The 72089-nt window shown below is 42.5% G+C and overlaps 1 protein-coding gene across 3 annotated transcripts; it reads right to left on the bottom strand.

Moving 5' to 3' along the window:
• Window positions 1–15747: 15747 nt before the first annotated feature.
• Window positions 15748–31497, bottom strand: LOC112252868 (alpha-2,8-sialyltransferase 8F). Of its 3 annotated transcripts, XM_024424543.2 has the most exons (7): window positions 31173–31497; window positions 30701–30781; window positions 28293–28379; window positions 22513–22770; window positions 22195–22278; window positions 16077–16356; window positions 15748–15986 (listed from the first exon to the last, which is right to left on the bottom strand). In XM_024424543.2, the coding sequence occupies exons 1-7, from the start codon at window positions 31262–31264 to the stop codon at window positions 15810–15812; spliced, it is 1059 nt and encodes a 352-aa protein (XP_024280311.1). In that variant the 5' UTR covers window positions 31265–31497; the 3' UTR covers window positions 15748–15809. The 3 variants fall into 3 exon arrangements, with proteins under 3 accessions (XP_024280311.1, XP_024280312.1, XP_024280313.1); XM_024424544.2 differs by lacking the exon at window positions 30701–30781; XM_024424545.2 differs by lacking the exons at window positions 28293–28379; window positions 30701–30781.
• Window positions 31498–72089: the final 40592 nt, after the last annotated feature.

Below are 72089 nucleotides of genomic sequence, written 5' to 3'. Positions count from 1 at the left end.
GTACAGTCACACAGTCTTGGAAATTTGTGTTTGCGCGCGCCAAGAAGACGCACCTGCTAAAATCAGTTTCCTATTGAACATACCTCTTTCCATAAGAAATATTATAGTTTGATTACATTTTAGGGTATCTGAGGAGTAAATAGAAACATATTTTGAGTTTAGGGGTAGATTTTCGGATTCCTTTCTCTGCATGTTGAACGAGTGGATTACTCAAATCGATGGCGCCAACTAAACTGAATTTTTGGGATATAAAAATGATTTTATCTAACACAACGACAGTACATGTTATAGCTGGGACCCTTTGGATGACACATCATAGGAAGATTTTCAAAAAGTAAGTGAATATTTAATCGTTATATGTGAATGTATGAAACCTATGCCGGTAAAAAAAAAACATTTTGATGTGGGGCGCCGTCCTCAAACAATCACATGGCATGTTTTAGCTGTAATAACTACTGTAAATCGGACAGTGCAGCTAGATTAACAAGAATTTAAGCGTTCAACCAATATAAGACACTTATATGTACCTGAATGTTTAATATCCATAATTTTTATGATTATTTTTTAAAATTGCGCCCCCTCCAGATTCACCGGAGGTTGTCCCGCTAGCGGGACGCCTAGCCCAAACAAGCTAGCCTAAATCTCACAGAATGTTCAGGATGTTCCCATAACCTGCTAAAGTATTGTGGCTTTTTTAAATTTCACTTCCAAATGAGTTTTCTCTCTTGACCCGCCATTTGAGAGCAGAGAGCCATTCCAGATAGGGAATTAGAGAGAAATTGTACTTGATTTTTTGTACATTGTACATGAGTTTTTGAAGAAGAGGAGTGTTGAGGTGAGGAGACTTCTCCTTCTCTGGCGGGGAAACTATTGGCAGGCCTCACGCCTCTTTGTGGGCAGTACAATTAAACTGGAATCCAGCTCGCACCATCATAAACAGAAAAGAGACAAAAAAATAAGAGAGAGAGAGTAGGAGAGTATTCAGACGGCTTTACTTTTTCCATATTTTGTTACATTACAGTCTTATTCTAAAATATATTAAATTAAAAACAAATCCTCAGCAATCACGTAGTACCCCATAATGACAAAGCAAAAACGGGATTATTGAAATGTTTGTAAATTTATTTAAAAAAACATTTACATAAGTATTCAGACCCTTTGCAATGAGACTCAATATTGAGCTCAGGTGCATCCTGATTCCATTGATCATCCTTGAGATGTTTCTACAACTTGATTGGACATGATTTGGAAAGGCACACGCCTGTCTATATAAGATCTTACAGTTGTGCATGTCAGAGCAAAAACCAAGCCATGAGGTCGAAGGAATTGTCGGTAGAGCTCCGAGACAGGACTGTGTCAAGGCACAGATCTGTGGAATGTTACCAAAAAATGCCTGCAGCTTTGAAGGTCCCCAAGAACACAGTGGCTCCCATCATTCTTAAATGGAAGATGTTTGGAACCACCAAGCCTTGAGCTGGCCGCCCGGCCAAACTGAGCAATCGGGGGAGAAGGGCCTTGGTCAGGGAGGTGACCAAGAACCCGATGGGCACTCTGACAAAGCTCCAGAGGTCCTCTGTGGAGATGGGAGAACCTTCTAGAAGGACAACCATCTCTGCAGCACTCCACCAATCAAGCGTTTATGGCAGAGTGGCCAGACTGAAGCCCCTCCTCAGTAAAAGGCAAATGACAGCCCACTTGGAGTTTGCCAAAAGGCACCTAAAGGACTCTCTCTCTCTGGTCTGATGAAACCAAGATGGAACTCTTTGGCCTGAATGTCAATTATCACATCTGGAGGAAACCTGGCACCATCCCTACAGTGAAGCATGTTGGTGGCAGCATCATGCTGTGGGGATTTTTCAGTGGCAGGGACTGGGAGACTGGGAGTCAGGAATGAGGCAAAGATGAACGGAGCAAAGTACAGAGTGCTAGGACCTGAGACTGGGGCGAAGATTCACCTACCAACAGGACAATGACCCTAAAGACACAGCCAAGACAATGCAGGAAGGGCTTCGGGACAAGTCTCTGAATGTTCTTGAGTGGTCCAGCCAGAGGCAGGACTTGAACCCGATCAAACATCTCTGTAGAGACCTGAAAATAGCTGTGCAGTGATGCTCCCCATTCAACCTGACACAGCTTGAGAGGGTCTGCAGAGAAGAATGGGAGAAACTCCCCAAATACAGGTGTGCCAAGCTTGTAGCGTCATTTTTTTGTAACTTGGCAAGTCAGTTAAGAACAAATTCTTATTTATAATTACGCCCTAGGAACAGTGGGTTAAATGTCTTGTTCAGGGTCAAAACAACATATTTTTAACTTGTCAGCTCGGGGATTCGATCTAGCAACCTTTCGGTTACTGGCCCAAAGCGCTAACCACTAGGCTAGTGGTCATACCCAAGAAGACTCCATGCTCTAATCGCTGCCAAAGGCTTTTCAACAAAGTACTGAGTAAAGGGTCTGAAAACTTATGTAAATGTGATATTTCAGTTGATTATTTGCAATACAGTTGAAGTCGGAAGTTTACATACACTTAGCCTCTAGTGACTACCCATCCCGCATGCGGGAGCGTAATCATCGCCTGACACTAATTAGCATAACGCAACGGACATAAATATTCCTAGAAAATATTCCTATTCATGAAAATCACAAATGAAATATATTGAGACGCAGCTTAGCCTTTTGTTAATCACCCTGTCATCTCAGATTTTCAAAATATGCTTTACAGCGAAAGCTAGACAAGCATTTGTGTAAGTTTATCGATAGCCTAGCATAGCATTTTGTCCAGCTAGCAGCAGGTAACTTGGTCACGGAAATCAGAAAAGCAATCGTACTGAGTAAAGGGTCTGAAAACTTACGTAAATGTGATATTTCAGGTGATTATTTGCAATACAGTTGAAGTCAGAAGTTTACATACACTTAGGTTGGAGTCCTTAAAACTTGTTTTTCAACCACTCCACAAATTTCTTGTTAACAAACTATAGTTTTGGAAAGTCCGTTAGGACATCTACTTTGTGCATGACACAAGTCATTTTTCCAATTATTTCACTTATAATTCACTGTATCACAATTCCAGTGGCTGTGCCTTTAAACAGCTTGGAAAAGTCCAGAAAATGATGTCATGAATTTAGAAGCTTCTGATAGGCTAATTGACATCATTTGAGTCAATTGGAGGTGTACTTGTGGATGTATTTCAAGACCTACCTTCAAACTCGGTGCCTCTTCACTTGACATCATGGGAAAATCAAAAGAAATCAGCTACAGACCTCCACAAGTCTGGTTCATCATTGGGAGCAATTTCCCAACGACTGAAGGTACCACGTTCATCTGTACAAACAATAGTACGCAAGTATAAACACCATGGGACCACGCTGCCGTCATACCGCTCAGGAGATGAGTTCTGTCTCCTAGAGATGAACCTACTTTGGTGCGCAAAGTCCAAATCAATCCCAGAACAACAGCAAAGGACCTTGTGAAGATGCTGTAGGAAACAGGTACAAAAGTACCTATATCCACAGTAAAACAAGTCCTATATCAACATAGCCTGAAAGGCCACTCAGCAAGGAAGAAGCCACTGCTCCAAAACCGCCATAAAAAAGCCAGACTACAGTTTGCAACTGCACATGGGGACAAAGATCGTACTTTTTGGAGAAATGTTCTCCAGTCTGATCAAACAAAAATAGAATTGTTTGACCATAATGACCATCGTTATGTTTGGAGGAAAAAGGGGGAGGCTTGTAAGCCGAAGAATACCATCCCAAATGTGAAGCACGGGGGTGGCAGCATCATGTTGTGGGGCATGTTGTGGGGGTGCTTTGCTGCAGGAGGGACTGGTGCACTTCACAAAATAGATGGCATCATGAGGACGGAAAATCATGTGGATATATTGAAGCAACATCTCAAGACATCAGTCTGGAAGTTAAAGCTTGGTCACAAATGGGTCTTCCAGATGGACAATGACCCCTTGCATGCTTCCATATTTGTGGCAAAATGGCTTAAGGACAACAAAGTCAAGGTATTGGAGTGGCCATCACAAAGCGCTGACCTCAATCCTATAGACAACGTGTGGGCAGAACTGAAAAGGTGTGTGCGAGCAAGGAGGCCTACGAACCTGACTCAGTTACACCAGCTCTTTCAGGAGGAATGAGCCAAAATTCACCCAACTTATTGTGGGAAGCTTGTGGAAGGCTACCGGAAACGTTTGACCCAAGTTAAAGAATTTAAAGGCAATGCTACCAAATACTAATTGAGTGTATGTAAACTTCTGACCCACTGGGAATGTGATGAAAGAAATAAAAGCTGAAATAAATAATTCTCTCTACTATTGTTCTGACATTTCACATTCTTAAAATTAAGTTGTGATCCGAACTGACCTAAGGCAGGGAATTTTTACTAGGATTAAATGTCAGGAATTGTGAAAAACTGAGTTTAAATGTATTTGGCTAAGGTGCATGTAAACTTCTGACTTCAACTGTAAATTAGCTAACATTTCAAAAAAACTGTTTTTGCTTTGTCATTATGAGGTATTGTGTTTAGATTGATGAGAAAAAAAACACATTTATCAATTTTAGAATAAGGCTGTAACAAAACGTGGAAAAAGTCAACGGGGTTGACTATTTTCTGAAGGCGCTGTTGATTCAAACTGTGGATTCACTACAAGTTAAGGTTCTTGTTTGAAGGCGCCCACTTCCACTATTAAATCTTTGTTGTACTTTATTAAATAATCTACAGTATTGAGTGAAAACTTTTTGAATAATTACAGAAAACTACTGAGTGAATGTGTTGGTTTGATCATACATTCAGAATTGCAGTGATTACGTTGCAGCCTTACAAAAATAATACATGGTGTTCCAGCCACCCTAGTCATAGACTGTTCTCTCTGCTACCTCACGGCATTTACCTCCCTCATCTTTTTTGACGCTTCTGCTACTCGCTGTTTATTATCTATAGTCTACCCCTACCTACATGTACACATTACCTCGACTAACCTGTACCCCCGTACATTGACCCGGTACCGGTACCCCCTGTAAATGGCCACGTTATTGTTATTTTGTTACTCTTTTATTTTTAACTTAAGTTTATTTAGTAAATATTTTTTCTTGACACTTGACATTTTTCTTAAAAGTGCATTGTTGGTTAAGGGCTTGTAAGTGAGCATTTCACGGTAAGGTCTTCACATATTGGATTCGGCGTATGTGACAAATAAAAATGTATTTCATTTGGAAATAATGGCACATGTATATGAGAGCATGTGTGCTGATATACGGAGCGAATGAGTGTGTGTATGATGTGTGTGTGAATTGAGAGTTAGGCTACTCGATCACTCTGAATCCAGCACATATCACTATGTGTGTCGTTGGCCACTCCATTTGTAGGGTGTGTGTGTGTGTGTGTGTGTGTGTGTGTGTGTGTGTGTGTGTGTGTGTGTGTGTGTGTGTGTGTGTGTGTGTGTGTGTGTGTGTGTGTGTGTGTGTGTATGATGTGTGTGTGAATTGAGAGTTAGGCTACTCGATCACTCTGAATCCAGCACATATCACTATGTGTGTCGTTGGCCACTCCATTTGTAGGGTGTGTGTGTGTGTGTGTGTGTGTGTGTGTGTGTGTGTGTGTGTGTGTGTGTGTGTGTGTGTGTGTGTGTGTCTGTGTGTGTGTGTGTGTGTGTGTGTGTGTGTGTGTGTGTGTGTGTGTGTGTGTGTGTGTGTGTGTGTGTGTGTGTGTGTGTGTGTGTGTGTGTGTGTGTGTGTGTGTGTGTGTGTGTGTGTGTGGCGGTGATTGACACGTTGTGGTCTGAAGGCACATGGGTGAGGGGGCTGACTGACGCGAGGATCAGGTAACCATTCATTACAGGAGGGGCACACTCAGCCTCCTGTGTTACACACACACACACACACACACACACACACACAATGACTGCTCCATACAAAAATCCATGCATACACACTTACCCCAAAAACACATATTCATGCAGGGCTGCCCACACACTTATCCTCCCCCTCTATTATGGCCTTTGTGTCTATAGAGACATTTCTATGGAGAGAAAGCAGAAACATGATCTCATAGAGAATCTTGGTCGCAGGGCTTTTAGGAGGAATGGTCTGGGTATTCCTAAATGTGATGCTGGGTATTCCTCAGATGAGTGGAGCAGGGGTTAGTGATGCCTCTCAATGACCCCTGGGTTCCTGCTCCAAATGAGTCAGCACCAGAAATCTCTTCAACCTACTGACTACATTTACATGTGCACAGTATTCTGGGTAGTAGCTCATATCCCGCTTAAGGTCTTATTCTGGAATGGCTGCTTACATGCACCTTTGATATCCCTCTCAGAATATTCATAATGTAAGTTTATATGGGTTAAATGTAATAATAACTGAAATCTAGACACTGACTGTAGGCCTATAACCTCTGACAAGTAGCCTAATATAATATTAATGCCTGTAGAATTATACATTTCTTGCGGTAAAACAAATACACCAAATGTTAATTTTGTCTCAGGAACAGGAGTGGAGAAATATTTATTTATTTAGAGCATTTCTTGATAAAAATGCAAATTCATGTGTAACTTGTTATATTCGACACTGTTAAGCAAGCAGACAGTATTTTCAACCACCCAAGTTATGCACCCACTACAAACTGAAGTCTTATCAGAAACAAGTTTCATCGATTTCTCACCAGTCAAATTGATGACACTTGGACATTTTGCATGGGAACAATCTTTCCATTGCTTTGGAGTTATTATTTTCCTCCCCGACACGGCCCTTACACATCCTCCTAAACATCCTTTACTGGTGACCATGTTCTATCGATTTAAGCCGTTATTCTGGTGAGCACTGCTTTATTTAGTCTTCTAGGGCAACAAGTAATACAAAAAAATTGTGACCAACTTTTTATTTTGTTTTGTCTAAATAAAGGGTGGTTGCAGGAACCAAAAAATTAGATAAGGCATATAAAGATCAGCCCCCATCCACCCGCCCGCACCCCCCCCACCCTGAAGAAAGCATGCCTCCCACCCCTTCCCATCCCACCCAGCAACCGTGGTTGCTTATCAGTCCCCCTCCCACCCATCCATCCCCTGAGTCTCCCCTTAGATTCCCCCCGCCCTTGGGCATCAAGTTATGACAGAAGAGAAGCCACATGTATCTAGCTATAGTTGTCAAACAAATGAGCTACCAAATGTCTAAAATTATAATATGGCCTCCCAAGTGTTATAAATTATAAACATAAATGTATCTAAATTAGGGGTGAAAGTAGTCTAAGCCAGTAGGCTATATAGTCCAGTACGGAGCATCAGCAAAAATACTATCATGGAATTACTATGGTGGATGGAACTGCGTAGGTAGCCTACTTTTTGAAGTAATTTGTTCGAAAATCAGATGAAAACATCACACAGGCTGCACAGACTGCGAAAAACGATAGTAAACGAGATAAGATGTTTCCATGCCACAGTATTCCGTCTAAGATCAGCATATCCCAGGCATCTTATCCATGTTTCTCATAACTGGAATACACACTTTTTTGGGGGTTATTGTAAACTGGACATGATGTTTTATATGCGTCAACTCAAAAAAAAAAAAAAAACATGCTTGAGTATCCAGAATAAAAACGGGATATTGGTGTGCATGTAAATGTGGTAATAAAAATTGACGGAGACATTCGGAAATTGTAGACATGCAAAAGGGAGTTGTCGGTGGAAGTAATGGTAGCAAAGAAACAAATGCTCTTGTCATGATGTTGCATGGTCCTATTCCATTTCCATACACAATCCACAAGGGTAAGTTAAGATAACTATAGGGGCTAACGGTTAGGAAAAATGGGGCAATGATAGAGAGTAATGTCATGAAGAAAGAATAAGAGGGAAGGGGGGGGGGTTGAAGTTGAAAGGAGAAGGGAAAGGTCGTGTGAGTCGAGGGGCGAGGGTGGGAGTGTTCGATTATACAGTGTGTTTGGATGAATATTCATGACAGTTCATCCATAAGCTACTCTACCGACTACCTTCTCCATGAGTAGCGTCTCATTCTCATCTCCTTCCTTAACTCCCCGAGTACTGAGCTTATCTGTCTTACCGTCTTCAAGTCAGTGGTTCAATATTTGCTTAAGAATGTTGGCCTTGGTGTTTACCCACCTTTTTACTCAATTACTGCCGTCACAGCAGTAAGTCTACCTCACCAGGGGCGTCCAATATCTCAGACAATGAATGTACTCTAGAAGAGGAAGAGACGTAGAATGGTAAAAACAAGAAGTATGTGCAGATTTATGTTTGGAAAACAAATAGTTCAGATTGAGAAGTGTTTTTCCTACTCCTTGAAAAGCCACACTCTCTCACCCAACACACAAATGCACACGCGGACCACGCACTCACAGACACACACACACCCCATTAAGCCATGTCACGCGTACCTACACATACTGTACAGTACAGTATGCTGGGAATACCAGCTAAACAAGTCCAATTCCTCTCTCAGTAATAGGGCAGACTGCTGCGAGCTGGTTTAAATATAGCCTCAGACTTAAAAAACTATAATTTCTCTCCAGTGACAGTAGAGGGTCAGGGGGTCTGGTCCCTTTCCCTCTACCTCCCCTCACCCTTCACCCCCCTACCTTCACCCCCCTTCAGCCCAGCGTATACATAGCCGCTCCAGACAAAATGTTTTGGTAAAATTAGAAGTTGAACCACATCCTCTGTGATTGAATTTGGAGCTGGGCCCTGGGTGGCTGCTCAAACAAACTCAGCTTCCCCATTAGAGACAGGCCCCTCTGTGGCGTCACTAAGGTTTACCCTCCCTCCATGCTTCCCTCCATCCCCCTGACCAAACTTGTTTCAAAGACTAAATACTACACGTTTCTACTTTAATCCTTATCCATCTCCATCTAGCATTGGACACCACAGGAAATGGTGGTATGGTTGTTTGATTACGTTGTACTTTAGATTCCCCTGCCTATGTCATGTCTTTGTCTAGTCTGTTTACTATTCTTGGCAAAGCCATATAACGCCCTAGTAAACAGAGTGTCCCAGTACCCTAGTGTTGGCTATGCCCTAATTCCTTATTCACTATACTGAATAGGCTGTCCCAGTACCCTCCCTGTCTGTGTGTCTGTACTCGGTTTACTCTGTTGTCTGAGGTGACTCAGTGTCTGGGCCAGTTATATAACTGCCTGTGGAATAATAATCTCGCTCCTTTCCTTTCTCGGCTATCATCTCCCTTCCTTTCTCTTCTTTTCTCTCGCTTGCCTCCCTCCGCTGTTCTACCACTGTTCTGTGTTTGTCCACCTAACTCCTGCCCCCCTTCACACACACACACACACACACACACACACACACACACACACACACACACACACACACACACACACACACACACACACACACACACACACACACACACGGAGAGAGACACGCACTCACTTTAGGCCTCCTGGCAGAGACATCAGCTCAACTGACACAGAGACCTGAATGGTCTTAAAGGTGCAGTGCACACATTGTTAGACTCTTAACCTGTATTGAAACTGTATTGGGCTGAATGACAGGAATGGTGATGTAACCAAGGAAAAACATGTGCAAGTTATAATGAAGTGCCAGGTCTTCCTGTGATTTTAAAATAACAAAGAGAGATACAGGCCAATGTTGACTGCATCACCTGTAGACCTGGAAACACAGGGTTGGAAAAGGATTGTCTGTGGGAACTTTGGGACGATGATAAATGCTGGGAAGATATGTAAATGTGTCCCTCTGGTCCATGGTGTATCTTGTTTTGACAGTGATTTCCTTGGGAGGTTGCGAAGATAACTACTGCTACCCTGGATATCATGTAAGGTGTGTGTGTGTGTGTGTGTGTGTGTGTGTGTGTGTGTGTGTGTGTGTGTGTGTGTGTGTGTGTGTGTGTGTGTGTGTGTGTGTGTGTGTGTGTGTGTGTGACTAACCTCTGTTCCCAGGGAGACGTAAAGGAAACAGGTCTCACCCCAGAATCTCACCTGTTTTTTCTGCCTTTCCCGACATAGCCTCTATAATCCTGGGAAGACTGTGTAAAGACACAGATACTATGTACGGGTAAAGGAATACAAAACTGCTGTTAAGAAAATAAAATATTTGATTAATATAATGACGATATTTTATATTTTATTTAACTTTTACTTAAGCAGGGAGTCATGATGAGACCAAGGTCTCTTTCGCAGATGAGCCCTGCATAAACACATCAATAAAGAGCAATTACACTATACACATCTACTGAACAAAAATATAAACGCAACATGCAACAATTTCAACTATTTTACTGCGTTACAGTTCATGTAAGGAAATCAGTCAATTGAAATAAATTCATTAGGCCCTAATCTATGGATTTCACATGATTGGGCAGGGGTGAAGCCACCCACTAGGGAGCCAGGCCCAGCCAATCAGAATTTGTTTTTCCCCCCTAAACGGCTTAATTACAGACAGAAATACTCCTCAGATTCATCAGCTGTCCAGGTGGCTGGTCTCGGACGCTACCGCTGGTGAAGAAGACAGATGTGGAGATCCTGAGCTGGCTTGGTTACATGTGGTCTGCGGTTGTGAGGCTGGTTGTACGTACTGCCAAATTCTCTAAACCGACATTGGAGGTGGCTTATGGTAGAGAAAATGGTGGACATTTCTGCAGTTTGCGTGCCAATTGCATGCTCCCTCAAAACTTGAGATATCTGTGGCATTGTGTTGTGTGAAAAAACTGCACATTTTAGAGAAGCTTTTTATTGTCCAAGGCACAAGGTGCACCTGTGTAATGATCATGCTTCTTGATATGACAGACCTGTCAGGTGAGCTGCTCTGACAGTTGATGCTTGAAGTTAATGAGGGAGACATGAGTCTCCAGCTTCAGTGATTTTTACAATTCGTTCCAGTCATTGGCAGCAGAGAACTGGAAGAAAAGGCGGCCAAAGGAGGAATTGGCTTTGGGGGTGACCAGTGAAATATACCTGCTAGAGGGCGTGCTATGGGTGGGTGCTGCTATGGTGATCAGTGAGCTGAGATAAGGCAAAGACTTAAATGACCTGGAGTCATTGGGTTTGGCTACGAATATGAAGCGAGGGCCAGCCAACGAGAGCATACAGGTCGCAGTGGCGGGTGTATATGGGGCTTTGGTGACAGAATGGATGGCACTGTGATAGACTGCATCCAGTTTGCTGAGTAGAGTGTTGGAGGCTATTTTGTAAATTACATCGCCAAAGTCAAGAATCGGTAGGATAGTCAGTTTTACGAGGGTATGTTTGGCAGCATGAGTGAAGGATGTTTGTTTTGCGAAATAGAAAGCCGATTAAATTTAATTTGGGATTGGAGATGCTTAACTTCTTGGATATAGGGGGCGCTCTTTTAATTTATGGATAAAAAAACGTGCCCGTTTTAAGCGCAATATTTTGTCACGAAAAGATGCTCGACTATGCATATAATTGGCAGCTTTGGAAAGAAAACACTCTAAGGTTTCCAAAACTGCAAAGATATTATCTGTGAGTGCCACAGAACTCATGCTACAGGCGAAACCAAGATTATACTTTAACCAGGAAATGGGCAGAATTTTCAAAGCTCTATTTTCTATTGTCTCCTTATATGGCTGTGAATGCGCCGGGAATGAGCCTGCCCTTCCTATCGTTTCTCCAAGGTGTCTGCAGCATTGTGACGTATTTGTAGGCATATCATTGGAAGATTGGCCATAAGAGACTACATTTACCACGGGTCCGCCCGTTGGCCTTTGTGTAAATTGGTGCGTAATCTTCAGCCGCAGGCATTTTCTCCTGGGATTCAGAGGGGAAAGCACACTTCCATGAACGATATATCATCCAAGAGATATGTGAAAAACACCTTGAGGATTGGTTCTAAACAACGTTTGCCATGTTTCAGTCGATATTATGGAGTTAATTTGGAAAAAAGTTCGGCGTTTTGAAGACTTGACGCACCAAACGGAGCAATTTCTCCCAAACAAATCATCTTTCAGGAAAAACGGAGCATTTGCTATCTAACTGAGAGTCTACTCATTGAAAACATCTGAAGTTCTTCAAAGGTAATGATTTTATTTGAATGATTTTCTGGTTTTTGTGAAGAGGTTGCCTGCTAATGCTAATGCTAAATGCTACGCTAGGTGCGCTAGCTGTTACACAAATGCTTACTTTGCAATGGTTGAGAAGCATATTTTGAAAATCTGAGATGACAGTGTTGTTAACAAAAGGCTAAGCTTGAGAGCTAGCATATTCATTTAATTTAATTTGTGATTTTCATGAATAGTTAACGTTGTGTTATGCTAATGAGCTGCGGGGATAATTACACTCCTGGATACAGGTTTTTTTCGTAGCTAAACGTGACACACCAAACGGAGCGATTTCTCCTAAACAAATAATCTTTCAGGAAAAACTGAGCATTTGCTATCTACAGTGTTGTTAACAAAAGGCTAAGCTTGAGAGCTAGCATATTAATTTCATTTCATTTGCGATTTTCATGAATAGTTAACGTTGCGTTATGGTAATGAGCTTGAGGCTGTATTCACGATCCCGGATCTGGGATGGCTCGACGCAACAGGTTAATGTGAGTCTGGAAGGAGAGTTTACAGTCTAACCAGACACCTAGGTATTTGTAGTTGTCCACATATTCTAACCCAGAACCGTCCAGAGTAGTGATGCTTGGCGGGCGGGCAGGTGCAGGCAGCAATCGGTTGAAGAGCATGCATTTAGTTTTACCTGCATTTAAGAGCAGTTGGAGGCCAAGGAAGGAAAGTTGAATGGCATTGAAGCTTGTCTGAAGGTTAGTTAACACAGTGTCCAAAGAAGGGCCAGATGTATACAGAATGATATCGTATGCGTAGAGGTGGATCAGAGAATCACCAGCAGCAAGAGCGACATCATTGATGTATACAGAGAAAAGAGTCGGCCCGAGAATTGAATGGTGTGGCACCGACCTAGAGAGACTGCCAGAGGTCCGGACAACAGGCCCTCTGATTTGACACACTGAACTCTGTCAGAGAAGTAGTTGGTAAACCAGGCGAGGCAGTCATTTGAGAAACCAAGGATATTGAGTCTGCCGATAAGAATGTGGTGAATGACAGAGTCAAAAGCCTTGGCCAGGTCCATGAATACGGCTGCACAGTATTATCTTTTATCGATGGCAGTTATGATATCGTTTAGGACCCTGAGTGTGGCTGAGGTGCACCCATGACCAGCTCTGAAACCAGATTGCATAGCGGAGAAGGTACGATGGGATTCGAAATGGTCGGTGATCTGTTTGTTAACTTGGCTTTCGAAGACCTTAGAAAGGCAGGGTAGGATAGATATAGGTCTGTAACAGTTTGGGTCTAGAGTGTCTCCCCTTTGAAGAGGGGGATGACCGCGGCAGCCTTCCAATCTTTGGGAATCTCAGACGATACGAAAGAGAGGTTGAACAGTCTAGTAATAGGGGTTGCAACATTTGCGGCAGATAATTTTAGAAAGAGAGGGTCCAGATTGTCTAGTCCAGCTGATTTGTAGGGGTCCAGATTTTGCAACACTTTCAGATCATCAGCTATCTGGATTTGGGTGAAGGAGAAATGGGGAGGCTTGGGCAAGTTGCTGTGGGGGGTGCAGGGCTGTAGACCAGGGTAGGGGTAACCAGGTGGAAAGCATGGCCAGCCGTAGAAAAATGCTTATTGAAATTCTCAATTATCGTGGATTTATCGGTGGTGACAGTTTCCTAGCCTCAGTGCAGTGGGCAGATGGGACCAACACTTTACACGTTGTGTTTATATCTTTGTTCAGTGTATATACACTGCTCAAAAAAATAAAGGGAACACTAAAATAACACATCCTAGATCTGAATGAATGAAATACTCTTATTAAATACTTTTTTCTTTACATAGTTGAATGTGCTGACAACAAAATCACACAAAAATTATCAATGGAAATCAAATTTATCAACCCATGGAGGTCTGGATTTGGAGTCACTCTCAAAATTAAAGTGGAAAACCACACTACAGGCTGATCCAACTTTGATGTAATGTCCTTAAAACAAGTCAAAATGAGGCTCAGTAGTGTGTGTGGCCTCCACGTGCCTGTATGACCTCTCTACAACGCCTGGGCATGCTCCTGATGAGGTGGCGGGTGGTCTCCTGAGGGATCTCCTCCCAGACCTGGACTAAAGCATCCGCCAACTCCTGGACAGTCTGTGGTGCAACGTGGCGTTGGTGGATGGAGCGAGACATGATGTCCCAGATGTGCTCAATTGGATTCAGGTCTGGGGAATGTGCGGGCCAGTCCATAGCATCAATGCCTTCCTCTTGTAGGAACTGCTGACACACTCCAGCCACATGAGGTACAGCATTGTCTTGCATTAGGAGGAACCTAGGGCCAACCGCACCAGCATATGGGCTCACAAGGGGTCTGAGGATCTCATCTCGGTACTTAATGGCAGTCAGACTACCTCTGGCGAGCACATGGAGGGCTGTGTGGCCCCCCAAAGAAATGCCACCCCACACCATGGCTGACCCACCGCCAAACCGGTCATGCTGGAGTATGTTGCAGGCAGCAGAACGTTCTCCACGGCGTCTCCAGACTCTGTCACGTCTGTCACATGTGCTCAGTGTGAACCTGCTTTCATCTGTGAAGAGCACAGGGCGCCCGTGGCGAATTTGCCAATCTTGGTGTTCTCTGGCAAATGCCAAACGTCCTGCACGGTGTTGGGCTGTAAGCACAACCCCCACCTGTGGACGTCGGGCCCTCATACCACCCTCATGGAGTCTGTTTCTGACCGTTTGAGCAGACACATGCACATTTGTGGCCTGCTGGAGGTTATTTTGTAGGGCTCTGGCAGTGCTACTCCTTGCACAAAGGCGGAGGTAGCGGTCCTGCTGCTGGGTTGTTGCCCTCCTACGGCCTCCTCCACGTCTCCTGATGTACTGGCCTGTCTCATGGTAGCGCCTCCATGCTCTGGACACTACACTGACAGACACAGCAAACCTTCTTGCCCCAGCTCGCATTGATGTGCCATCCTGGATGAGCTGCACTACCTGAACCACTTGTGTGGGTTGTAGACTCCGTCTCATGCTACCACTAGAGTGAAAGCACCGCCAGCATTCAAAAGTGACCAAAACATCAGCCAGGAAGCATAGGAACTGAGAAGTGGTCTGTGGTCACCACCTGCAGAACCACTCCTTTATTGGGGGTGTCTTGCTAATTGCCTATAATTTCCACCTGTTGTCTATTCCATTTGCACAACAGCATGTGAAATTTATTGTCAATCAGTGTTGCTTCCTAAGTGGACAGTTTGATTTCACAGAAGTGTGATTGACTTGGAGTTACATTGTGTTGTTTAAGTGTTCCCTTTATTTTTTTGAGCACATCAATTACACTGGATTGCCCTATAGGGACCAACTCAACCAACTTTAAGACGTTTTGGAGATCGTTCCACATGAGGCGCAAAAAAACTAAAACTAAAAACTAACTCGGTGGAGATTGAAGGAATCTAGCAGGGTCAGGTTAAAGTCGAGACACATTTTATTAAAATGGTCTGAGGCCGGGGTAAGCCGAATTAAGTTAAAATCCCCTAAAACTACTTATTCAGATGGCAGAAAAGGTTTTAAAAACGTTTAAATAGTACCAAAAGCATGCGCCTGTGCAGTGGGTGGGTGGTGAATCCCTGCAACATATAAATGTGTGTTTTGGCATATGGCCAAAATAAAGTAAAGTAGACAGATAAAGCCAGCCAGGGAACAAGAGAGAGTTAGAGACATTCTGATATTATGAAAATGTTTATTTTTTAAAAATCAACATAAAACACTCAACAATAAAGATGGAGTGTGTGTGTGTGTGCGTGCATGAGTGTTTGAGTGTGTGTGTGTTCAGCAGCGTCCCAGGTGTAGTTGCAGCACTCCCTGTGTGTGTAGCTTCAGTAGCAGTAGGAACTCCTCAGGCATGGAGTGGACGCCTTTATTAGGGCCAACGTTGTCATAGTAATGATGGGGCAAAGGATTGTGGTTTAGATCCAGAGAGAAGGGCCAGAAACCGTAAATATGAACCTGACAGAGAGACAGGTAGAAACTTAGAGACACACAACACAAATATGCACATACACACTCCCTCCCTCCCTCCCTCACTCACACCCTTACCTCTTTGCAGAGTTCCATGGCCACACTAGCCAGCATCAGCCCGGTGCTGAGGCGTCGCTCTTTTAAACCCTGCCCTTTCCACTTCCTGCCCAGATTAAGCATGAAATTGGGGTTGAAGAATACCACCTGATTGGGCCTCAGTGGTCGAAGGGCGTGATAAACATCCAATGACGGTTTAGTACAGATTGTGTAGCTGAATGCCGGCAGGAGCAGGGAGGCGTTCCCATAAGCTGCGACACGATTGACCAACGGTAGAGGGGCCTTCGTCAGGTTGCGGTAACTATGGAAACATGCAATGGTTAGCTAGCTAACTTTACTTCTACTGATGAACAGAAGCTTTGTCTTTTATTAGTTTAAATCTATATTCAACCACAACAGCAGCCACACTCTTGATATTGTACAAATTATTTCTTACTTATAGTTAGGCGGGACTTGTGAAGAAAAAGTCCCGACTTTAAATCTTCTTCATACTTCTTCATACTTCTTATTAATGTGACTTGCGAAAGCAGCCACACACAATATTTTACGAATTACTTTTTACTTTTTATGTTTTTTTGTGTTCTTCTTTTCTTTAGTACGCTACTCCTCTTACACCATTAAAGCTAGAAACGCCATATCAAAATTTAAAAAGTGCAGACTGGTCTGGAATAGTGTGCTTGCATACAACTTTTTGATACTATTTATGATTAAACTTTTATTCAACTTATTCAACTTCATCCACTTTCATGGGATTTCTTCAACATTCTAAAGCTTCCATTGTGACATCATCACTTCCTACATTCCATTCACTATAAATGCAACAATGCAACTTTTCACACAAGTCAGCTACTTTGCTACTTTACTTGGACAAAAAGTTAGTGTGTGAAATCTTTTTTGTAACCATATTAACACCATTTTCAGTAACTTTTTCATAAACAACTGACATTTGTACCACTTTCCCAAAAAGTTAGACAAAAAAGTCTACTTCTCTGATTTTCTCATCTGAAAGCAGAACAGGAATAGCTTCTACCAATCAAGAGGTAGAGCTGTTTTAGTAAACCATCAACTGCTTTCATTAAAGATGCAGTAAGTTATGCCAGAAGCGCTCCAAATTCCAATAATAGTACATCACGTTTTGAAGTTCACTTTACTTGCTATGTCTAGCATCACTATCATCAATCTAGCAAAAGTTTTGTGGCAGTATTTATTTTGTTTCAAAGCACAAACATTTGTTAGCATGTTTCTCTCACTGGCTAGATCCATGGAGGGAGCAGGTCTGCCAAGGCAACTGCAGGGTGGGTGCCTAGTAACAATAAAGTGCAATAAAATGGCGGTGGAAGAAATGGCAGCAGTTTTACGGGCGCCCAACCAATTATTAGCTATTATGTGTTTTTTTGCGCGTTATTTGTAACTTATTTTGTACATAATGTTTCTGCAACAGTACCTTACGACAAAAAAGAGCTTCTGGATATCAGGACAGAAATCACTCACCTCGGATTAGACACAGATTTTTTCTTTAACAAGCAAGACGCACTGGACATTCTCCGAACACCTGACAGGGCCCACATTCCCGTTATTTGCAAGAGGAAACGACGCAGGTACAGAGGACAAAGAGCCGGATGCCTGGTCAGGACCCGGAAAAGGCGAGTGGGAAAGCTGCCATTACCGTCAATACTACTCGCCAACGTGCAATCATTGGACAATAAACTAGACAAGGTACAATCACGAAATCCTACCAACGGGACATCAAAAACTGTAATATCCTATGTTTCACGGAATCGTGGAATTTGCAGGACACACTACTTGCCTAGAGAGTTTTCAACTATACTTTTCATGGCTGTTTAATTTCCACCACAGACAGATGCTGACACTAAGACCGCACTCAGTTAGCTGTATAAGGAAATAAGCAAACAGGAAACCACGCGTCCAGAGGCGGCGCTCCTAGTGACCGGAGACTTTAATGCAGGGAAACTTAAATCAGTTCTACCAAATTTCTATCTACATGTTAAATTCCTACATTTCAAAGGAACTCTCAACTCTGTTAAAAATACTATTGTATTTATCATAGTGGTTCAAGAGCAGTGGGGAAATGTGAGGGCCTTTTAGAGGCCTAAGGATAAATAAAATGTCTCTATATTGTACAATAAAATGTAATCTTAGTTTTCTATTTCATCTTCTCAATAATCTGGATTTCAGATTTCATCTCTTCAGTTTGTGTTGGAAAGAGAAAGATTATTACTCAAGAAAAACATATCCAATCATGGTTATTCTTTGGTGGTCTCTGGGTAAAAAAAGGAACTAGCTCAGCCAGCCATTGAGCACCGCAAAGAGCACAGTGGCTAGGAAAAACTCCCTAAAAAGGCAGGAACCTAGGAATAAACCTAGAGAGGAACCAGGCTCTGAGGGGTGGCCAGTCCTCTTCTGGCTGTGCCAGGGGGAGATTATAAGAGTACATAGCCATTAAGGCCAGATCGTTCTTCAATATTTTCAAACGTTCATAGATGACCAGCAGGGTCAAATAATAATCAGTGGTTGTAGAGGGTGCAACTGGTCAGCACATTCAACTGTATTAGAGCAGAATTCTGGAGTGACAGTGTAATGAACCAATCACATTTTGATTTGCAATGGGTGGGACCGTTTAAAATAAAAGTGATTTGTCCATGGCCTTCTCAAAGACATACACACCTCACTAATGAGAACTCAAGAGCAAAGGAACAGTGGCAGTTTTCCCACGCTTAGTAACACGCTTGTGTTGTGGTCGTGCGACAACGGCGACGGCAGCTGCAGCCGTTGTCATCAACTTCAAGGTGGATGCGGTTGCAAATTTGTTAGCATGACCGTGTTCAAGATGAACTTACAGACTTAGTTTTCAAATGGTCATCATCTGGTGAGTGGCACTGTTTTTTTTATTGCAGCTTGCTTGCTGTAGCTATCTCTGAAAATAAATGAGTCTGAATTGATACATTGATACATTTTCTTTATATCACATATCAACGTGAATAACAATTTGCAATGGGAAGTAATAGCTGGTTTGTCATTTTGGAAATTAAATGGTTGTGTTTTTTTGTACTGTTATGATTGGGGCCTATTGGAGTGAATGGATGGGCTTGCTTATTCTTTAACATTATTGGATGCTGCATGTGTCTGCCGTCTATCTGCCGGGTCTATGTGCTCGACCAAAACTGCACTCTCTTTCAGTGGAGTGCACAGATATTATGGTCGCTGTCCTTTCAGCACCAATAGCCTGTCACTTTTTTTGCGACACTGTTGTTGTCGCTGTTAGTGATAGTGGTGTTAGGCTACCATAGGTTGTGTAAACAGTGTTTTTTTGTGTGTTATTTTTTGCTGTTCGCATTATTTAATGCTGTGTGTCACGTTTGTGTCCGTGCCGGTTTTGTCTCTGTGTGAGCGACTGCCCGAAGTGTGTCCAGCCTGTTTGATTCATTCATAATGTCATCAAAAAGCATTACTCCTCCTTCACTACAACTAGAATGGTCCGACTACAGAAGATGCAACACAGGTTATTGGAAGATTTTTGGTACATAATAATATGCCCCATCAACATTAGTCAACTGTAGAGAAAACCATCAAATTGCTGAAATAAGTCAATGAAATCATTGATGAGAGTCAGATTAACTGATAACTAAAATAGCAGTGCAGATGGCACTCTTTTTCTAGATGCAGAGATGCATTATAGGTAATGAATGTGTAGGGGACTTTTGAGAATGATACAGACTTTGTGGTGCAGCAGAAAGATAAGTGAAACTCAAATCCAGAAGTTGCGAGTTCAGTGATGGGGTCATATTTATTGAAAAGTCATTACTAAGTACTCATGTTAAATGTTATCATATTGCCCATTGTTTTGGTTGTTGATTTGTTTATTTTGTCATATTATAATTGGTGAAATATTTTTGACACAATTTTAGCTGTACTACCTCCTGCTTACCTTAAAACCCCTTTAATGACTTTACATACAATGATTTGGGACATCTGGGACCATCACATGACGTCCTAATGGCTGGTAAAACAAATGTATTGAGAATGTCTTACAAACGTCCTAACATGTTCCTTAATGACGTCCTGGTAACTTACAGGGAACTACACAAAGGTCCCCCAGATAACCATCGCGTGACGTCCTGAGAATGCCCTATAAAACTCTTGACATGGTCCTCCTCAGTGATGTCTTGGTAACTACACAAAAGTTATCCCTTAACGCCAGTGGGGTAACATCTCGCCAAAACCCTAAGAATTCCATTGACTTCTGACTTATAGTTACTTAGCCTTGCTTCACAAGACCATTCCAGATATTCAACTACTTCTACTATTAGGTCGACCACCACACTCACTACTACCATATCAGGGGTCTCCAACTTTTACTAGCATGGGAGCTACTTTTAAAAAATGAAACAACTCGTGACCTACAATTTTTTTTCGATGCTTTCAAAAAGGCACATTCTCCAACTCTTCCCCGGGTCCTTAGTGTACAAGAGAAAGTACACGGGAATGTTCCATTTTAATGTGCCGGTCTAGTGATGGTTCTGTACTGCTGCTGCTCATTTCATGGCAAAGTTAGCAAATTACAAATAATAGATACAAATGACATACTTACTCATGATCTACTTCTGCCAGGTAAGACTACTTGAAGTTAACATTTACTTGAGAAGGTGTTGGGGAAAGTATTTTTGTCAACCTACAAGATGGTTATCACATCAACTGGCTACACATGGAGTGATAGACAAACGTGCGCGCCACACAGACAGACAGGGGCAATGTTGTGTTAGGTTAGGCTTTTTAAGCCAATAGTGTATAACCAGTGGTGGGATAATGTTAAGAGGGAGGGGAAGAGAAAGAAAGAAAAAAGCGTGAGCGTGCTGTATTTCTGATACAGTATATATCCACAGTAAAACAAGTACTATATCGACATAACCTGAAAGGCCGCTCAGCAAGGAAGAAGGCACTGCTCCAAAACCACCATAAAAAAACTACGGTTTTGCAACTGCACATGGGGACAAAGATTGTACTTTTTGGAGAAATGTCCTCTGGTCTGATGAAAGAAAAATAGAACTGTTTGGCCATAATGACCATCTGTTTGGAGGAAAAAGGGGGAGGCTTGCAAGCCGAAGAATACCATCCCAGCCATGAAGCACGGGGGTGGCAGCATCGTGTTGTGGGGGTGCTTTGCTGCAGGAGGGACTGGTGCACTTCACAAAATAGATGGCATCATGGGGATGGAAAATGACGTGAATATATTCAAGCAACATCTCAAGACATCAGTCAGGGAGATGAAGCTTGGTCAAAAAAACACATGTACTTTCAGAATTGTTTGGCAACCTACTCATAGGTGGGCTGCGAGCAACTGGTAGCTCACAATCGCCCTGTTTGAGACCCCTGCAATATATACTACCACTACTTCTACTACTTCTTCTTATATTACTGCTGCTGATACTACTACTACTACTACAGTTTTTTTTACTTTAAACTTCAACACTTCTTAGACTACTATAAAAATAATTTTGGCCAGCTGAAACAACACACAATTTTTCTTCATGGAAGATTACCTTCTAGTTAGCTTTATTATGATCCCAATTGGTCTCTCTTCCTTTCCTTCCTCTCTCTCCCCTCCCTCCCTCTCTCTCTGTCCCCTCCAGGAGAGAACGACAGCTAACTCTCATTGAAGCCACAAAGTTCAATGCTGACCCCAGTAGTGCAGGCATTGTTTTCAGGAAACGGTAACATTTGTGTACATATTTTTTTCAAGACAATCATGGTACCAATAATTGCTTCTATTACACAGATTTTTTTTTTTAAATCGCACACAGAAGAAGTTATAAGGATAATTCAGTGGCTACTGGCAACCTACAGTACCCAGACGACCTTGAACTTGAGATACTCAATGAGAGGGCGCAGCACTGAGCTAGCCTGCAACGTCACTTCCTGGAGTAGCTCAAACTGTGCATGTTATGTTTACATAAGTTTCCCCCCTGAGACGTCATCTTAGACGCTAAAAGCGAAACTCTTGGCTTCAAGTGTGCTATTGAGTCTTCAATTAGGAATGAATGGGGCCATGTGATTGTTGGCTTTGTCCATTCATATAGTGAGTCATTGGTCCCCTTCCTCTCTATCTCTCTCTCTCTCTCACCTTCTGATCTGACTGGGGTTGATGGTCATCAGGTGGGTTTTGTTCCCTACATCCTTACTGTTGGTGACCGGACCCAGGTTAAACCTAGAGAGAGTGAGAGAGAGAGAGAGCGAACGAGAGAGGAGGGAGGTGAGAGAGAGAGTGTAGAGAGAAAGAGAGGGGGAGGGGAGAGGAGGGAAGGAGAGAGAGAGGAGGCAGGGAGAGAAAGGGGGAGAGGGGGAGAGAGAAGTGAAGTGAGGGAGGAGAGAGAAAGAGAGAGATGTTGTTGAGGATGATGGGGGTGGTGATGATGGTGATGGTGATAATGATGAAGGTTACCTGATGATGTAATCAGCACGGTCTATCTCTGCTCCACAGCTGTTGTTCTGCAGGATTCCTCCACTTCCCACCACGGCACAATGACCCAACAAACCATTACTCCAAGGTAAGTCCTTTGGCAGCATGCTGTGTAGTTTCTTGTCGACCGTTTTAAATAGCTTTTGGTTGGTCTCATAGTGGATCTTTTGGCCAGACTTAGTGTTCTGATTGGTCAGGATCATCTCACCTGTAGCATTACAACAGGAACGTAAGATCACCCTGGGATAGGAGAGGAGAGAGGAGGGAGGGAGAGCAGGAGAGGGATAGAGAGCGAGAGAGATGAGATGCTCAAACTCACTAGTGCACATTTTCAATTGGCCATATAAAAACTGTTTAATTTGATCCTGAGTGTAGGTTATTTCCCTGACATCTGGAATCAAGGACTCAAAAGCCCAATCTTTAAGAACGGAGACAAATTTGACCCTAACATCAAAACAGACATTTGTGTGAACAGTAACTTGGGGAAGGTTTTCTGTAGTATTATAAATGTAAGAGTTCTAAACTTCCTTAATAGGCACAATGTCTTGAGTAAAAACCAAATTGGATTTATACCAAAACATCATATGACCGATCATATCTGCACCCTACACACCCAGATAGAGAAACATGTCAACCAAAATAATAACAAAATGTACACTTGCTTCATCGACTTCCAAAAAGCATTTGATTCTATTTGGCCTACAGGACTGTTCTACAAAGTAATTGAAAGTGGTGTAGGGGGTAAAACATATGTCATAATTAAATCAATCGCAATACGTGCAGCATCAACATTGGCAAGAAAATAACAGTATTCTTTAACCAGAGGCGGGACTTTCGCCAGGGTTGCAATCTGAGCCCTGCACTCTTCAATATTTACATCAACGAATTGCCCACTATTCCAGAAAAATCCTCAGCCCCTGGTGTTAGTCTCCACAATTCTAGGGGTAAATGCCTGCTCTTCGCAGATGAGCAGGCATCTTTAAAAGTGCTTTCCTCACCATCTTAAATAATAACGTTTTGGGTCACTGCAAAGTCCGTGGAGAATAAGAGCACCTCCTCCCAGCTGCCCACTGCCTTGAGGCTAGGAAACACTGTCACCACCGATAAATGTACGATAATCGATCATTTCAATAAGCATTTTTCTACGGCTGGCCATGCTTTCCACCTGGCTACCCCTACCCCAGGTAACAGCTCTGCAGCACCTACAGCAACTTGCTCAAGCCCCCTCGCTTCTCCTTCACCCAAATCCAAACAGCTGATGTTCTGAAAGACCTGCAAAATCTGGATCCCTTCAAATCAGCTGGGCTAGACAATCTGGACCATCTCTTTCTAAATTTTTCAGTCTGAATTGTTGCAACCCCTATTACTAGCCTATTCAACCTCTCTTTTGTATCATCTGAGATCACCAAAGGGGAGACACTCTAGACCCAAACTGTTATAGACCTCTATCCATCCTGCCCTGCCTTTCTAAAATCTTCGAAAGCCAAGTTAACAAACAGATCACCGACCATTTAGAATTCAACCGTACCTTCTCCACTATGCAATCTGGTTTCCGAGCTGGTCATGGGTGCACCTCTGCCATGCTCAAGGTCCTAAACGATATCATAACCACCATCGATAAAAGACAGTACTGTGCAGCCATCTTCATCGACCTGGCCAAGGCTTTCGACTCTGTCAATTATCGCATTCTTATCGGCAGACTCAATAGCCTTGGTTTCTGAAATGACTGCTGCGCCTGGTTCACCAACTACTTCTCTGATAGAGTTCAGTGTGTCAAATCAGAGTGCCTGATGTCCGGACCTCTGGCAGTCTCTAAGGGGGTGCTACAGGGTTCAATTCTTGGGCTGACTCTTTTCTCTGTATATATCAATGATGTTGCCCTTGCTGCTGGTGATTCTTTGATCCACCTCTACGCAGACAACACCATTCTATATTCATCTGGCTCTTCTTTGGACACTGTGTTAAAAAACCTCCAAACAAGCTTCAATGCCATACAACACTCCTTCCATGGCCTCCAACTGCTTTTAATGATAGTAAAACTAAATGCATGCTCTTCAACCGATTGCTGCCCGCACCCACCCGTCTGACTAGCATCACTACTCTGGACGGTTCTGACTTAGAATATGTGGAAACCTACAAATACCGAGGAGTCTGGTTAGACTGTTAATTTTCCTTCCAAACTCACATTAAGTATCTCCAATCCGAAATGAAATCTAGAATTGGCTTCCTATTTCGCAACAAAGCCTCCTTCACTCATGCTGCCAAACATACCCTCGTTAAACTGACTATCCTACCGATCCTTGACTTCGGCAATGTAATTTACAAAATAGCCTCCAAACACTCTACTCAGCAAACTGGATGTATTCTATCACAATGCCATCCATTTTGTCACCAAAAAAACCCATATACATTTGTGCATGACACAAGTCATTTTTCCAACAATTGTTTACAGACAGATTATTTCACTTATAATTCACTGTATTCACAATTCCAGTGGGTCAGAATTTTACATATACTAAAACAAATTGTAGACCTCCACAAGTCTGGTTCATCCTTGGGAGCAATTTCCAAATGCCTGAAGGTACCACATTTATCTGTACAAACAATAGTACGCAAGTATAAACACAATGGGACCATGCAGCTGTCATACAGCTCAGGATGGAGACGCGTTCTAGAGATGAACGTACTTTGGTGCGATAAGTGCAAATCAATCCCAGAACAACAGCAAAGGACCTTGTGAAGATGTTGGAGGAAACAGGTACAAAAGTATCTACAGTGGGGAGAACAACTATTTGATACACTGCCGATTTTGCAGGTTTTCCAAATTGCAAAGCATGTAGAGGTCTGTGATTTTTATCAAAGGTACACTTCAACTGTGAGAGACGGAATCTAAAACAAAAATCCAGACAATCACATATGTATGATTTTTAAGGAATTAATTTGCATTTTATTGCATGACATAAGTATTTGATCACCTACCAACCAGGAAGAATTCCGGCTCTCACAGACCTTTTAGCCCTCCTGTTCTCCACTCATTACCTGTATTAACTGCACCTGTTTGAACTTGTTACCTGTATAAAAGACACCTGTCCACACACTCAATCAAACAGACTCCAACCTCTCCACGATGGCCAAGACCAGAGAGCTGTCTAAGGACATCAGGGATACAATTGTAGACCTGCACAAGGCAAGGATGGGCTACAGGACAGTAGGCAAGCAGCTTGGTGAGAAGGCAACAACTGTTGGCGCAATTATTAGAAAATGGAAGAAATTCAAGATGACGGTCAATCACCCTCGGTCTGGGGCTCCATGCAAGATCTCACCTCGTGGGGTTATCAATGATCATGATCACCTCGTGGGGTTATCAACCATCAAGGTGAGGGATCAGCCCAGAACGACACGGCAGGACCTGGTCAATGACCTGAAGAGAGCTGGGACCACAGTCTCAAAGAAAACCATTAGTAACACACTACGCCGTCATGGATTAAAATCCTGCAGCGCATGCAAGGTCTCCCTGCTCAAGCCAGCGCATGTCCAGGCCCGTCTGAAGTTTGCCATTGACCATCTGGATGATCCAGAGGAGGAATGGGAGAAGGTCATGTGGTCTGATGAGACAAAAATAGAGCTTTTTGGTCTAAACTCCACTCGTCGTGTTTGGAGGAAGAAGCAGGATGAGTACAACCCCAAGAACACCATCCCAACCGTGAAGCATGGAGGTGGAAACATCATTCTTTGGGGATGCTTTTCTGCAAAGGGGACAGGACGACTGCACCATATTGAGGGGAGGATGGATGGGGCCATGTATTGCGTGGATGGGACCATGTATCTCGAGATCTTAGCCAACAACCTCCTCCTCCTTTCACTACAGTGGTAATGCTTAATTGTAATTATTTTGCCTCTATGGCTTATTTTTTGCCTTACCTCCCTACTCTTCTACATTTGCACGCACTGTATATAGATATTGTCTATTGTGTTATTGACTGTATGTTTGTTTATGTGTAACTCTGTGTTGTTGTTTTTGTCGCACTGCTTTGCTTTATCTTGGTCAGGTCGCAGTTGTAAATGAAAAATTGTTCTCAACTGGCCTACCTGGTTAAATAAAGGTGAAATTAAAAATAAAAATGACCTACGCCTGCTGTCACCCACGGCACATGGCCTACAGCAGAGCCTGGACCTGCTAGAGCAGTACTGCCAGATCTGGGCCCTGGCAGTAAACCCCAAAAAGATAAAAATTATGATTTTTCAGAGAAGATCCAGATCTCTGGGAATTAGACCAATGTTCTCAATTGCTACAAAATATATAGAGTACTGCACACACTATAATTACTTATGTTTAAAAATAATCTCAACTGGACACCTTAATGATGCAGAGAGAAAGCATGGAGGGCATTCTATGCCAAACTGAAATTTAAATACCTATTCAAATGTGGCTAAAACTAATTGAATGTGTCATTGAACCAATTGCACTTTATGGCAGCGAGGTGTGGGGTCCACCTGCAAAACAAGATTTCACCCAATGGGACAAACACTCCATTGAAACCCTGCATGCCGAGTTCTTGTACATTCTCCTACATGTCCAGAAGAGAACTACAAACAATGCATGCAGGGAAGAAGGCCATTATCCACTAATAATAACAACTCAAAAAAAGAGCAATGAAGTTTTGGAAACATCTAAAATAGAGTAACCCCCCCCCACCATATCATTAACAAGCCCTGCAATACCAATAGCTGAACAAAGAAAAGAGTCCACTCATCCAACTGGTCCTGGGACTGAGTTCACAAACCTGTTCTACTAACACACTGAAGCCTCAGTCCCCTCATCCAGCTGGTCCTGGGACTGAGTTCACAAACCTGTTCTACTAACACACTGAAGACTCAGGACCAGAACATCCGATCAATCAGAACAAACCAAATTACAACACAGTCAAAACAAAACTACATTACTTATTGGGAAAACACGAGTACAAAGCAAAATGGAGTGTTATCTGGCCCTAACTCAACAGTACACTGTGGCAAACTATTTGACCATGGTTACTGATCAAAACCTTAGAAAAACCTTGACAAAGTACAGGCTCAGTGAGCACAGCCTTGCCATTGAGAAGCCACAAGAAAACATGGCTCCCTGTAGACAGGAAAGGCTGTGCAACCACTACAACCACTACACCACAGCAGAACCCGAGACAGAGCTGCATTTCCTGACAAAATGAAACAAATATAAAACAATTAGAGGGTGTAATTTCCCCTTATTCAAGGTTTCAAAGACCTTTCTGATGAGGATAGGCTACTCGTCCTATTGTGGGAGGACGCAGAGAGCTGTGGTTTGGCAGTGCACTACATTGCTGCCTGCCATAAAATGAGGGACAGTGTCCGACAAGACCAACCAACCTACACATGTCCTTTATGCTTATTGTTATTGTTCAACGTATGGTTATTTTGACCTTTGGTTATTGTTGTTACTGTTGTCCCGTTGACAATATTGATTATTATTATTAATTATGTTCATATTTTTAAACGTCCAAAGTAAGCTTTGGCAATATGGTCACTGAATTGAATTGAACTGAGAGAGATATGGAATGAAACAAATAGGTTCTAGAGAATGGATGACAATATGTAAACAGGTACTGAGCAATGTCTATCAGACATTACCGACAAAGCTCAGAGAGAGAGACGTGATCAGACATTATCTTTAGAGCACAAATAGAGAGAGACGTGATCATGCATTGCCTGTAGATCTCAGATAGGCTACAGTGATCAAACATTACCTGTAGAGTTCTCTCTGGGTGATGTTGGGTCTGTGAGGGCAGTTCATCAACTGTCTAACGTCCATTATTAGAGTACTCGTGTTGATACTTTAGAGGGGGAGAGTGAGGAGTGGGGACCGAGAGTGAGGAGGGGGAAGAGAGAGTGAGGGGGAGAAAAAGAAAGAAAGAAAGAAAGAAAGAGAAAAAGAAAGAAAGAAAGAAGAGAAACAAACAAAGTGTGAGCGTGCTGTATTTCTGATATATTTTACGGTTAAAATACACTACCGGTCCAAAGTTTAAGAACACCTACTCATTCAATGTTTTTTCTTTATTTTTCCTATTTTCTACATTGTGGAATGATTGTGAAGACATAAACACTATGAAATAACACATATTTTCACGACTGCTTCCGCTCTACCTCTCTGGCGCTCGAGGGCCAGGCTGCCCTTCATTACACACACCTGTCACCATCATTACACGCAACAGCGCTCATTGGACTCACCTGGACTCCTTTCCTTTGTTGATTTCCCCATCAATAACTGTCTGATACCTCGTTTGTTCCCTGTATCAGCATTAATGTCCTTATGTGTTCATGTCCAGATGCTGTCCTGTCCGGTTCCATGTCCGTTGGTAATTAAATGTTCACTCTTTGTACCTGCTTCTCGTCTGCCAGCGTCAACACTTACAGAATGCTGACAACCACTAAAAGAAGCATCAGGGAGTTTTGGTTTGTGACGTCGGGTCCGGGTGCCATCGCCGAGGGAACCAGGGGTGCCTCAGCTAGCTTGTCGGGCTTCCATGCCTTAGCTGGCTTGAGAGATTGTCTTGCCTCGGTGGGCTCGGCAGGCACCCACCCCACGTCATGCTTCAGGCAGCCCATCAGGCTCCCACGCCTCAGTCGGTTTATCAGGCTCCCACACCTCAGCAGGATCATCGGGCTTTCATGCCTCAGCCGGCTTGTCCAGTGCCTATGCCTCGGCCAGCCTGTCAGGCTCGCCCAGGTGGGACACCGGATGGTGCCCCTAGAGGAGGGGGTACTGTCATGCCTGCTCCCGTTCTCCCTCCCTGGCGCTCAAGGGCGCCAGGCTGCCCTTCAATACACACACCTGTCACCATCATTACGCGCAGGAGCTCAATGGACTCACCTGGACTCCCTTTGTTGATTGCCCCGTCTATAACTGTCTGCTCCACTGTTTGTTCCCTGTATCAGCATTAATGTCGTTATGTGTTCATGTCCAAACGCTGTCCTGTCCTGTTCCATGTCTGTTGATGTCTGTTGCTTTTTCCGTAACGTTAAAAAAAATGTGACACAGCGGTTGCATTAACAACCAGTGTATCTTTTTAACTATATGTAGAACATGTATCTTTAGTCAAAGTTTATGATGAGTATTTCTGTTATCTGGCGTAGCTTTCTATAATTCCTCCGGACATTTTGGAGAATTTTCTGAACATGGCGTCAATGTAAACCGAGATTTATGGATATAAAATGCATATTATTGAACAAAACATAAATGTACTGTGTAACATGTAATATGACTGTCATCTGATGAAGATTTTCAAGAGGTTAGTGAATGTTTTTTTTTTAATCCTGCTTTTGTCAATTTATATTTTGCTGGACAAAATGGCTACGTTCTTTCTTTGTTTTGGTGGTGGTCTAACATAAATATATGCTGTGTTTTCGCCGTAAAACATTTTAAAAATCTGACACGCTGGGTAGATGAACAAGGTGTTTATCTTTCATTTGAGGTATTGGACTTGTTAATGTGTGGAGGTTAAATATTTCTAAGAATATTTTTGCATTCCCTGCGCCAACGTTTCAGCTGAACGGGGGGGTGGGGGGTGAGTTCCCGTAGGGGAACCCCTCGCCTCAACCAACATGGCTAACACAGCATTCTGCAACGATACGCCATCAAATCTGGTTTGGGCTTAGTGGGACTATCATTTTTCAACAGGACAATGACCCAACACACCTCCAGGCTGTGTAAGGGCTATTTTACCAAGAAGGAGAGTGATGGAGTGCTGCATCAGATGACCTGGCATCCACAATCCCCTAACCTCAATCAAATTGAGATGGTTTGGGAGGAGTCGGACCGCAGATTGAAGGAAAAGCAGCCAACAAGACAGGTGAAAAGCCTTCCAGGTGAAGCTGGTTGAGAGAATGCCAAGAGTGTACAAAGCTGTCATCAAGGCAAAGGGTTGCTATTTGAAGAATCTCAAATATAAAATATATTTTGATTTGTTTAACACTTTTTTGGTTACTACATTATTCCGTATGTGTTATTGAACTACAATGTAGAAAATTGTAAAAAAATAAATAAAGAAAAACCCTTGAATGAGTAGTTGTTCTTAAACTGTGGACCAGTAGTGTGTATCAGACAGAGATAATGTTCCTCTTTGTGTGTGTGGTGTGTGTTTGTGTGTTAACTTACGCCTTGGCTGAAGTGAGAGTGAGGAACTTGAGTCTCAGTCTGTTACAGAGAAAAGCTGCATAGTGGTCAAACCCACCACTCCTGACACACACACACACACACACACACACACACAGTTCATATGGTATTTCACAAAACACTTCCACAAATATCCACTGTTGTGTAAATGCCAATTGAAAAGTACCAGTGGCCTACCAAAAGTACCAGTTGAAAAGTACCAGTGGCCTACCAAAAGTACCAGTTGAAAAGTACCAGTGGCCTAGCCTTTGCCCCAAGTCAGAGCAGGTCCACTGAGGCCATGGCTTCAGTGACATTAGAACCGGGCCGTAGAGGTGGAAGCATAAAAGCCTGAGCCTTCTTGGTAAAACACCGTGGTAAGTCCTTACTCAAGAGTGTTCGAAAAAATACCACTTACATTTGAAATTTGGCCCATAGTTAATTTTATTAATCACATAAAACAAAAGAAACATACCTTTTGTGGTAGTATATCCTTATGAGTGTGACAGACAGCAGAGAAGTAGAGCATACCATAATGAATAGAACCAGATATATACTATAACGCATGGTGCCAACTGCCACAATAACCAGTCAACCGTTCATCACCATCAAGTTCCTTCTCACCCCCAAGTTGGTGTTCTACAGAATGAGGTGCTTAATCCTCGTAGATACAGATTTACTATAATGAACAAGACATCTGTCGCCTAATCCATAGATTTTAAATGTATTTTGCATTTAAGGCACAGACACGACCATGAAGTATAACACTATCAGACCAACAGAAAGAGGGAGAGGAGAGGGGCGGGGATTGTGAGCAATAGAGAGGGAGAAGAGAGAGAGAGTGAAAGAGAGAAACAAATTTTCTTTGTGTTTATGAGAACATGCATCAAACATTAACCTGGTCACCTTCATCTTCCTATCTGAAATTCTTGAGTCGGTAATGCCAACAAGCACTCGCAATCCCGCGTCAGAATTAGACGTTCATCCCTGTTTCTCAAACGTCAAATTTCGAAGGTGTTCCAAATGTCAAATTTAAAATTGCTTAAGATTAAGTTTAGGCATTAACTCTGCATTTTTATGGTTAGGTTTAAGTTTGGGTATTCACTCAGAAATCTTAAGGTTTGGCATTAAGTCCGAATGGTTAAGGTTTGGGATAGGCTAAAAACTAAAATCTCAAAAACAACTTTCTATCGCTGGATTCAAACATGCAACCTTTGGCACCAGAGGCTGATCCTTATACCAGTTTCCAAGTCATCTCCTGATGTCCTCAGAAATGGATGGACGTCGAATACTGAGTTGTTACACACACATGCAATACACCTTTACTCCAGGGTAAGTCCTTTGGCAGCATGCCGTGCATTTTCTTGTTTTACATAGCTTTGGATTGGTCTCAGAGTGGATCTTCTTTATGGGGAGGGAGGGAGAGAGAACGAGACAAAGAGGTACGAGAGAATGAATGACAACTAAAGGACTTGCCAACATGTACAGAGCAATAATCAGAAGTTACAAGGAGAGCTCTGAGAGAAAGAGATGACCTGTAAAGCTCAGATAGACAGTGATCAAACATTACCTGTAGAGTTCTCTCTAGCTGATGTTGGGTCTGTGAGGACAGTTCTTCAACTGTCTAACGACCATTATTACACTTTTTTTCAATCGATTTGGTGCAATTTTCACAATTAGGTTGTCAATTTTCACAACTCTTAGAACAAAACCCAAAACAGATCATCAAAATAGCAGTTGTTTCAAAACTCTAAGCACATTTTCAAATGACTAAGTACAACACATAAAACTCAGTTTTTCACCCAACTTAAAAATCAATGTTTCATCTAGAAATGCATGTTTCACAATGCAATACATGTCCATATAAAGTAATTGCCTTTCACATTGCAATGCTCACATTACTTGTTTATGATTTTCTCCTCATTTGTTAAAACACATACTATTACTTAATCCGACTGCTCTTATTTGATCATCCATTTGGTAAACTTATAGATTTTTGACTGGTTAGACTACCACAGATTCTAAGGACTACATAATGAAAAAGCATGTTTGTGAAGTAGAAACACATAAAGTATGATATATGTTGTAATGTACTACTATGGCTATTATCATTTTACTTCACTGTAAAACATTTTTGAAATAGTAGTAATATTAATAATACTATTAACAAGATCATAAATGTACTGTATGTAATGCATCCCCTATACAGTAAACATGAATCCAAAATGAAGTTACTGGGGTCTTTTTGATAGTGTTTCACACTGCTTTTACTAAAATTGCGTTGGCCAATGCAGCACTGTAATACCGTTATATGCTATTTAGAAGGCCAACGCTTTTATACATTTTCAGATGTGACTCCAGTGGAACTCGAACCCACAAATCTGGTGTTGCTAATGCCATGCTTTAACTATCTGAGCAACACAGGGGCAGTACAATTCAATACTGTAAAATACAATACATGAATACAATACTATCCATTGCGGATCAACTGGACCCGTTATAGTGCCTATAAAGCACAGAGGGGGACTGAGGATGCTACCCTGACCTTGCTGAGCATGGTGGCTAGTCACCTTTAACATGCAAAAGTTTTATTTATTGATTTTAGTTCAGCTTTCAATACAACGCAAATACACACACTGCTGAAACGACTACTGGACCTGAATGTCAACGGAGGCCTCTAACGGCTATCGTCCTCTACGTCTGAGGAGGAGTAAGGATCGGACCAAAGCGCAGCGTGGTAAGTGTTCATGAAGGCACTGAACACTGAATCAAAACAATAAACGATGACGTGAATTTACAAAACCGAAACAGTACCGTGTGGCCCAAACACACACACACGGAAACAAACACCCACAAACCAAAAGTGAAACCTAGGCTACCTAAGTATGATTCTCAATCAGAGACGACTAACGACACCTGCCTCTGATTGAGAACCGTACTAGGCCGAACACAAAAATCAACATAGAAAAACAAACATAGACTGCCCACCCCAACTCATGCCCTGACCATACTAAAACAAAGAACAAAATAACAGAACTATGGTCAGTACGTGACAGCTTCGCAGGTTGGATCAAGTACTTTTTAACTGACCTCCCACAAAATGGGGCCCTCTTTGATGAACTGACCCTGAACACAGGCTTCACTGCTGTTGTGAAAAGTGTTTTACAGAGAATGCAGACTGTGTTTTTAAAAAAGCAAGCAACTGTTTTTAATCAGGAAATTAAAGGGGTTTGGGGTCAGCCAGGATGTTCTGGAGAGGATATACAGCAGCCTGGTGGAGAGCATCCTCACGTTCAGTATGACAGTCTGGTGTGGTAATCTGAGCATGAGGAGCAAAAGCAAACTGACCAAAACAGTAAACACAGCCGGCAAAGTAATTGGTCGACCAAAGGCACAGTTAAGCAGTCTTTGTGGAAACCAAAACGAAGGCACTGGCTGCCGTTGGCGACCCCCCCACCCCACCCCCACCCTCTACACCATCAGTTCAAGAGGCTTCCCCCTGGCAGAATGCAGAATGCTCATGGCCAAGAAGAACTGTGACAAGAGATGAAAAGAATCTGCCCACTCCATCAAGCAATGGGGACAACAACACAGGGCATTCACAGGACCTCATGGAACCATGGATCGCACCTGCGGAAACTGGACAACAGGGAGAAGCAGAGGAGATACCTATCATAGACTTCTCCCAGCTGACACTTGACATACCACCTATGCCACCTCCAGTGGTAGAAACAACCAGCTGGTATGATTGAGTCGAATCAGCCAACAGTAACACAGAAGCAGCAATGTGAGAGTCAGTAGTGCATGACCTTAAATGGTAATAGAGTGACTTAATAAAAGCTTGAAACTTTGACAACTAGGCCAGATTAACGATCTGGAGAGCAAACGCCTTTGACACTCTCACTGAACAGAAAGTGACCCTGGTTATAGGATAGAGTGATGCCACTAAAGAATATTTCATTGTGTGGACAATAATATATTTTTAAGAGAGTCAAAACATATACCAATACTAGTTTCCGAGTGACTACTAGCTGACGGGCATAATAACTAATAGGAGTTGTTATTAGGTATTGATATATACATACGTAAAGATAACTTGAGGGTAAGGAAATATAGGAATCCATAACGCCTAAGAATATTTAAATAGGAGTATATCTATCCAAGGCCTCATACTAGACCGGAAAATAAGGGAGTGACAACGTGAAAGAAGGAACAAACCCAACTCACGCGAAGGGCCATTACGAATACATAGGAAGGTTGGTAGGGCCGCACGGCAAGGCCCTTGTTACACCGAAGTAACTAAAATCCTAAAGTACTCTGCCCAGCCAGAGGACGGGGTAGAGGCTTTTGCTGCAGGTATTGGGCAAAAGTCAGCACCGTGACACTTGGCGCCTAACGTGGGGCACCGATAGTAATAATACTCTGAAAACTAAATAAGTTAAGGACCTATATACCCAGAGAAAGAAAACCATGGCAACTACCATAGATACTACGGCAGCTCATGAGGAGCAAAGTAGGGTCGAAAATAATGGTACAGAACAGGAAATGATACGCAGGCAAAAGGCAGGTCTACCCAGCACTAGGCTCGCAATGTGCGTACCAGGAATACCCTGGGGCCGCTGACCAAGAGGGAACAGACGGCCCCTCCAATAACAGGATTAGGCAAATAGCCCTGAATCCTGAGAATTTCCCGTGAAGACTGATCAACTTCACTAGAAATTGTTGGAACAGATAGAAATTAATAATAAAATGATTAAGAAACACCAGTCTCTATTCAAAGTGTATAACTACTTTGAAATTGTATTATTTCCTTGGGAAAGTAAAGCTAACATAGTGCGTAAGTGTCACTGTGGGCGTTGTATGAGAAAAAAATCCCTGAGAAATAAGAAAGTACTATAGAGTTTATAACTAAATAGGAAATCTAAATAAAATCTCAAGGTAAAGAGCAATGGTGGGTTAGAGTCTACTCTTTGAGGAAAAATCCCTGAGAAATAAGAAAGTACTATAGAGTTTATAACTAAATAGGAAATGTAAATAAAATCTCAAGGTAAAGAGCAATGGTGGGTTAGAGTCTACTCTTTGAGGAAAACATCCCTGAGGAAACTAGAAAATACGATAAGAGTTTATAACTAAATAGGACATTTATACAAACCTCAAGGTGAAGATATGGCAACAGGAGTTCATTATTTTCAACGCTGTCAAGGCAGGCAGACCTCGTAGTAATACGAAATTGGGTTCTAATAAAAAGTCATCCCAGAAAAAGAAGGGGGGCCAGAGGATGTAAGTGTGTATTGTGGCAAAGTGGCCTTCTATGCACAGCCCTGGTACCCCATGGCAATGGCCCTGCTACAAGACGGGACTCCAACGAATCTAGGAGACACTAGGGTAATGTTGAGCGCCATGCAGGAAGACTTATGTTAAGTATTTAGGATATATTTTAAGCCAACAGGGCAGAAAAAAGATGAAGGTAGAAAAAGAGTGATTTTATAACCATTACATTTAATTATGAAAATAAATATGTTGCAGTTCTTAGGGATAATAAAGTACTGTAGATAATGGATCCCATACTACGCAACATATATAAAATTATTGATGAGACTGAGTTAAGATTAACCCAGGTTATTGTTAGATAAAATACAGTGGACTCCCAAAAGAGAGATTTCATTAGTGCAGAAAACATAGGCTATGTTTAGCAGCGTTTTGGCCTTATCTAATCATTTGAAGGTTTGTCTTTAAATAGTAGAAAGATGACAAGAATATATGGCATCTGTTGTGACCCAGGGTCATTGAGAGTATCGGGTTAATTAAGTTGAACTATATAATTATCTTATAGGTTACTACATAGAAATGTTGAGTTCTATAAAATTCATTAGTGTAAACAGGGAGACAGTGAGACAGTCAGTCAATATTTGGAAACATTGACGATATCTGGTACTCACAGTATTAGCTGTGGCAACAGGAAGCTGATGCGGAAGAGAAAAAGGCCGGTTTTAAACCACAGTCATTAAAGCAGCAGTTAAGAGGAAGTTAAACATAGACATAACTACATTGAAAGAGCTGAGACAGATAGTGACCCATGTGCAAATGTATTAGGTCAGACACTGACACAGGAGGAGGGGAATGGGACTTTACATGGAAGTAAATAATGCAAAGAGTGGACACTTCAGGGTAAAATTTCAGGATGGACTACAAGGAGAAGAAAATCTCCTCAGCTTCTCGGACGCTAAATAATTATAAGTAAGGGGAGTCATAAATATGAAAAACAAATTGTTCCAGACCAAATAGACAGAGTCAGAACACACATAAAATAATTGGAGGAGTACATAAGCCAGGGGAACAATGCAAAATAGCCAGACACAAAAGAGGCCTTAACCAAGTTGAATACTGCAGGCATGAAACTGAATCTGACAAAATGCCAGATAGGCAGGAAGGAAGTCAGCTTTCTCGGTTTCACAATCAGCGACGGAACAACTGCGAGTGAAGGATACCTAGAAAAAGTGCAGAGAATGGAGTAGCCACAAACAATTAATGAGATGCAGAAATGCCTAGGTAAACTAGGGTATATTAGAAACCACATACCGAGGGGGGACAAAATGGCGCCGTAGAGAGAACGCGGTGTTTCAGCGAGCTCTCGTGGCATTCGTAAATTTATATTCTTACATTAATCTCCTAGCTTGAAAAAGTGGTAGAATTGGCTAAATAAGTTACCATATAATGAGTCTTGACGACTATTTCGCAAAAATCTCCGACAACATGCCCAATAGAACTACTAAGAAATCGACCAAAACCACCACCCCTGTGGATGCACAATGGACCTGATGATTCAAAAGATGACTGATAACATTACTAAAGTGATCGATGCTAAGATAAGAACGGTCTTGGAAGCAATAGCAGGCCATTCAGCTGAAATACAGAGCATTGTGAAACGTGTTGTTGAGGCGGAAGGAAGAATTGCTGCAGTGGAAACTTCAACTACATCTATGGACGCTAAGATAAAAGCACTTGAGAAACAGGTGCGCGAAATGGCGGAGCACATTGACGACTTGGATAATCGAGGACGCAGATGCAATATTTGTGTTGTGGGAGTCCCGGAAAATTCTGAAGGGACACGTTCAGTAAAATTCTTTGAGGAATGGATCCCTGGCTACCTACAAATGGACACTAAGGCTGGTCGTGTGAAGCTGGACAGAGCCCATCGCTCTCAAGCACTGATACCCGGTCCCAATCAGCGCCCACGGCTGGTGGTTATAAAGTTCCACAACTTCACCGACAAGCAGCGCGTCATGGATGCGGCTAGAAACATCGGCTCTGATGGTAGTCAACATAAAGGTCCAAAGGTCTCATTCTTCAATGATTATTCCACAGCGGTTGTACGAAGACGCAAAGCGTTTGATGAGGCGAAGGCTCGACTCAGGAGAATGAAGATGGACTACGCACTGTTGTACCCGGCCACATTGAAGATTATGGTCAACGGATCACCTAAAAAGCTCTACACACCTGAAGAGGCTGCTGCGTTTATTGACTCTCTCGGGTAAATAACTTTAAGCTGCACCTCCACAGCATTGAATAACTTTGTTTATTTTTGGTTGAATCTGATAATGAAACAGTGGTGTGAGTCCTCACATACTCCGGCTCAGTAATATTCGTATCTTTATTATTTTTCTTGCTAAAGTAATAGCCGCTATAGCTCAGGCTGAGATATGTGTGAATCCATATTGGTGCCCAGGCTTGGTTTTAGGTGGAAGAGCCTCAATCTTCTTCTATTGATTTTCTTTTCCATATATATAAAGGATGAGGCTATTGAACGGCAATGCGGACTTAAGAGTCTTACATTGGAGAGTTGAAATCCCCTGCATGTTAGCTAGTGGGAAAACCCCCTTTTGGATTTTTACATGTTTAATTTTTGGGTTTAGTATAGTTCGAGTTCAGGGTTGATATTTTTTGTTTATGCTCAGTGAGATAGAGGAGAGTTCAACACATGGAAAAAGGTACCACCCCACTTTTACAGTAGGATCCAGTCTGGATATTGAATGGTCAAGATACAATGGCAGATAACAGACTGTGTGTATGTACGTGGAACATTAGAGGGAGCCATAACCCCATTAAAAGGAAGAAAGTACTGTCTTTTTTGAAAAAAGAAAATATTGATATTGCCCTGTTGCAAGAAACTCATTTGGATGATAAGGAGCACCTGAAATTACAACAAGGAGGGTTTTTCTCATCATTTACATCCAGAAGTAGAGGTGTAGCAATTCTGGTGAAAAAGAACTTTCCACTTAAGGTCTTGAATTGTGTGAAAGATACATTTGGTCGCTTTGTTATAATTAATGGTACTTTACAAGGGCAGAACATTTCCATAATGAATATTTACTTCCCCCCTGCTCACCCCCCTGATTTCCTCACTAAGGCATTTCTAGACTTTTCAGAATTAAACTCAGACACTGCAGTGGTTGGAGGAGATTTTAACTGCTTGTTGAACCCCCTTATTGATAAGTTTCCCAGTGGTATAGCTTCACTCTCTCCTCAAGCTAAGTCACTTAAAGTTATTTGTGATGATCTGGGGTATGCGAATGTCTGGAGAGCTTTCCATCCCTCCAACAGAGAGTTCACTTTTTTCTCTGCACCTCATGGATGTCAGACTAGAATAGATTATTTTTTTTATGCCCAAGACGTCTTTGCAGTCTGTTTTATCCGCTAGGATAGGAAGCATAGTCATATCTGATCATGCTGAGGTGATCCTGGACATAAAACTCAACGGGGCATTCAATCGGTCAAGACATTGGAGGTTGAACACAACCATTCTTAAAGACCATACATTCACATCATATTTTATAACAGAGTTTAAAGCATTTTTCTCTATTAACTCTCAATCAACAGATAACCCCTCGCTCCTTTGGGAGACCTGTAAAGCGTATGCCAGGGGTCTGATTATGTCATACACAGCTACTAAGAGACGGAAAAAGCGGGAAAAGCAAAAAATGTTAGAGGGTGAATTAGGAACTAAAGAGAAGGACTACATTAAAACGCCCACTCCTGCCCTATTAAAGGAAATATCAGTCATTAGATCAATGTTAGACTCTCTCCTAACACAGGACGCTGAAAAGAAAATGAGATTTGTCAGGCAAAAGCTATATGAACATGGCGATAAGCCAGGAAAGTACTTGGCATACCTAGCTAAAAAGAGGGCTGACTCTCAGTCAATTGCTACTATTACTGATTCTGATGGTAATCATTTATATGAAAATAAATTGATAAGTGACTCATTTAAGAAATTTTAAACAAACCTTTATGCCTCAGAATTGCCAAAGGATGCACCCAAATTAATGGAGAACTTCTTATGTAAGATTGAGCTCCCTACTATCTCCGAAGAGCAGAGGTCCCTCCTTAATGCCCCTATTACCAAGGAAGAGATCAAATCAAATCAAATTTGATTTGTCACATACACATGGTTAGCAGATGTTAATGCGAGTGTAGCGAAATGCTTGTGCTTCTAGCTCCGACAATGCAGTAATAACCAACAAGTAATCTAACTAACAATTCCAAAACTACTGTCTTATACACAGTGTAAGGGGATAAAGAATATGTACATAAGGATATATGAATGAGTGATGGTACAGAGCAGCATAGGCAAGATACAGTAGATGGTATCGAGTACAGTATATACATATGAGATGAGTATGTAAACAAAGTGTCATAGTTAAAGTGGCTAGTGATACATGTATTACATAAGGATGCAGTCGATGATATAGAGTACAGTATATACGTATGCATATGAGATGAATAATGTAGGGTAAGTAACATTATATAAGGTAGCATTGTTTAAAGTGGCTAGTGATATATTTACATCATTTCCCATCAATTCCCATTATTAAAGTGGCTGGAGTTGAGTCAGTGTCAGTGTCAGTGTGTTGGCAGCAGCCACTCAATGTTAGTGGTGGCTGTTTAACAGTCTGATGGCCTTGAGATAGAAGCTGTTTTTCAGTCTCTCGGTCCCAGCTTTGATGCACCTGTACTGACCTCGCCTTCTGGATGATAGCGGGGTGAACAGGCAGTGGCTCGGGTGGTTGATGTCCTTGATGATCTTTATGGCCTTCCTGTAACATCGGGTGGTGTAGGTGTCCTGGAGGGCAGGTAGTTTGCCCCCGGTGATGCGTTGTGCAGACCTCACTACCCTCTGGAGAGCCTTACGGTTGTGGGCGGAGCAGTTGTCGTACCAGGCGGTGATACAGCCCGCCAGGATGCTCTCGATTGTGCATCTGTAGAAGTTTGTGAGTGCTTTTGGTGACAAGCCGAATTTCTTCAGCCTCCTGAGGTTGAAGAGGCGCTGCTGCGCCTTCCTCACGATGCTGTCTGTGTGAGTGGACCAATTCAGTTTGTCTGTGATGTGTATGCCGAGTACTACTACACAAATACTAGTACAAATACCACACTACTACTACCCTACGACACTACTTCTACACTACTATCACAGTACTACTGCTAGAAACACACACACAAACAAATACTACATAACTATTACACTATTACACACATACAGATATAGATGGCACACACAAATACTCTCACACTCTCTATTTTCCTCACAGAGAAGTTGAGATGTTGCTCCTGACATGTCTGACACAAACTCAGACCGAACTATACAAATACCTCTCTCTCTCTCTCTCTCTCTCTGCCTCCCTCCCTCCCTCTCAGAGATGTTACTTCTGAACTGAAGTGTCGGGGTGAGTTGGGGACAGACAATAGCAAGATCAAAAGGTTTTCTTGACATTGAAAGCAGACTGACACACACACACAGACCAAACTATTACAAACCCCACAGTCACACACTCTCCCTCTAGCCATCTTTTTCTCCCTCCCTCGCTCGCTCTCTCGCTCTCTCTCTCCTTCTCTTTCTCTCTGGCTATTTCCATCTCTCGCTATTTTTCCTTCTCTTACTCTCTCTCTCCCCCGTCTCTCTCTCTCTCTGTCTCTCCCTCTCTCTCTCTTTCTCCCTCTCAGAGATGCTGCAACTGAACTGAAGTGAACTCAACTGAACTGAAGTGTTGGGGTGAGATGGGGACAGAGCAAGATCAACAGGTTTTATCATCAAGATACTGTAAGGTAAAGTGGTAAAGAGATTACATAAAATGCAGACCGACACACACATTCAGACCGAACTATACAAACACCACAGTCACATACTCTCCTTCTCTCTTTCGCCCTCTCTCTCTCTCTCTCCCTCTCTCATGCTTCTCACTCACTCACTCACTCTCTTTCTTTCTTTCTCTCTCTCTCGCTCTCTCTCACACTCTCTATCTATATCCCTCTCCCTCTCTTTCTACCTCCCTCTCTCTCTCTATTTATCCTTCTATCTATAAACACATCCTTTTTAAACAATTCATAGATAGAACTTTCTTCGGAGCTATCTGAGCTCATTCAGATGAGAAATCAGGACTGTGCCAAAGCAAGGAAAATTGACTCTGTAGTGGACTGGCAATCTTTCAGACAATTGAGAAACAGATGTACTATCTCCATTAAGAAAGTGACTCTGCTGGTGATCCTTCCAATTTTGGAAAACAGCAAATGCACTGAAGCGTACACATTTTTCTTCCCTGCCTAAGCAAGTTCTGTCTGACTCTGGTGTCATAACTGAGAAGAATGGGATAAGTGATGCTTTTACACATCATGTTATCTCGGCAGGCGTTTTATTTGACAGAAACTGTGGTTTAATTGATTCTGGTCAGTCAATCAACTGCTCTTCCCTCTTCCAGCCTCTGGCTGACTGGACGGTTAACCCGTCAACTTCTACTGATTACTTTTTTTTATTTCAACAATTTACTATCTGTGATGTGCTAGATGCCTTGCTTAAGACTGACCCCTCTGATTGTTGAGTCATTAACCCATCATTTTAAACTGAGGATTATAGAAGGTGGACCATGTTGTAACGTGCAATGAGTGAAGAGGTGTGGAGTCAGGCGCAGAGAGCAAAAGGATGTGGGGAAAAACACGCTTTAATGTCCAGGAAAAATAACATGAACAAAAGTGGGAAAACAAATGAACAGAAATATTAACAGACAGCGCGAAACCCAAAATGCAAACAAAATACACTCTAACACAAAACAGACGAACAAGCCCGCACGAAACAGAAGCGAGCTGAACAAACTTAAATAACCCCACCCTAACAACCAAACAAGAAACAGGTGATACCAATAGACAAAACCAAACAAACACAGAACAAAGGATCGGTGATAGCTAGTAGACCGGCGACGACGACCGCCGAGCGCCACCCGAACAAGAAGGGGAGTCACCTTCGGTAATATTCGTGACACATGTACTCCCTCTTAACAGAGCTGGTGACCTCAACAATGATCGCCCTATTTCTAAACGGTTGCCTAGCTAAAATATTAGAATCCTTGATTAATTCTCAGCTAAGATCTTTCATATCTATGAAACATATTCTAAATGTACTTCAGTCGGGTTTTAGACCAGGTCACAGCACTATCTCTGCTGCGTCCCTAGTTATAAATGAAGTGGTTAACTGTATGGATTAAAGGCAACATTGTGCTGCCCTCTTCACTGACCTGTCAAAGGCCTTTGATACTGTTGATCACTCACTGCTAATTCAGAGGCTTTCCTCAATTGGCCTAGACTAGGCTGCATTTAACTGGTTTAAAATGACTTGACAGATAGAACTCAATGTGTATCTACTGATGGTGTTAAGTCAGGTTTCCTGGATATTCCGAAAGGTGTCCCACAGGGGCCGATTCTGGGTCCTGTACTTTTTACTATTTACATTAACAGTATTGACTTGTCTGTAAAAAAATATTTTACCTGCACTTGTATGCCGAGGATACTGTTGTGTATGTTATTGCTGATGACCAGGCTCTATCTGAACCATAGCCTGCCTTCATGGTATTACAAAAAAAAAAGATTGACCTAAAATTTGTATTGAATGTAGGTTAAACTAAGTATATGTTGTTCTCTAGAGCGCATAAAAAGAACTCTAATGATTTAAGCATATTTACTTTTGATGGTGTCCATAATGATCATGTCCCTGCTTACAAATATCTGGGAATCTGGATAAATGAAAAGCTGTCTTCTTTAAAGGCATTTTGATGAGTTAGTTAATAAGCTGAGAATAAATGGGCTTATTCTATAGAAATAGATCCTGCCTCTCACTAAATAGTAGGAAGCAGATTATTCAGTCGATGTTCCTATCGGTCCTAGTCTATGGGGTCATCATCGATACGAACGCAGCTGCCACTTCATTAAAGCTGTTAGATGCAGTTTATCATTACGCACTGCCCTTTATTACGGGTGACAGTTTTTAGTACTCATCACTGCCTTCTCTACCAGAGAGTTGGTTGGCCCTCTTTGTTGTCAGCTGGTTGATACATTGCTATGTTTTCATTTCTAAAACCCTATTACAAAAAGTCCCACTGTACCTACATCTTTACTAAACGTTAGACATAAGAGCGACCACACACGGCCTCAGGGATGGCTAACTCTTGAAATTCTTCTGGTATCTACTGAGTTAGGTAAATCACCTTTCAGTTTCCTTAACACTGTGTCAAAATGTTCTTACATACCTTAAGGGAACATTTTGACATTCGCCATATGGTTAGTGAGAAAGTCCATATTGCAAATGTACGGTCCCTTACTAGACGTCCGAAAACGTTTGTAAAATTTGCGGATGGTGTCGGGCCGTGCGGCAGGGCCGGATCTACCGGGAAGTCATCAAATGAAGTATCTTGGACATTCGGTTTCCGTTTTATAAAATAATCTAATTTTGTTCATTTTTCCGCTGTCCCGGTAAATCCCACAAGAGGGCATTAGCAATCATATTGCAAATGTACAAAACATCACGAATGACGACGTGGCCTTATCTCCAAAACTGAAAATATTTCGAAGCCGAAACTTGGTGAGCATAGGTTTGGCATAATGGGCAGTTGGCCCCGAACAAGATGGCGTCTAGGCCTCAACAGTTTTTGAGTTATGGCCATTTTTCTGGGAGGTCCAAAATAAAAATAGAGCAATCATTTTTCCGCTTCACGTCAAAGTCAAGGAGCCTCCGGTGTCAATAAAAAAATAACCAGCCATTTATCTATCGTCATTTAAGAGAAATCGTACAATGTCAAATTGGTGATGTTCAAAAATAGTTTTTTTTTTAAACAGTTACAGATCCAGTTGCAGGGTGTTCATACAAATCTTTTTAAAGTGTGCTGCGGAGCTCTGCGAGATTTCTGTGATTTTCTGTGATTTTCTGAAATAACACACACTCACTAAACCCTCCGTAAATAACTCAGTTCTTAACGTAAAGACTTAAAACTCAGGATTCTGTAAAGGCATACCCCAATCAGGATATGTGTTTACTTATAGCTTCCTGTGCCAACCGGAAGTGCCATAATTGGTGTCACAGGGGCTGTTTCGAAGGGTTAAAAAAGTCAGATCTTTCCCATAAAATTTAAAAGAAAAACTAAATCACACACAAACACACAATTTGGAAGGAGGGACGTATTGGGGTGCGTAGAGGCAGACAGTGCCTGCAATAGTTAGCTTTGGTCAAGCTAAAAAAGAACCGTCAGACCTAGAGTTCTGAAACTTTAGAAACGTGTTCTAGACCTCAGGTCGATGGTGCGTGGTGAGTTACGTGGCTCTAGAAGGTTCTTGGACCGAGAAACAGCCTCGTACATTTGCAATGACTTCAATTCATTTTGACCATTACGAAAATGACGACATTTAGAAAAGTCTCAGAGACGCAATTAGGGTTTTGCTCGGTCACCGAAGGACCTATCGAGCCGAAACTCGGGATTCGGGGTCGCCTCACATAGGCCTACACATAATGTCCGAACTGGACCCGCAGCTAGAACGTAACTATGTGTTTTACGTTTTTATTATGTTTTAAACTGAAGGCGCTGTGAATTATGGGCCTGCTCTGACATATGTGATAGTTGGCTTCTAAATGAGATGGAAAAAGTGGGTTTGTTGTCAATTGGTATCAGTTTGGTGTCAGAATGACATCTAATTGACTGATGGACACTGACTTGCTAGTTGACTTTTGTACATTTGCAATATGTTTAAACGGAGAGGGACCATCACCAAAATGGCATTCTGAAATCAACACAAAAAATGGCATCACCATAGTCTCCAGACTGTGCCGAGTTCAACGAGACGCCCCGCTTGACTGTAGCTCGCTCTGAGTGCAGCGACCTTGAAAAAAATAAGGCCCAAAATGAGGCCTGGCCCTAAATGTCATTTGCTTTTGGGTGACAGTGAGAGAACCGTTAGGGTGAGAAGCACAATTCAACCTCAGGTACGTTCCTGAGGTCCTTCCGATCCGTGCAAGCCTAACCTTGACCGTGTGGCATTAACCCTTAACAGTTAAAAGAAGGTGTTTACATCAAACAGTTTGCATTGACTTCTCTCCCCATAGGAATACATTGCCTGCAGTCCTAAATTCAACCTGAAGCCTATGTGGGTTATGAATGCCGTATGAACCTGTCTTCGACGAAAGTCCACCTGTGTTGATTCTAAGCTTCCTGGAGCAACCGGAAGTGATTAAATTCACCCTAAAAGTGTTTTGAAACACATAACCTGTCATTATGAAAATCACTGCATTCAACCCTGTGTAGATCAGTCAATTCTTAACTTAAATACTTAAAACTCAGGATTCTGTAAGAGGCTACCTCAATCAAGACATGTGTTTACTTATAGCTTCCTGTGCCAACCGGAAGTGCCTTAAAAGGGTGTCATAGGTGCTGTTTCGAAGGGTTAAAAAGGTCTGATCTTTTTAAAACTTCATATGTGTGACTAGGTAACCCTCATGAACTGTAAATCAGTCATTTCTCCCAACAGATGTCAAAGAAAAGCTCTCACACACACACACAGCAAGGATGGAGTGAAAAAGTGCGGTGCTTAAAGACACAGAGAGCAGGCAATGGCATTACCATAATCTCTAGGCCGTGCCGAGTTCAACGAGATATCCCGCTTGACTGTAGCTTGCTCGGTGTAAGCGCAGCGACCATGAGAAAAGTAGGCCCAAAATGAAGCCTGCCCCCCAACGTCATTTGCTTTTGGGTGACAGTGAGAGAACTGTTAGGGTGAGAAGCACAATTTGACTTCAGGTACGTTCACGAGGTCCTCCCGATCCGAGCAAGCCTAACCTTGACCGTGTGGCATTAACCCTTAACAGTAAAACAGGGTTTTTTGATCTCACAGATTACAATGACTTCTCTCCCCATAGGAATACATTGCCTGCACCCCTAAATTCAACCTGAAGCCTATGTGGGTTATGAATGCCGTATGAACCTGTCTTCGGTGACAGTCCATCAGGCCACTATGAGGTCTACCTGTGTTGATTCTAAGCTTCCTGGACCAACCGGAAGTGGTTAAAATCACCCTAAAAGTGTATATCCATACCCTGCCTGCAGTTTGATAGAAATAGTGCATTCAACCCTGTGTAAATCAGTTAGTTTTTATGGTAAAGACTTAAAACTCAGGATTCTGTAAAGGCATACCCCAATGAGGATATGTGTTTACTTATAGCTTCCTGTGCCAACCGGAAGTGCCATAATTGGTGTCTCAGGGGCTGTTTCGAAGGGTTAAAAAAGTCAGATCTTTCCAAAACTTCATATGTTTGATTAGGCAACCCCCATGAACTGTAAATCAGTCATTTTTCCCATAAAATTTCAAAGAAAAACTAAATCACACACACACACAGCTTGGAAGGAGGGACATATTGGGGTGCGTAGAGACATACACTACCTGCATTAGTTAACCTTGTTGGAACTATTAAAGAACCGTCAGACCTAGAGTTCCAAAACTTTGGAAACCTGTTCTAGACCTCAGGTCGATAGTGCGTGGTGAGTTACATTTGCAATAACTTCAATTCATTTTTGCATCATGAAAATGACGACATTTAGAAATGTCCCAGAGTCGCAAGACTAGGTGCATTACGACCGCCTCGGCCCATATAGACGGACCCCAACGTTTCTGTCTGATTGCTCATTCAAGGACCCCGTAGCAAGGCATGGAAAAAGTGGATTTTCATCACCAATTAGGGTCTTGCTCGGGCACCAAATGACCTATCGAGCCGAAACCTGGGATTCGGGGTCGCCTCAGCTAGGCCTACACATAACATCAGAACTGGACCCGCAGCTACGTGTTTTACATTTTTATTATGGTTTGAACAGAAGGCGTTGTGAATTTTGGGCCAGCTCTGAAGTATGTGATAGTTGGCTACTAAACGAGTTGGAAAAAGTGGGTTTGGTGTCAGTTTGTATCAGTTTGGTGTCAGAATGATATCTAATTGACTGATGGACGGTGACTTGCTGGTGACTCTTGTCCATTTGCAATATGTTTAAACAGTGAGGTACCATCACCAAAGTGACATTCTGAAATCAACCCTAACGAGCGATTGAGAGGAACCAGAATCACTGCCCAGCCATCCCGAGTTCATCGGGCCAGTCAATTTCACATTCCTGCAGGATTTTCGAGCACGACAAATTTGTGATGGTAAATGCCCATTGAAACATATTGCAAATGCACGTGCATTTGCAATATGATTCTATAGTGAAAAAAACATCACCAAATGGACATGATGAAATCAACACAACGAAAAAAGTGACTTTTGACCTTGACTTTTGACTTCCTATGAAATCATATTGCAAATGGACAAAACATATGCCTTAAGCACAAGTAACAAAAAAAATGATAATAAAAGTTGACAAAAGTATAGTTTGAGCAAAGTATAGTTTGACTTTTGAGCATGCCAAATTCATGATGGTAAATGCCAATTGAAACATATTGGAAATGCACATGCATTTGCAATATGATTCAACAGTGAAAAAACATCACCAAATGGACATGATGAAGTCAACACAACGAGAGATGGAAAGGAGCAACTATCACTGCCCGGCCATCCTGTGTTCATCAGGTCAGCCAATTTTGCAATTCTGCATGATTTTTGAGCATGACAAATTCGTGATGGTAAATGCCCATTGAAACATATTGCAAATACACGTGCATTTGCAATATGATTCTATAGTGAAAAAAACATCACCAAATGGACATGATGGAATCAACACAACGAGTGATGGAAAGGAACAACTATCACTGCCCGGCCATCCCAAGTCCATCGGGCCAGTCAATTTTGCATTTCTGCAGGATTTTTGAGCATGCCAAATTCGTGATGGTAAATGCCCATTGAAACATATTGCAAATGCACGTGCATTTGCAATATGATTCTATAGTGAAAAAACATCACCAAATGGACATGATGAAATCAACACAACGATTGATGGAAAGGAACAACTATCACTGCCCGGCCATCCTAAGTTCATCAGGCCAGTCAATTTTGCATTTCTGCAGGATTTTTGAGCGTGTCAAATTTCTTATGGCATTTGGCCCCCAAAAAAGTTACTTTTGACTTTGACTTTTTACTTCTTATGAAATCATATTGCAAATGGACAAAACATATGCCTTATGCACAAGTAAAATAAAAAATAAAAATGATGATAATAAAATATGACTAAAGTGTGTTGATACAGTTCTTATACGTGTGTAATTGACACAAAATTCGAAAGAATTTTGAAAAACGGTCCAGAAAGCACTTTTTTAAGGGTGTGTGAAGTTTTTTTAAAATTTCTGCTATTTTTGACTTTTGACTTCCTATGAAATCATATTTGCAAATGGACAAAACATATGCCTTATGCACAAGTTTTAAAAAATGTAAAAATAATGATAATAAAATTGGACAAAAGTATATTCATACAGTTCTTACACGTGTAATTGACAAAAAAATCGAAAGAATTTCGAAAAACGGTCCAGAAAGCACTTTTTTAAGGGGTTGCTAGGTTTTTGAAAAACAATTTTTTCAAAATTTTGCTTTTGGATGTTGACTTGTGTTGCATTTGCAATATGAAAAACCATGGTGGAGCGCGCTCGCCACCTGTTGGATTTTTAAAGTGTTACAACTGGCATTTGCCATATGGCATTTGCAATCAACTTTGAACGAAATGACGCCGAATTGAGTGGTATTGGACACCGTGTATATGGTTTGTCCAGTGCCAATGACTTCCCATTCATTTTTGTCCATTTCATGGGGGTGTTCCCTTACATTGGATGTTCTAAGAGTTCTACTTGAAAATGTCCCACATCCCTTCTACTGGTGCAGGCACCTCGACGTTCACTGCTGCAGCTACACACGTGAAGCTGTAAGACCCAGAAGTCACTCATTGGCCTTTTTATTTATAGAAATACCCACATACATCCCGCCATTCATCATGAAGCGTACAGTGCCTTCTCTGTGTGTGTGAGTGGGTGATTGGGGGGGGGGTAAAAGGATGAGTACGGAGATGACTAAGCTGTATAATCCCCAGGCTAACAGACACACTGGAGAGAGAAGGCCTCTGCATTAACAGGCCTGCTCTCAAGGGTAGACCTATCCATCAGCCCTGATTGCCCGGCTGTGTGGTTTACAATGGAACCACACCACACACATACACTTTTTTCAATTGGGGCCAGATACTGTATACATTAAAAAGGCTTTGAGACTATTCAGGCCTCAACACATACCACACACACTTTCATGCTACTCTAAATAATATAGGGTCACAGACACACATAAACAAACCACACGCACGCACGCACACAAACACGCACACACATTTCTGATTACGTAGGGGCCACACCACCCCTAAATCTTGGATCTCCTCCTTTGAATTGGATTCCTTCGTCCTTCAGTGTTATTTCAAATGCCGTGGTTACATGGACCATCTCCGTTCAACACATCCACAGAGATCTCTCTCGGCCCTGCCTGACACAGTGGAAACATACTGGCACGCACACGGAGCCCACCCAAAGACACGGACTGCGAGATTAACAAAACACGCAAATATCTGCTCGATCTATCACCTCAGTCCCTCGCGTGTTTTCCACATGCATATGTAGTCACATCATTAACATGAACACTAAAGGGCCTCCTGAGCTTCATTTCAAGGTTTCCCATTTGAACGGTAATCCTTCAGAAAAGAGAGGCATTGTTTTCTAACAGGGGACTGAAGGGGACCATAGAAGCAGTTGAAAATGGTAATACACTTGAGAGGTTTAGCACCATGTTGACCATAAAGTCCTTTGAGCGTGAAATTGAGGATGGGTTTCCCCCTTGCCCCCCACCCCCCTTAACGATATCCTGACCTGAGGGGGTGAGGGAGGGTGGGGGGACCCAGAGAGAGTGTCCAGTCCTGCTTGCTGGCCCAACCAGGCGCAAAACAACAGCTGAAATGGCTAACACATGTGGCCTGGCTATTACATTCTTTGTGAAGTCAGCAGACGCTGGGGGTGGATAGTGCCTGCTGAAGACCTTAGAGAGTTGTTTGCGCTGTGTGTGTGTGTGTGTGTGTGTGTGTGTGTGTGTGTGTGTGTCTGTGTGTGTCTGTGTGTGTGTGTGTGTGTGTTTGCATGTTTGCATGTTTGCGTGCACGTAAGCGTGCGTATGGTCATATCTGTGTGTGTCTTCTCTGGGACTTTGTAAAAGCAACCCCAGAGTGTAACCTCTTAGCTTCTACATCCCAAGATTTATCAAACTCAGTTTTATGTGCAGAGCTACAGAAATGCTACGACTTGGGAAATGAGCTGACAGCATTGCTGTCGTGAGACCAAACCACTGAGACTTAAGTGAATATATAACAGTTTGTTATTGTAACAGAGGCCCTTATTCGGCATGACTTATGTTTTTCCATTACACATTTTCCATTCAGGCCTAATGAATGGTATTAAATGATCCATTCTTTAATTTAATGCCATGTACAGTATTGAAATAAATTCAGATCATGTGTCTTTTTCACGAGTACAAAGCCCTTTTCCCACTATGGATTTAAACCGTCAGAACTCAGATTATAAGTCTGGTATACTTCTAATACCCTACACACACTGTGCACGCAAGTGCACACACTTTATTAACACACACACACACACAAACACAGAGAGAGAGAGACCTTATTCACACGTTACTCAGACACCACAAAAACCCACTGTTCAAACACCCTGCCTGCACACACTGGGCCTGTTTGCACTCAGGCTTTGGCGAACGGGAATGTTGTGGTCTTTCAGAACTCAACTGAAATGCCAAACCGTGTGTGCCAAGATGTTGAAGTGCCTGGTTTTCCTCACACCCCTAACAGAGATGTAATCAGCAACCCTAGATCTCACACACACACTGGCATGCACACTAATGCACAAATGCATGCACACACACACGCGCGCGCGCGCACGCACACACACACACATTGACATTAAACATCAGCAGCAGGGAACGGGCTGTGTAAACAAAGGCTGGGTAAGGAGGAGGCCAAGCCTTCAAACAGTCCACACTCACCCCAGCAGCCTGGGATCAGCTCTGTTTATCAGAGGCCAGGGGTTAGGAGAGAGATGAGTGGAGGAGAGAGAAAGATGGGGTGGGAGAAAGGTACAGTACGGAGTTAGACAGTGTGTGAGCGGATGATAATGAGGGAATGAGCTAGGTAGGGAGGTAAGGTGGAGATGGTGAAATAAAAAGCGACTGAAGTGTGGCAAGCTGAGACTTTAGAGAAATGAATACTGTTCCTTGGATATATATGGTCGCTAAACAGTGCTGTTCACTCTGTTTCTTCTGGAAAACCCCTCCACATCACCAAAGGTGTCAAAAGTGAAACCTAATCTAGGTTCAATAACAATTCCAACACCAGCCCTTAAAGATAACTCTTTAAAGGCATACTCCAGTCTCCTTTTCACCTCATTTAATACCTGATTTACTTAACAAAAGGCGCATTTCAAAAGGTGGTCCAGATATCCTCATGACAGGGCACAAGTGTGTGTGTGTGTGTGTGGGTGGGTGTGTGTGTGTGTGTGTGTGTGTGTGTGTGTGTGTGTGTGTGTGTGTGTGTGTGTGTGTGTGTGTGGGTGTGTGTGGGTGTGTGTGGTGTGTGTGGTTGTGTGTGTGTGTGTGTGTGTGTGTGTGTGTGTGTGTGTGGGTGGGGGGATTATCTCTGACGTATAGAGAGATGGGGGGAACAGAGAAGGGGGGTGGTGTGTGTGTCTTCTACAGTGTCTGTCTGTGTGTGTGTTCTTCTCCAAGACTGTGTGTGAGCTAGTAGGCACCAGTGCGAGGCCTGATCTCAACACTCAGCTGAAAGGAATGTCCCTCAGGCTCCAGCTGGGCTGAAGTCACCTGTTGGCTCTTGTCTGATGCTGATTTAATGATGGAGTTGAAAAGCTCTTCAGCCTCACTATGACACTGCTCTGGGGTTTTTCCACACACACACACACACAGACAAACACAAACACACACTGGGTAGTGCAAAAAATGCAACTCCAGCGAAGTAAGTTTGGCGACATCAGTCATTTTTAGTGTCTTTTATCGAATGAAAATGGATATTCTTGGACTGCTCGATTGCGTTGTCGTTTCGAGTTATTTAAATTAAAAGGAGCACATCTGCACAGCCAGTATCAGTACAGTGGTATCATATCACGTCTACTGCATGAGGATGATATATGTATATTTACTCTGACCGCATTGTGCCTTTTAGACAACAATGAATAAGATTATATGGACAAGGGGAAATGATCCTTGATCAGCACCGTTCCTACTCTGAGAAGCTTTATAAATGCAGGCCTTGGCCTCTATGAACAGTATTGTCAAAGAAGCAGGTTTTAGGTATAGTCTTCATGGGTGCTTGCTGCCACACTGGTCAACCTTATCCTGTATTCCCTCAGGGCTGGAACAATAGGTCACATCAGGCCAACTGCACTCAACCCATTCTGTGGGGCATGCTCAAGTAATAGTGTGTCTGTACACTACCAGTTAAAAGTTTTAGAACACCTACACATTGAAGGGTTTTTCTTTCTTTTTACTATTTTCTACGTTGTAGAATAAAACTATGAAATGACACGCATGGAATCATTTAGTAAACAAAAAAGTGTTAAACAAATCAAAATATATGTTATATTTGAGTCTTCTCAAATATCTCTTCAACTCTTCAAATAGCCAGCCTTTGCCTTGATGACAGCTTTGCACACTCTTGGCATTCTCTCAACCAGTTTCATCTGGAATGCTTTTCCAACAGTCTTGAAGGAGTTCCCGCATATGCTGAGCACTTGTTGGCGGCCTGTCCTTCACTCTGCGGTCCGACTCATCCCAAACCATCTCAATTTGGTTGAGGTTGGGGTATTTTGGAGGCCAAGTCATCTAATGCAGCACTCCATCACTCTCCTTCTTGGTAAAATAGCCCGTACACAGCCTGGAGGTGTTTTGGGTCATTGTCCTGTTGAAAAACAAATGATAGTCCCACTAAGCCCAAACCAGATGGGATGGTGTATCGCTGCAGAATGCTGTGTTAGCCGTGCTGGTTAAGTGTGCCTTGAATTCTAAATAATTCACAGATAGTGTCACCAGCAAAGCACCCCCACACCATAACACTTCCTCCTCCATGTTCTACGGTGGGAAATACACATACTCAGATCATCCGTTCATCCACACCTTGTCTCACAAAGACACGGCGGTTGGATTTAAAAAAATCGCAAATCTCCAATTTGGACTCAAGACTAAAGGACAAGTTTCCATCGGTCTAATGTCCATCGCTCATGTTTCTTGGCCCAAGAAAGTCTCTTCTTATTATTGGTGTCCTTTAGTAGTGGTTTCTTTGCAGCAATTCAACCATGAAGGCCTGATTCACACAGTCTCCTCTGAACAGTGGTTGTTGAGATGTTTCTATTACTTGAACTCTGTGAAGCATTTTCTGAGGCTGGTAACCCTAATGAGCAGAGGTAACTCGGGGTCTACCAAATAGGGATATCTTCTCTATACAACCCCTACCTTGTCACAACACAAATGATTGGATCGAATGCATGAAGAAAAAAATAAATTCCACAAATGAACTTTTAACAAGGCACACCTGTTAATTGAAATTGCATTCCAGATGACTACCTCATGAAGCTGCTTGAGAGAATGCCAAGAGTGTGCAAAGCTGTCATCAAGGCGAAGGGTGGCCATTTTGAAGAATCTCAAATATAAAGTTTATTTTGATTTGAGTAACACTTTTTTGGTTACTACATGATTCCATGTGTGTTATTTCATTGTTTTGGTGTCTTCACTATTATTTTACAATGTAATAAATAGTTTTAAAAAATAAAGAAAACACTTGAATGAGTAGGTGTTCTAAAGCTTTTGACCAGTAGTGTATCTGTGCATGCGTGTGCATGTGGGTGTATGTGTAAGCCTCCCGATAACATCTCCCAGTCATAGAACCTTTCCCTGGCTGGTTGCTCCTACGGGTGCGTCAGAACCAGAGAGACAGGAAATTGCAGTGGAATTTGGAGTTTATTACAACCGAGTCCGTTCAAAGGAAAGCAAAAAAAAAACAATCATACAAATCTGTACATTTATTAGACTGGAATCCATCTCGGAGCATACATCACTGCTGCTCTGAATTCCCTTAAACCCCAGCAGATCAATCACAGTATGAGCTCATAAATCAACCTGGGTCTCCCCCTCAGGAACACGGCAAAGAAATATACGTTTTACAGGAACTCTGATAGAACCAGTCACAGCAGATGACTGTTTCTCCACTCATTTTCTACTCATCACATTGTAACCAATGTAAAGTGTGGCATGGAAAGCATTGACAGCCAGGACAATATTGAAGGCATAACTCTACTGTATGTGGATGGATACGACAGATATGTGTTTTCTTTTTGTCACTCCCGAGACTTTTTAGTGTGCAACCTGCACCTAGAGCCACTGGCACATAACACTCTACTCAACTCTCCTCAACAAATTGTATGCAGTCTATCACAGTGCCATTCGTTTTGTCACCAAAGCCCCATATACTACCCACCTCTGCGACCTGTACGCTCTCGTTGGCTGGCCCTCGCTTCATACTCATCGCCAAACAAACTGGCTCCAGGTCATCTACAAGTCTCTGCAAGGTAAAGCCCCGCCTTATCTCAGCTCACTGGTCACCATAGCAGCACCCACCCATAGCACGCACTCCAGCAGGTGTATTACACTGGTCACCCCCAAAGCCAATTCTTCCTTTGGCCGCCTTTCCTTCCAGTTCTCTGCTGCCAATGACTGGAATGAAAGGCAAAAATCACTGAAGCTGGAAACTCATATCTCCCTCGCAAGCTTTAAGCACAAGCTGTCAGAGCAGCTCACAGATAACTGCACCTGTACATAGCCCATCTGTATATAACCCATCCAACTACCTCATCCCCATACTGTATGTATTTATTTAACTTGCTCCTTTGCACCACAGTATCACTACATGCACATTCATCTTCTGCACATCTACTATTTCAGTGTTTAATTGCTATATTGTAATTACTTCGCCACCATGGCCTATTTATTGCCTTTACCTCCCTTATCCTACCTGATTTGTACAGACTGTATATAGACCTTTTTACTGTATGTCTGTATTATGTATTATTGACTGTATTATTGACTGTACATCTGTTTATTCCATGTGTAACTCTGTGTTGTTGTATGTGTCAAACTGCTTTGCTTTATCTTGGTCAGGTCGCAGTCGAAAATGAGAACTTGTTCTCAACTAGCCTACCTGGATAAATAAAGGTGAAATAAAAAAATAAAAAAACATAACACAGACATACACAAGATACAGGGTAGTCAGGTTACAGAGTTACGGGAGTCTTGATAAGTACACATAGTGCATGCACACCCACACACAAACACCCACACACTGTCTTGTAGAGACAAAGATAACGGGGGAGAAATTGGTGTTCTGTTCTCTGCTGAACTTGAGGCCAAGTCATGGAGTGGTGCAACGCACACGCACGCACGTGCACACGCACACACACACACACACACACAGGAAACAGCAGAGGGAGCACCCCCCTATGCACATCGAAGGGACAGCAGTGGATAAGGTGGAAAGTTTTAAGTTCCTCGGCGTACACATCACGGACAAACTGAAATGGTCCACCCACACAGACAGTGTGGTGAAGAAGGCGCAACAGCGCCTCTTCAACCTCAGGAGGCTGAAGAAATTTGTCTTGTCACCCAAAACCCTGACAAACTTTTACAGATACACAATTGAGAGCATCCTGTCGGGCTGTATCACCGCCTGGTACGACAACTGCTCCGCCCACAACCGTAAGGCACTCCAGAGGGTAGTGAGGTCTGCACAACGCATCACCAGGGACAAACTACCTGCCCTCCAGGACACCTACTGCACCCGATTTCACAGGAACAACAAGATCATCAAGGACAATAACCACCCGAGCCGCTGCCTGTTCACCCCGTTACGATCCAGAAGGCAAGGTCAGTACAGGTGCATCAAAGCTGGGACCGAGAGACTGAAAAACAGCTTCTATCTCAAGGCCATCAGACTGTTAAACAGCCATCACTAACTCAGAGAGGCTGCTGCCTACATTGAGGCCCAATCACTGGCCACTTTAATAAATGGATCACTAGTCACTTTATACAATGCACTCTAAATAATGCCACTTTAATAATGTTTACATATCTTACATTACTCGTATCACATGTATATACTGTATTTTATACCATCTACTGCACCTTTGCCGTCGCACATCCATACACTTACATGTACATATTCTTATTCACCCCTTTAGATTTGTGTGTATTAGGTAGTTGTTGGGGAATTGTTAGATTACTTGTTAGATATTACTGTTAGGCACTATTTGATTTGATACACATAAATACTACCAAAAAACACAGCCACACACACACAAACACTGTCACACACACACAAACACTGTCACACACACACACACACACACACACACACACACACAGACACACACACGCAAACACTGCCACACACACACACACACACACACACACACACACACACACACACACACACACACACACACACACACACACACACACACACACAAACACTGCCACACACACACACACACACACACACACACACACACACACACACACACACACACACACACACACAAACACTGCCACACACACACATGGTATTAGCTATTGTATTGTTGACAGTTCAGAAGGGTTTCCATACCTATTAAACCTTGTGTTTACATCACCAGGACATAGCTAGAAGTAAGGGAATGTTTTCTCCCTTTCCTCTGCTTTCTATCCAAACGCTCTCTCCTGATAACTACTCAGCATTAAAAGGGTTCATCCTAATTGCCAGAGTCCTTAGACACACAGGGGCTCTTCGTTTCACTGGGCAGAAAAAGGTGTTTTTTTTTCACAGATAAAGTCTTGAAAAGAAGAAAGACTTAAATCATGACTGTGGTCAAATAAGCTGTAAAAAAAAAAAAATTTGATTTGCTGTTTTGAAACGAGTTAGCCGCACTTCAAATGAAATGTTCTGAGGGTTTACTCTGAAGTGATCTGTAATGGATTAGGTGATATGAAGGTGGTGTGTGGATGGGGGCCTTGGTTCATGAGTGATTTATGTGTGTTATACTGTACAGTGCCTTCGGAAAGTATTCAGACCCCTTAACGTTTTAAGATTTTGTTACGTTACGGCCTTATTGTAAAATTGATGATATGGTTTTTTCCCCCCTCGTCAATCGACAAACAATACCCCATAATGACAAAGCAAAAACAGGATTTTAGAAATGTTTGCTAATTTATTAAAAATAAAACCTGAAATTTCGCATATGCATAAGTATTCGGACCCTTTACCAAGTACTTTGTTGAAGCACCTCTGGCAGCGATTACAGCATCGAGTCTTCTTTGGTATGACGCTACAAGATTGGCACACTTGTATTTGGGGAGTTTCTCCCATTTTTCTCTGCAGATCCTTTCAAGCTGTCAGGTTGGATGGGGAGTGATACTGCACAGCTATTTTCAGGTCTCTCCAGAGATGTTAGATCAGGTTCAAGTCTGGGCTCTGACTGGACCATTCAAGGACATTCAGAGACTTGTCCCGAAGCCACTCCTGAGTTGTCTAGGCTGTGTGCTTAGAGTCGTTGTTTTTTTGGAACCTTTGCCCTAGTCTGAGGTCCTGAGTGCTCTGGAGTAGGTTTTCATCTAGGTTCTCTCTGTACTTTGCTCCGTTCATCTTTGCCTCGATCCTAACTAGTCTCACAGTCCCTGCCACTGAAAAATACCCAAACCAGGATGCTGCCACCACCATACTTCACCGTAGGGATGGTACCAGGTTTCCTCCACACGTGACGCTTGGCATTCAGGCCAAATAGTTCAATCTTGGTTTTGTCAGACCACAGAATCTTTTTCTCATTTTTTGAGAGTTTTTAGGTGCCTTTTGGCAAACTCCAAGCGGGCTGTCATGTGCCTTTTACTGAGGGGTGGCTTCTGTCTGGCCACTCTACCATAAAGGCCTGATTGGTGGAGTGCTGCAGAAATGTTTGTCCTTCTGGAAGGTTCTCCCATCTCCACACAGGAACTCTAGAGCTCTGTCAGAGTGACCATCAGGTTCTTGGTCACCTCCCTGACCAAGGCCCTTTAAAAAATATATATATATATTTCACATTTATTTAACCAGGGAGGCTAGTTGAGAACAAGTTCTCATTTACAACTGCGACCTGGCCAAGAGAAAGCAAAGCAGTTGGACACATACAACAACATAGAGTTACACATGGAATAAACAAACATACCGTCAATAATACAGTAGAAAAATGTATATATACAGGCAATAAAATAGGCCATAGTGGCAAGGTAATTACGATATAGCAATTAAACACTGGATTGATAGATGTGCAGAAGATGAATGTGCAAGTAGAGATGCTGTGGTGCAAAGGAGCAAAATAAATAAATAAATACAGTATGGGGATGAGGTATTTGGATGGGCTATTTACAGATGGGCTATATACCTTCTCCCCCGATTGCTTAGTTTGGCCGTGCGGCCAGCTCTAGGAAGAGTCTGGTGGTTCCAAACATCTTTCATTTAAGAATGATCAAGGCCACTGTGTTCTTGGGTACCTTCAATGCTGCAGACATTTTTTGGTGCCCTTTGCCAGATCTGTGCCTTGACAAAATCCTGTCTCGGAGCTCTACGGACAATCCCTTTGTCCTCATGGCTTGCTTTTTGCTCTGATGATCAATGGAAACAGGATGCACCTATGCTCATTTTTTTGTCTCATAGCAAAAGGGGGGAATACTTATGTAAATAAGGTATTTCTGTTTTTCTGTTTAATAAACGAGCAAAAAATCTGTTTTCGCTTGTCATTATGGGGTGTTGTTGTAGATTGCTGAGGATTTTGTTTTTTATTTAATCCATTTTAGAATAAGGCTGTAACATAACAAAATGTGGAAAAAGTCAAGGGCTCTGAAAACTTTCCCAATGCACTGTGTGTGTGAACATGAAGAGTTGATCTCCAGTTCAAATCCCTGTGTTGTCTGACTCCCCGCCAAGGGGAAGATGAGGATAGACCATAGTAGGAGGTTTCATACACTGGAAAAAGGACTCTTTACTCCTAAATCAACAAAACCGGACTACAAATCCATTGAAAATGAAGTGTACACGGTCAAGAGTACTTAAAATTCAAATAAATAAATAAATCATTTGGCACATTAAGTACTGTAGTTTGTTTTTGCCAGAATGTATGCATATCCTTGTCTGAGTCACCTATGCCCTAAGGTTCTAAAACATCCAGATTGACTGCTGTTTTAACAGACACGACTCACAGCCAGTCAAAACACAAACAGTATTCTGTGTTCGTTTCCCCTTGCTCCGCCAAAATAATATGAATCATATTGTTGCCATCAGGCTTTGCCATTCAAAGACTGCCAAGGCCTTTTAGTCACTCTCTATTTCAAGTGTGGTTTCACTGTTCAGAGTGCCAGGGAGTGGCAGCCAGGGCCAGAAGTCACAGAGTTCACAATACCACAGTGTCTGTCATTTCCTGTAAGGCCAGAGGAGATGTCCTTGCTGTGTGGAACAAGGCTGGGTCTCCCCCCTGTCCAAACTTGTTCAGGAGTTTGTCCTGCTGTGTACCAGGAAATTGCTCCATTCTTAGGGAGAAACCACAAGTTTGTTTGTTGCCGTCCTCCTTACAGACACTAGAAAACCACAGACATACACAACAGCCCGCAGAGCCATCACCACCGGCACACACACGCGGCTGTGCGAACAAACACATACACGCTCACACACACGCACTTAGAGGACAGGTATATCCTTGACATGCTGACAAACGGCTGTGTGTATTTGTTGTGGCTTAGTGACCAGCTATACTGTTCTCCATAGCAGTACTAGAGGCTGTTGGAGACCTGATGACGAATCTATGGCTCTTTAGTAGAGCCATTTCCTGTTTACACTCCAGCGGCTTTATACAACTACTGCAGTCTGACGCATTCTCTGTGAGTGTGTTTTCTGTGTCCCTGTTTGCGCGTGTGTGCTTGTCCTACTGTCTATGTTTGATTTGTGGTTTTGTTGTGTTTTAAAAGCTCAATAGAGACCTTCGCTATGGTCTACAATCATGATACTGAAAATAAATATTATTTTCCAGATCGTTTTTCTCTCCATTTTTTTTTTAAGCTATGAACTCAGTGAGCTGTGCTGTTATTTCTATTCAAAACCCCAAATTGCCCCCATCTGGAATGATAATAAAGACAGCAGCAAATAGCATTCATCAGGGTGTGAATGATGATGAAAATAAACAGTTAAGGTGAAGCTAACTTGTAGGTATGTTTATGAACACGATTTATTTTGGTAGTACTAAAGCTGTGAACCAGATACACGTTATTAAGTAGGTTGACCCTTACCACGTCCTCCCTTCTCTCCGCACACACACTAACATTACCCATGTGTGAGAATCCTACATCAGCCTCTGATCACTACCCTGCACTTGGAGAGACAGTGTAAACATCATAACTATTAGCAGAGGAATCTTTATTCTCTGGAGGTTAAGCGTTGTTTTCCCTGTGTTTACGTATCTTCCTGTGAATAGCTGTATGTACAGTTGATGAGAGTGCCTATGTTCCGAGTGTGTGTGTGTGTGTGTGTGTGTGTGTGTGTGTGTGTGTGTGTGTGTGTGTGTGTGTGTGTGTGTGTGTGTGTGTGTGTGTGTGTGTGTGTGTGTGTGTGTGTGTGTGTTTGAGAAACATGGATGAATATCTCATTCTGACTCATTCTGTACTTATTTTACAGTTTGTGCTCGGGTAAATAGACAATTCATCACCCCCCGCCCCACTGGAAAACAGGCTCGGAGAGAACGCTAATGATCGCTCTGTCAAGATAGCGAAGACCAGCAGTGGAGGAGGAGAGGTGAACTGGATGTGGATGGACTGGAGGACTAGATGGTTGATAAGACTACTAGTTCCCGTAACGTACACCTTCCTGCTTCATTCGTTTCCACTTCCCTGGTTAGGCAACCAGAGGCAGACCCCTTTCCCCATCTTCAGCGCCAAATGATATGACAGAAAACTACAGACGGCTACTTGGGTCTGAGCTCACTTTACAGAACAACTCTTCATTGCGACTTTCAAAATGTGTCTCAGAACGTTAGTGCCAGGAAACACAATAACAACAACATAGCCAATTCATTCAGTATATACAGTACGTGACAGCCTTCACCAGTATGTTGGAAAAGGGGTCGGGGAAAGACATAGGTTCACTTTCCTGTTCCTCCACCGACTCCCTCAGCTCAGCCACTAGGCCCTTACTGGAGCTGACTGCAGTCTGCAGTCCTCAAATAAAACAAGGAGTTATTTTCAAGGAACGTCAACAGTCCATCTGGAAGAACTTTAAACACCGTTCCAACAATCTGCCAAGATGTCTTTATACCGTTGAGAAAAAAAATGACTGGATGTAATAGGGTGTAGCAATCAGTGTGTATGTGTGTGTGTGTGTGTGTGTGTGTGTGTGTGTGTGTGTGTGTGTGTGTGTGTGCGTGCGTGCGTGCGTGCGTGTATGCATTTTATGTGTGCGTGCTTGTGTGTTTGCCTGTGTGTGTGTGTGTGTGTGTGTGTGTGTGTGTGTGTGTGTGTGTGTGTTTGTGTGTGTGTGTTTGTACCAGTGTCGTGTATTCATGGATGCCAAGTAATAAATAATAATAAATACATAAATAATGCATCCTTTGTCTCTCTGTGTTTCATAATTTTCCTTGAATTCACAAGAGGCTGAATGTCTCACCGGAGACAGCATTCAGCGAAACAGCGCCCCCCTGTCTCCGTATGTGCAGCCTATCTACCTGATGCTGTCTGGTTAAAAAGAGTATGACATTGTTGCCACCCCTACCATTGAACACAAGGGAAGCCAGCGAGCATTTCACCTCCTTTGGCTATTTTTTTTTTTTAATTAAACAATCTGCGTTGAGCTAAACTGAGTGAGCTCAACTGTGAATTGTTCAGGCACACCAATAGAAAGTGTCAAGGGAAGCCAGTTTGGGTTTGGCTTCATACCAATCACATCAAATCAAAAGCAAACTGTTATTGACATAAAAAAAAATGAATTGCTGCATCTCATTGTGTCATTGTCCTCCAGTGGCTAGCTGGCTAAAATCGTCCCTTTCCTAAATCAGCCATGGATGGAGATAGGGATTTGGACTTCTGTTTTTACTTCATTCTCCGTACTGGCCAATGATTATAACAGCGATTCTGATCCAACCATAATTCATGCATTGTGCCCCTGGCCTGAAAGGATGGAAGATCAATATACAGCTATTGCAGATATAGTGGGCCAGTGTTAACTAGCTGGCTCATTGTTGCCCATGAAAGGAAGTTAGCCTAGCGAGCGAGCATTTTAGCCAGGTAGCCTAGGACAACAAAAAATAAAAGTGTGCACTGTATGACAGAGTGATAGACCCTTTAGCCAACATGAAACCGGTGCCCCCGCACATTGACTTTGTACCAGTACTCCCTGTACAGTCTCGCTATTGTTATTTTACTGCTGCTCTTTAATTACACGTTCCTTTTATTTCTTGTTCTTATTTGTATTTTTTTAACCGCATTGTTGATTAGGGGCTCGTAAGTAAGCATTTCACTGTATGGTTGTATTCGGCGCATGTGACTAATAAAATGTGATTTGATTTGATTTGAAAGAGAGGAAGATGGCATTGGCATAGGGTGAATCAACATTTATACTTTAGCTTACGTTGATTGGATAATTATAGTAGTTTTTGGTATCTTTTAGTTGTCACTATTAGACTAAGCATCGGTGATTTGATGATGTTGAAATGGTGCTGGAATAGTGGAAGCAGCTCCTGTTTTCTTTCTGACTTGCAGTAACTCTCCGTGGTTCTAAATCAATAGCTGTTGCGTGGTCTGAAAATGTCAGAAACATTAACTTGCTTGACCATGCTGTAGGTTATGTAACTGTGTGTTACCTGCAATATGCTTTGTGGACTTCACCAGACAGAGGTTGCTCTCCAGTTTTGTGATGAAACAAAGGTGTGGTTGAATGTATTCTGCCACTGCGTCTCCTTATTGTCTCGGCCTTTAGGCCTGTATACATTATCACGGCGTTAAGGCATATGAACTAACAGGTTATAGAGCAAACAACACAATTATCACCACACACAGGTTGTAATATGGCTTGTTTTCTGGCTTGGCCTCCTTAGTGATTTTACCCACACACCTCTACTGGTGTCCACTTAGCAGTATCGATCTGTCCCAAAATCAAATGACATCATAAATATACCTGAACAGACTTCAGGTTTGAAATAACAACCTGGAGAAAAGAAGAAGATTAGGGAATGTTGAAATCATGGGGGAAATGACATGACAGAAAAGGTTCCCTCTCAGTGAAAGCAATTAAACACATCCCACTGTGCACACTGGTTGAATCCAGTGTTTGTTTCCACGTCATTTCAATGAAATTACATTGAACTAACGTGGAATAGACGTTGAATTGACATCTGTGCCCAGTGGGATATATGCTCCGCACTCTCTCTCTCTCTCTCTTTTTCTCTCTGTTGTGCGCACTCGCTCTCAAAGGCCTGAGGCGAGCTCTCCTGCGCCGACATGCTCCATGGCTTGGGGTGCTCGCGCTCACACACCCCGCTCTGCCTGCAAGTGTGTATGTATGTATGTGTGCTTCAGTATATTCTCATCCACATGGACCCTCCATGAGGCAACCAATAACCTGTAGCTGGGTGTTCACGTACCCAGGGAAAAGTGTTTAACCCAATTGAAGTGTATACTTTAAAGGGCACATCCAATCCAAGACAAATAATCCCGCTGGTTTTCATTTTAAACCCGTTCTAGCCTTTAATGGCTAAATCAACAGGACTGTGAAGTAGCTGCTTTGAATAGCATTACTAAGTCCGGTACCAAAGGGTAGGGTGTGGTTGTTTTTCACAGAAGCAAACCTTGTGTGTTCTAATACATAGGTAGCGTTATGACTCATAAGGCCTACAACGTCTTCAGCAAATACATGTGATACTTGAGTACTTGTATACTATTGTGTCCCAGAGATGCATTGGATACACCTTCAAGCTCTCAATCTAGGATGTTTTTGAATATATAAAATGTGTACATTTTCCCAGTATAATCCTTTCCAGTGTTCATTCACCTCCAAAATGAATGGAACCCTCGATAAATAATACAAATACAATTGCTCAGAGAAGTAATCTATTTTTGTCAAAATGATTGACCCCTGTTTTCAATACCTGTTTTGAATACCCTCCCCTTGAGAGGATAACATTACTGAGCCTTTTTCTAAAATGTTTTATGAGTTGAACACATTGGGAGGAATCTGAGACCATTCCCCCATACAGAATCTTTCCAGATCCTTGATATCCTTCGGTCTGCTCTGTTCAAATCAAACCACAGGTTTGCAATGGTCCGGAGACTAAGACGGCCACTGCAAAATGTAGATTTTTCAGTCAATTAACCATTTCCTTGTGTATTTTGATTAGTGCTTGGGGTTATTGTCTTGCTGGAAGATCCACTTGTGGCCAAGTTTCAGCCTCCTGGCAGAGGAACCAGGTTTTTGGCTAAAATGTCCTGATACTTGGTACAGATGTAGTTTCTTAATTTGAACCAGTGTCACACAGCAGGAAAAGAATCCTGCAGCAAAAGGAAATGTGAATGTTATGTGGATTATAATGAATATACTTTTTTAAAGGGTCGATCAAGTCTGAAATGTTTAAGGAAAATTCCTGCAACAACATGATGCCATTGACGTTAAACAAGGGCCCTAAGGACAGGTGGAAGCAAAACAGACCCATAATGTCAAATATCCACCACCATATTTTAAAGTAGGTATGAGGTTATTTTCTGCACATGCACCCATCTTTTGACACCAATCCCACCGCTGGTGTGTGTGGCTAAAGACCTCTCTATTTTTGTGTCATATCTCTCTCGCTCTCTCTCTCTCTCTCTCTCTCTCTCTCACTTTCTCTCTGTCACTCCCTATCTCTCTCCGAGTGGGACTGAGATGAATTGAGGAATGGAGGAGATCCTAGTACTCGTGATTCCTCGACTTACCTAATATCACTCACAGTGTGGTTCGCTCTACTGCATTTTTTTGATTCTCATAAAAAAATGGATTAAGATGTTTTGGTTTTAAACAGTATAAACCATACATAGACTAAAGGCAATAGACAGACACACATGAACATCGATGACATCACACCTGCTCAGACCCGCATTTCTGCATTTCATTAGTGTGTGTGGAGGAGTGACACTCTTGACATTAAATGTGTGCGTGCGCGTGTGTGTGTGTGTGTGTGCGTGCGTGCGTGCGTGTGTGTGTGTGTGTGTGCGTGTGCGTGTGCGTGTGCGTGTGTGTGTGTGTGTGTGTGTGTGTGTGTGTGTGCGTGTGTGTGCGTGTGTGAGTGCACATACACAAGTTCTTTGACACTAGACCTGGGGGTAAATACTATTTGATAACTTTTCAAATGCTTTGAGCAAATACATGGACTGCGTTTGAACCGAGGTCGATTGAATAATACAGCTGTGTGAAATATAACGAGCCCAGTCATGTAATCCTCTGTTCATCTAACATCCATCAGTGGCTTCACAGTCAAAAGACACACAGTGCTGTTGGTGAGAGTCTATCAGGCTGTGTTGTATGTGTGAGCATGTGTGTGTATGTGTGTGTGTGAGAGTTCTTAACGGTATGTACTGTAAACTAACATGTCTGCGTAGATACATAAAAGAGTCTAAGAAAGTTCTGGAAAGTGGCACACAGCCATGTCTGTGCCTATAAGCATACCGGCATGTCCTAGGTCACAGGATCTGATCCTTCTACACTTACAAGGGCATGCAAAGGGCACCCGATACCCGCCATTACTGCTAAGCTGTCCCATTGCCAAACTGAAATAGGCTGAAGTTGCCCCTAACCACTAATACATCATCATATACATTTTCATTCCCATTGAGAAATGGAAAACTGATCCTAGAGCTATGGTTATTAGGACCAACTTTGAGTCCATTTGAGTCCATTTGGGATCTAACCCACCATTTTGGACCAAATGGCTCCATTTCCTATCAATCTCAATGAGAGAACTACCCCATCAGTCTCACACCAAACAGCACACATCATTTGGCTTCCCAGACTCTACTGTGTTTTTTTTGTAGCTGACCGTGCATTTAGACTCTGGGAAAATCTCTTCAGCCATGGAAAAACAGTTTGAGTCATTATCACCTTAACATCTGCTAGAATCACTCAAGGCCAATGGGATTATCTAATACTACCTGTTAGATAAGCCCATAGATGGACGTGGAGACTAACTCCCAGGTCAGTCCAAACACTAGGGGGCACTAACATACTGTGGTAGATGGCCGAACGTCCTCATTACACTAGCGCCTAGGGAAATGGCTGTAGCATACTCCATTCACTGGCAATGTTCCAGTCACTGTGTGAGATGGTGCGTAAATGGGTATGTGTGCATGGACTTGTGGTTCTATCTGTATTTTATCTGGATGTGTGTTGAATGTAGGCTAATGGCTGTAAAGATTTGTGACTCTGATTCAAAAGAACTCTGACAATGCTGAGAAGCTGTACATTCCATTGCAGGCTGCTGAGGAGAGGAAGGCTCATAATAAATGGCTGAAATGGAGTCAATGGAATGATATCAAACATGTGGTTTCCATGTGGTTGATGCCATTCCAAAGACTCCATTCCAGCCATTATTATCAGCCGTACACCCCACAGCAGCTTCCAATGGTACATTCATAATGGCAGCATGGCCAAGTGGAGGTAACCATGACTAACATACAATACCAGTCAAAGGTTTGGACACACCTACTCATTCCAGGGTTTTTATTTTTACTATATTGTAGAATAATAGTGAAGACATCAAACTGTGAAATAACACAGAATCATGTAGTAACCCAAAAAATGTTACATCAAAATATATTTTATATTTGAGTTTCTTCAAAGTAGCCACCCTTTGCCTTGATGACAGATTTGCACACTCTTGGCATTCTCTCAACCAGCTTCACCTGGAATGCTTTTCCAACAGTGTTGAAGGAGTTCCCACTTATGCTGAGCACTTGTTGGGTGCTCGTTGAACATTTTATTCCAAAATTATGAGCATTAATATGAAGTTGGCCGCCTCTTTGCTGCAATAATAGCCTCCAATCTTCTGGGAAGGCTTTCCACTAGATGCTGGAACAGTGCTGCGGGGACTTGCTTCCATTCAGCCGCATTAATGAGGTCGGGCACTGATGTTGGGTGATTAGACCTGGCTCGCAGTGGTCGTTCCAATTAATCCCAAATGTGTTCGATGGGGTTGAGGTCAGGGCTCAGTGCATGCCAGTCAAGTTCTTCCACACAAATCTTGACAAACCATTACCGTTGGACCTTTCTTTGTGCACAGGGGCATTGCCATGCTGAAACAGGAAAGGGCCTTCCCCAAACTGTTGGAAACATAGAATTGTAAAGTAAACTATATACAAGTAACAATGGCTCTAGCTGTAACGCGACCATGCTCTAGCTGTAACGCGACCATGCTCTAGCTGTAACGTGATCGTGCTCTAGCTGTAACGTGATCCTGCTCTAGCTGTAACGCGACCGTGCTCTAGCTGTAACGCGACCATGCTCTAGCTGTAACGTGATCGTGCTCTAGCTCTAACGTGATCGTGCTCTAGCTGTAACGCGACCATGCTCTAGCTGTAACGCGACCATGCTCTAGCTGTAACGTGATCCTGCTCTAGCTGTAACGTGATCCTGCTCTAGCTGTAACGCGATCCTGCTCTAGCTGTAACGTGATCCTGCTCTAGCTGTAACGTGATCGTGCTCTAGCTGTTACGCGATCCTGCTCTAGCTGTAACGTGATCCTGCTCTAGCTGTAATGTGATCCTGCTCTAGCTGTAACATGACCGTGCTCTAGCTGTAACGCGATCGTGCTCTAGCTGTTACGCGACCATGCTCTAGCTGTAATGTGATCCTGCTCTAGCTGTAACACGACTGTGCTCTAGCTGTAATGTGATCGTGCTCTAGCTGTTACGCGACCATGCTCTAGCTGTAACGTGATCGTGCTCTAGCTGTAACACGATCCTGCTCTAGCTGTAACGTGATCCTGCTCTAGCTGTAACGTGATCCTGCTCGAGCTGTTACGTGACTGTGCTCTAGCTGTAACACGATCGTGCTCTAGCTGTAACGCGATCGTGCTCTAGCTGTAACGCGATCGTGCTCTAACTGTAACACAATCGTGCTCTAGCTGTAACGCGATCCTGCTCTAGCTGTAACGCGATCGTGCTCTAGCTGTAACACGATCGTGCTCTAGCTGTAACACGATCATGCTCTAGCTGTAACACGATCGTGCTCTAGCTGTTACGCGATCGTGCTCTAGCTGTAACACGATCGTGCTCTAGCTGTAACACGATCGTGCTCTAGCTGTTACGCGATCCTGCTCTAGCTGTAACGCGATCCTGCTCTAGCTGTAACGCGATCGTGCTCTAGCTGTAACACGATCGTGCTCTAGCTGTAACACGATCGTGCTCTAGCTGTAACACGATCGTGCTCTAGCTGTAACACGATCCTGCTCTAGCTGTAACGCGATCCTGCTCTAGCTGTAACGCGATCGTGCTCTAGCTGTAACACGATCGTGCTCTAGCTGTAACACGATCATGCTCTAGCTGTAACACGATCGTCTAGCTGTTACTCCTGCTCTAGCTGTAACACGATCCTGCTGCTCTAGCTGTAACACGATCATGCTCTAGCTGTAACACGATCGTGCTCTAGCTGTAACACGATCGTGCTCTAGCTGTAACACGATCGTGCTCTAGCTGTAACACGATCATGCTCTAGCTGTAACGCGATCGTGCTCTAGCTGTAACACGATCGTGCTCTAGCTGTAACACGATCATGCTCTAGCTGTAACACGATTGTGCTCTAGCTGTAACAGAAGCAGTTCTTGCTGCTGTTCAAAATAAAGACTACTAGGGCTAACAGACGGAGTGGCCACTGTAACAAAACGGGTAGATGGCTGGGGAGGTGGCGAGTCCGCCAGAGGCTGCCCCAGTGGTACCAACGAGTATACCACTCCATCAGATTGACCTTCAATATCATCCTAACAGAATGTTTTAGACATTTATCACTCATTTCAATCTGGTAGTGTTCAGCTATCTTCAACAGCTGTTCTTTAGTACATCATTCTAACAGTTCTTCTGAAGGAACGTAAATTAACTACATTAGACGCCATAGTCACAAGTAACTGATTTAAAAAAAATCTTGCTCTGCCCCTCAGCTAAGCACACCAGACCAACACAAGAGAAGAGCCAATCACAATTGGCACCACAGGAGAGAGATGAGATATAAACTCAGCAAAAAAAGAAACGTCCCTTTTTCAGGACCCTGTCTTTCAAAGTTAATTCATAAAAATCCAAATAACTTCACAGATCTTCATTGTAAAGGGTTTAATCACTGTTTCCCATGCTTGTTCAATGAACCATAAACAATTCATGAACATGCACCTGTGGAAGAGTTGTTAACTTGTTATGGCTGGGGGGAGTATTGAGTAGCTTGGATGAATAAGGTGCCTAGAGTAAACTGTCTGCCACTCAGGCCCAGTTGCCAATATATGCATACTATTAGTAGGGTAGAAAACACTCTGAAGTTTCTAAAACTGTTTGAATGATGTCTGTGAGTATAACAGAACTCATATAGCAGGCAAAAACCTGAGAAGAAAATCCAACCAGGAAGTGGGAAATCTGAGGTTTGTAGTTTTTCAACTCTTGGCCTATCGAATACACAGTGTCTATGGGGTCATATTGCACTTCCTAAGGCTTACACTAGATGTCAACAGTCTTTAGAACCTTGTTTGATGCTTCTACTGTGAAGTGGGGGCGAATGAGAGGGGAATGAGTCAGAGATCTGCAGGAGAGGCATGAGCTGACCACGCGCGTTCACGTGATAGAGTTCCATTGCAATTCTACAGACAAAGGAATTCTCCGGTTGGAACATTATTGAAGATTTATGTTAAAAACATCCCGAAGATTGATTCTATACATCGTTTGACATGTTTCTATTGACTGTAACGGAACTTTTTGACTTTTCGTCTGCACCTAGTGATCGCGCGTCATGAATTTGGATTACTGGGCTAAACGCGCGAACAAAAAGGATGCATTTGGACATAAATGATTGACTTTATCGAACAAATCAAACATTTATTGTGGAACTGGGATTCCTGGGAGTGCATTCTGATGAAGATCATCAAAGGTAAGTGAATATTTATAATGCTATTCCTGACTTCTGTTGACTACACAACATGGCGGATATCTGTCTGGGTTGTTTTGGTCTCTGAGCGCTGTACTCAGATTATTGCATGGTGTGCTTTTTCGGTAAAGCTTTTTTTTAAAAATCTGACACAGTAGTTGCATTAAGGAGAAGTGTATCTATAATTCCATGCATAATAGTTGTATCTTTTATCAATGTTTATTATGAGTATTTCTGTAAATTGATGTGGCTCTGCAAAATCACCAGATGTTTTGGAACTACTGAACATAACTGAGATTTTTTAATATAAATATGAACTTCGAACTATCGAACAAAACATACATGTATTGCGTAACATGAAGTCCTATGAGTGTCATCTGATGAAGATCATCAAAGGTTAGTGATTATTTTATCTCTATTTCTGCTTTTTGTGACTCCTCTCTTTGGTTGGATAAATGGCTGTGTTTCTCTGTGACTAGGCACTCACCTAACATAATCGTTTGGTTTGCTTTTGTCGTAAAGCCTTTTTGAAATCGGACACAGTGGTGGGATTAACAAAAAGTGTATCTTTAAAATGGTGTAAAATACTTGTATGTTTGAGGAATTTTAATTATGGGATTTCTGTTGTTTTGAATTTGGCGCCCTGCACTTTCACTGGCTGTTGTCATATCGATCCCGTTAGCGGGATCTCAGCCCAAAGAGGTTTAAGACACTAACAGCTAACAGATGGTTGGCAATTAACTTAGGAAAACTTAGGACAATAAAGAGGCCTTTCTACTGACTCTGAAAAACACCAAAAGAAAGATGCCCAGCTCATCTGCATGAACGTGCCTTAG

The sequence above is a fragment of the Oncorhynchus tshawytscha genome, linkage group LG06, assembly GCF_018296145.1.
Source record: "Oncorhynchus tshawytscha isolate Ot180627B linkage group LG06, Otsh_v2.0, whole genome shotgun sequence".
Lineage (NCBI taxonomy): Eukaryota > Metazoa > Chordata > Actinopteri > Salmoniformes > Salmonidae > Oncorhynchus > Oncorhynchus tshawytscha.
This window is presented reverse-complemented; position numbering and strand designations above follow the sequence as displayed.

Excerpts from the sequence above, each read along its gene's own strand:
- LOC112252868 (XM_024424543.2), bottom strand. The coding sequence starts at position 31,264 with ATGCGTTATAGTATATATCTGGTTCTATTCATTATGGTATGCTCTACT. Across the intron at positions 28,380-30,700 it reads ACTCTCACTTCAGCCAAGGC|TATCAACACGAGTACTCTAA; the intron begins GTAAGTTAACAC and ends CCCCCTCTAAAG. Across the intron at positions 22,771-28,292 it reads ACCCAGAGAGAACTCTACAG|GGTGATCTTACGTTCCTGTT; the intron begins GTAATGTTTGAT and ends CTCCTATCCCAG.